At 37.4% G+C, this 71,811-nt stretch overlaps 5 protein-coding genes across 8 annotated transcripts in view; 1 reads left to right on the top strand and 4 right to left on the bottom strand.

Annotated features, from left to right (window-relative positions):
- LOC127962224 (adenylate cyclase type 4-like) overlaps nucleotides 1-13,590 on the bottom strand; it is a 16,779-nt gene extending 3,189 nt beyond the window's left edge. The window contains exons 1-20 of one of the 2 annotated variants that reach the window (XM_052561745.1): nucleotides 13,548-13,590; nucleotides 8,349-9,067; nucleotides 7,733-7,930; nucleotides 7,336-7,497; nucleotides 7,009-7,158; nucleotides 6,721-6,869; nucleotides 6,485-6,596; nucleotides 6,275-6,402; nucleotides 6,001-6,159; nucleotides 5,774-5,927; nucleotides 4,921-5,094; nucleotides 4,806-4,834; nucleotides 4,579-4,623; nucleotides 4,408-4,468; nucleotides 3,889-3,986; nucleotides 3,284-3,368; nucleotides 3,056-3,193; nucleotides 1,194-1,274; nucleotides 926-1,104; nucleotides 59-143 (exon numbers count right to left, since the gene is read on the bottom strand). In XM_052561745.1, coding sequence (XP_052417705.1) covers nucleotides 59-143; nucleotides 926-1,104; nucleotides 1,194-1,274; nucleotides 3,056-3,193; nucleotides 3,284-3,368; nucleotides 3,889-3,986; nucleotides 4,408-4,468; nucleotides 4,579-4,623; nucleotides 4,806-4,834; nucleotides 4,921-5,094; nucleotides 5,774-5,927; nucleotides 6,001-6,159; nucleotides 6,275-6,402; nucleotides 6,485-6,596; nucleotides 6,721-6,869; nucleotides 7,009-7,158; nucleotides 7,336-7,497; nucleotides 7,733-7,930; nucleotides 8,349-8,831 — 2,670 coding nt within the window. In that variant the 5' untranslated portion in view covers nucleotides 8,832-9,067; nucleotides 13,548-13,590. The remainder of the gene's footprint in view (nucleotides 1-58; nucleotides 144-925; nucleotides 1,105-1,193; nucleotides 1,275-3,055; nucleotides 3,194-3,283; nucleotides 3,369-3,888; nucleotides 3,987-4,407; nucleotides 4,469-4,578; nucleotides 4,624-4,805; nucleotides 4,835-4,920; nucleotides 5,095-5,773; nucleotides 5,928-6,000; nucleotides 6,160-6,274; nucleotides 6,403-6,484; nucleotides 6,597-6,720; nucleotides 6,870-7,008; nucleotides 7,159-7,335; nucleotides 7,498-7,732; nucleotides 7,931-8,348; nucleotides 9,068-13,547) is intronic. The other variant, XM_052561746.1, reaches the window with a different exon arrangement.
- A 2,111-nt stretch (nucleotides 13,591-15,701) lies between these two features.
- On the bottom strand, nucleotides 15,702-18,833 carry LOC127962259 (macrophage mannose receptor 1-like). The gene is made up of 5 exons (XM_052561808.1): nucleotides 18,743-18,833; nucleotides 17,868-18,251; nucleotides 16,753-17,091; nucleotides 16,357-16,442; nucleotides 15,702-16,275 (listed from the first exon to the last, which is right to left on the bottom strand). The coding sequence occupies exons 1-5, from the start codon at nucleotides 18,774-18,776 to the stop codon at nucleotides 16,159-16,161; spliced, it is 960 nt and encodes a 319-aa protein (XP_052417768.1). The 5' UTR covers nucleotides 18,777-18,833; the 3' UTR covers nucleotides 15,702-16,158.
- Nucleotides 18,834-24,068: 5,235 nt separating this feature from the next.
- LOC127962234 (protein KHNYN) lies at nucleotides 24,069-32,644 on the bottom strand. Of its 3 annotated transcripts, none has more exons than XM_052561773.1 (9): nucleotides 32,219-32,644; nucleotides 30,306-30,620; nucleotides 29,939-30,073; nucleotides 27,689-29,049; nucleotides 26,381-26,511; nucleotides 26,201-26,297; nucleotides 25,510-25,617; nucleotides 25,249-25,350; nucleotides 24,069-24,954 (listed from the first exon to the last, which is right to left on the bottom strand). In XM_052561773.1, the coding sequence occupies exons 2-9, from the start codon at nucleotides 30,540-30,542 to the stop codon at nucleotides 24,651-24,653; spliced, it is 2,475 nt and encodes an 824-aa protein (XP_052417733.1). In that variant the 5' UTR covers nucleotides 30,543-30,620; nucleotides 32,219-32,644; the 3' UTR covers nucleotides 24,069-24,650. The 3 variants fall into 3 exon arrangements, with proteins under 3 accessions (XP_052417733.1, XP_052417734.1, XP_052417732.1); XM_052561774.1 differs by having other exon boundaries at nucleotides 30,306-30,598; XM_052561772.1 differs by having other exon boundaries at nucleotides 30,306-30,553; nucleotides 32,219-32,643.
- An 812-nt stretch (nucleotides 32,645-33,456) lies between these two features.
- LOC127962248 (receptor-interacting serine/threonine-protein kinase 3) lies at nucleotides 33,457-41,957 on the top strand. The gene is made up of 11 exons (XM_052561795.1): nucleotides 33,457-33,854; nucleotides 34,970-35,291; nucleotides 36,202-36,350; nucleotides 37,409-37,458; nucleotides 37,524-37,679; nucleotides 37,783-37,865; nucleotides 39,135-39,192; nucleotides 40,092-40,141; nucleotides 40,311-40,427; nucleotides 40,523-40,541; nucleotides 40,846-41,957. The coding sequence occupies exons 1-11, from the start codon at nucleotides 33,697-33,699 to the stop codon at nucleotides 40,995-40,997; spliced, it is 1,314 nt and encodes a 437-aa protein (XP_052417755.1). The 5' UTR covers nucleotides 33,457-33,696; the 3' UTR covers nucleotides 40,998-41,957.
- Nucleotides 41,958-45,900: 3,943 nt separating this feature from the next.
- si:dkeyp-74b6.2 (cerebellin-1) lies at nucleotides 45,901-48,272 on the bottom strand. The gene is made up of 3 exons (XM_052561829.1): nucleotides 47,764-48,272; nucleotides 47,548-47,667; nucleotides 45,901-46,787 (listed from the first exon to the last, which is right to left on the bottom strand). The coding sequence occupies exons 1-3, from the start codon at nucleotides 48,019-48,021 to the stop codon at nucleotides 46,590-46,592; spliced, it is 576 nt and encodes a 191-aa protein (XP_052417789.1). The 5' UTR covers nucleotides 48,022-48,272; the 3' UTR covers nucleotides 45,901-46,589.
- Between the last annotated feature and the right edge of the window lie 23,539 nt (nucleotides 48,273-71,811).

Below are 71,811 nucleotides of genomic sequence, written 5' to 3'. Positions count from 1 at the left end.
TGAAGATTAAAACTAGTTGAAGGGCATCCTTGACTCACACACACACACACACTCTTACCTGTCGCACGAGAATAAGGGAAATCATGTAGAAGATGACCAGCCAAATGCCGGACATTATCTTGGGCTCCTTAAGAACTCCTGGCCTAAAACACACACAGCGAGACATCACAGTAAATATTAATTACACTCAATGTATTGACTTTAACAACAATCACAGGGTTTCTGGACACAGGCTAGAGTTAACATGCAAAGAAACACAGAAATAGCCTAGACTGTTACTACTAGTGACATAATAAAAAATAAAAAGATTTTTAAAAAATCTTGTCTTCATGATCATCAAAAGTATGAAGTCACTATTTTTTCATTTTAAAGTAAAAACTATATTATAACTCTTAACATTATTGTTGTTCTAAGAGTTATAATTGAATAATCCAATAATAATAATAAAAACATCAATAGTACTTATTTAATAGTTATTTTAGTTATACATAATAATCACGTTTATTACAAACAATTAAAGTGACAATAATAGAATTACGTAAAACAATGATAATTGTCATAATGCTATGACATCAAGTTTATAATCCAATAATAGTGATCCTTATTATTAAACTTGTTGTAAAATAAATTTAATTATAATAATAGTTGTTTTACATTGTTATTATGTTATAAAAAATAACAATAATACCAATTTTCTAATTGATTACTTTGCTAATTATCACTGAGACACTATTACAGCTTAAGTACCGTCGGTTTGAGCTCACATTAGAAACAAAGTCAGAGCAAAGATATTTCTTACACTCTTTTCAGTCATTAGATCAAATTTATATATATATATATATATATATATATATATATATATATATATATATATATATATATATATATATATATATATATAGGTGTGGGTGTATTTGTCTCTTACGTGCTGTTGTTGCTGTAGAGCTGTTTTATGTAGCAGTCGGAGCGTGGAGCATAAACGTGCAGGAAAAGCGCAAGATAAACCACCACAGCGAGGGTCAGGAGGAAGACTTTAACAGACACGCTCACACGCACAAACACAATCACTCCCAACATCCCCAGCAGACAGCAGTACAGATAATACTGCACACACACACAATAACATCATGTAAACATATGGTAAATATGACATAAGTACTAATGTGAATGATCACCTCGATCGATTAGCTCACCGGCACAGTGTAGAGATTGAGAGTGTTCAGTACTGTTGCATTGTGGGAAACATTTAAACAGTTATCACCTGGGATAAAAACCTACAAAACAAACAGATGAAGTTTAAGACTTTATACAGACAGACATATAGACATTTTATCAATTTACTTTTCTTTCATTACAATAAAGTTGATCTTAATTGGGCAGACGACCGATAGAACAAGAAATGTAGTTCTTCAGTAAAACCTAAAACAAATTAAATGCATTCTGATGAAATGTGTACACGACAAGTATAGACTTTCTTAGAAGATGTTCAAGCTAATAAAAAGCAGTAGTATAATATTGAATAATATTTTACTAATAAATAATGGCAATACTTTCCCAGTTGACTGATTGCATTAAGATTTGCAAATGTTTTTTTTTTTAATTACACGTTTTTTATTGTATTATTAGAACTAGATAAAGTCAGGTTCAAAATTATTGTTTTATTTTGTTGACATATTAGAGTTAAGGGTTTTTCCAGAAGGGATTTAGGATTTCTGTTTTTACCACTCCAAAATCCAGACAATATTGTCAATACACACAAAAACATATATTTTCGCTATGTTTCATAAATAATATGTTTTAATAATAAGTTCAGGTGAAAGACATATCGACAAACCCCACAATAAAAATCTTTTGAATACACAGAAGAATAAAACTGCTAATTTTGGTGTCTGTAAGTGCAGCTCAAATGGAGATAAATCTCACTTTAGGAAACAACGCCCTTTAGATGCAAATAAATAAAGCATCATAATAAAACTCATGTGAATGATATATTAACAAACCCTTCACTGAAAACCTACAGAATATAGAAAGCAGTAAAACCATAAATTTTGGTCTCTCTAAGTGCTGCTGAAGTGGAGGAAAAAACTTTTTTTGAGAAAACTGCCAATAAAACATTATTGTATTTGAAATCTATAGATGCAAATACATAAAGTGTCATAATAAAACTTGTGAATGATATATCAACAAAACCTTCTGTAAAAACCTTTAGAATATAGAGAGGAATAAAACTGCTAAGTTTGGTGTCTTTAAGTGCAGCTCAAGTGGATATAAAACTCAATTTAGGTTAAAAATGCCCTTTAGATGCAAATAAATAAAGCATCATAATATAACTCATGTGAATTATATATCAACAAACCCTTCAGTAAAATCCTTCAGAATATAGAGAGGAATAAAACTACTAAGTTTGGTGTCTGTAAGTGCAGCTCAAGTGGAGATAAATCTCAATTTAGGAAAAAAGTCCTTTAGATGCAAATAAATAAAGCCTCATAATAAAACTCATGTGAATGATATATTAACAAACCCTTGGGTAAAAACCTTCAGAATATAGAAAGGAATGAAACTGTAAATTGTGGTCTTCCTAAGTGCTGCTGAAGTGGAGGAAATAACTTTTTTTGAGAAAACTGCCAATAAAACATTATTGTATTTGAAATCTATAGATGCAAATACATAAAGCGTCATAATAAAACTCATGTGAATGATATTTCAACAAACCCTTTGGTTAAAACCTTCAGAATATAGAGAGGAGTGAAACTGCTAAGTTTGGTGTGTGTAAGTACTGCTGAAGTGGAGAAACAAACTCATATTGAGGAAATCTTCTTATATGTATAGACATAAGTATCACAATAGTTAAAGGGCATTATAATGAACACTTAAATGTGTATTTTGGCTGTTTATTGTCCACTGGTTTGAAAGAGCATGCAGCATTACAGCATCTGCTTTTGTGGTGTAAAGAGGTTTTTGTCTGCTTTGATTCTTTTGTTTGGTCACAAACAGTCGTGTGTGTCATGAGCTGATGTTTGTGCAGGTGTGTGTGAGTGTGCAGCTGTTGACTCACTATGTTCAGCACTGCCATGAGCAGCATGATGAGCAGACAGAGAAACACCAGCAGCAGCCGCAGCGCCGCCCTGGTGGCCACACCGTCAAACAGCGTCGAGACCCAGCGGATGCTGCGGGGGAACTTAGAGTGCCAGCGCTGACACACAGACACATATCACAACATTAACACAAGATACAAAACAGAATCGCACACACAAACACACATATATAAGACATGCAGTCATACCTTTAGGAATTTAGTGAAGACCACAAGCACAATCAGTATTTGGACAGGGAAGGTGGCACCGTACGACACCGCCAGCGCAAAGTTTCTGTATGCACACAAGAGAATGAAAGAGATTTCAGCAGTTCATAGCGAAAAATTTAGAAAACAGCTTTTAAACTTGTGTGTGTGTGTGGGCATGTTTTTGTGACATATCAGGACAGAACTCTGTATAATGACATGGGTATGACACAGGTATTACAAGGAGAGGGTGACTTATGAGGACATAACCCATGTCCCCATTTTTCAAAACGCTTATAAATCATACAGAATGAGTTTTTTTGAGAATGTAAAAATGCACAAAGTTTCCTGTGAGGGTTAGGGTTAGGGGTAGGGTTGGTGAAGGGCCATAGAATATACAGTTTCTACAGAATAAAAACCATTACACCTATGGGAAAACATTTATCCTTTCAGCTAAAATATCATCATCAAGTTTAATAACCGTTATAATAATAATAATCATCATAATTATAATAGTATTACAATTAATACAACTGAAATGTTTCAGGAATTTAGTAAGTGTTTGGATTGTTTCTATTTTAAAATTATTACATTTCAGATTTACTCACTTTTGCGAGGTCAGCATCTGAACCACAAACACACAGATGAAGATGAAGGCCAGACATATGACAGAGCGATGAAGCCCCTGGACTTCAGTTAACGAATACTGACACAAACACACACACACAGTCAGAAAATAAGAGTGCAAAACAACAACAACACATGGAAAAACACATGCTCAAAGAATAAATGTGGTGCTAGAGCACAAAAACAGTCATCAGTAGTCATTTGTACCAATAGCCAACAATATATGTGTAGGGGTCACAATTATTCACTTTTCTTTTATGCCAAAAATCATTAGGATTTTAAGTAAAAAATCATGTCCCATGAAGATATTTTATAAATTCCGTACCATAAATATATCAAAACGTAATTTTTATTATTAATATGCATTGCTAAGAACTTCATTTGGACAACTTTTAAGATAATTTTCTCAATATTTAGATTTTTTAGATGATTTTTTTTCAGTTTTGAATAATTGACCCTTATGATTGGTTTTGTGCTCCAGGGTCATTAATAATTCACACCTGCTTCTCCAGCTGAAAATTGTTAAAAAATAATGTCACACTGTTCAGCTTCGCTCGTGTCCTAAACAATAAAAAGATGACATTCAATCAAATATTATATGATGACTCATTCACTGTGAAGACTAGTTTTATGACTAGATTTAAGAGTAGATGTATGAATCGTTTGCTCACCCTTCAGTGCCCAGTGAGTCTAACGACTCCATCAGTCTGTTATCTCTGAGAAAAGAAACAAAAGGGAATTACAGCATTTATCTGAACTGCAGAGCAAACTGAGTGAAAGTCAGCTCTGATCTCTTCTTGGTGGATTCTGGTACTTGATCCGAAGTAAGTATTTGTTTGGTACGTACTCTTACAACATTTATATTGCTGAAGTGAATGAATAAACCTTTCATTCTCACCTATGATTATTGATCTCTGGGAGCTCCTGCTGATGACAAAATAAAGATGATAGGAATTAACATGCAGCGTTTATGATTCAGTATTATTGGACGTTAATCATAATTTGACACTGACCATGGGTGGCTGTGATTGGCTGGCAGCAGTGGGCGGGGCTGCGAGCGAAGTCTGTGGTTGGTTGAGTCCAGAAAATGGAATGACGGTTTTCCAGGACTGCAGGTACTGCGACATCCGAACTGACGCGCGCAGCTTCGGACGATTCACCTGTTTGTCCACCTTCAGCTCATTAGTCTGAGACACACGAAAACAACCAGAGACACATTCATACTGCTATTCATCAAACACGCATTAAACCCACGAAAAGTGACAGTAAAACATTTATAAAGTTACAGAAGATTTCTATTTCAAATATGATGCTGCTTTGACCACAACAATCAATTACAGTTTAATAGATATTCACACAGAAAACAGCTGTTTTAGATAATATTTCACCATTTTTACTGTATGTTTTGTTTAAATAAATGCAGCCTTAAAACTTAACAAATACACACAAAAAACGAAAGTATTCACAACAAAACAAGATGAACTTGAAAAAAACTGTTGCAGAAAAGAAGCACTACTTTACATATTATTAAAAAAAGACACAGGTGTGCGGCACTTTATTTTACAAAATTTCAAAAGCACACACACAAAAAAATGCAAAGCTATTAGCAACAAACCAGAAAATTAAGAAATTACTATTGAATAAACAATAAAAACAAACAAACAAAACCTGAAGCACTTCATTAGACAAATAATAAATAAATAGTTATATCTCCTATTTGATAGCATTTTAAAAGTATCGTTAGATTTTTTAAATTTTTTTATTAATTCATCTGTTTAGACAGAATTTTGTAAAAATAAATTTATTTCATAGGTTCCTACGACAGATAACTGATCTATATAGTCAATAAAGATGACTGTAGACCACCTGAGGTGTGACATCGTAGTGATCTGTATTAGGATCGATGACCAGGTACGTTCTCCTTCCCTTCAGCGTGGAATCACGACTCTCGCCGTTTCCTTCATCCACCTGGTATTTCCCGTCCAGGTGAGCGTACGTCTCCTCCGTGATGTGGACCCTCCTGTGAGGAATCATCATCATCATCATCACTGATCACACTGCGGTAGTTATGAGATGTGAGTGGTGTAAAGTACCCAGGCACTCCTCCAGACTCCATGTGATTGGCTAGAGTCACGTCATCTGACCAGACGTCGTACTGCCACTTCTGAAGACCGATCACTCCGCACAGAACGTTCCCCGTGTGAACGCCCACACGCATGTTGATGTTCACGTCCGTCGCCTCCCTCAGCTTACTGCAGGGGTCAGAGGTCACAAATAACCACACTTCAAGACGGACACATTTTCTTAGATCATAGTCTATAGACGGCACTATTAAAAGGCTGATAGGTGTTTGGATGGGGGTCTCACTTTATGGCCGTGCACATGTCCAGGCCCATCTGAACACAGTTGCGAGCGTGATGAGAGATGGGGTCAGGGAGACCCGAAACACAGTAATAACAGTCGCCCAGGATCTTAATACGCAGACAGCCGTTCTTCTGCAGAGAGAAGTCAGGGAAGAGAAAGAGTTGAGTGTGTTAACTCAAGAGCAGAGACGAGCAGAAAGGCAGATCTGCGCACCTTAGCGATGTCGTCAAAGCGGCCGAAGAGTTTGTTGAGGACGGCCACGAGCTCCTCAGGTGTGCAGGTGCTGGACAGGTGTGTGAAGCCCACGATATCAGCATACAGGATACTGCAGAGACAAAACACCACTTCAGTCAGATACACCCGCTGGCCACGAGGAGCTGGGCTTTACACTCAACTCCAGAGAAAACAATGTGATGTGTGTGTGTGTGTGCGAGTGTGTGTGTTCTCACCTGACGTCTCTGTGCTGTCGTATGTAGAGACTGTGGAAGCGACTGGATGGGGTCTCTTCGGCTTTGCTTTTATCTGACAGACGCTTGACGATCTCCGTCTTCAGCTCAATGGCGATGTATCGCGGCAGCACCGACAGCAGCAGATGCTCCTGCACACAAGAGTTCATCGATTAAACACTGTATTTATTATTAATGCACTATTTCACCATTTTCTCACAACTATAAACACAATCTCAAAACTAAAGCAGCATGCATAGACTGTGAATGAAGAACTGTGTAAATCTCTACCTGGTCGCGCTTCTGCTTGGCCTGTGTGGCACGGTTTCTGCTGAAGTCCTCCCGCTTCTTGTTAGACTTTCTGTGAGCGTGTTCAGTGTGCCACAGATGAAACACCCCCACACCGTTAACACACACAAAGAGCACAGCATTCGCCACCAACTGACACACACACACACACACATACACACAGAGAAAGAAAGAGAGAGAGGTTTTGACTATGTGCGGCGGCAGGAAAATCATCTGGCGTTAGCTGACTGTCAACGTTTGCATATAACATTTCCTCTGAGCTGCCATGAACCGCTCAGGTGTGTGTGTGTGTGTGTGTGTGTGTGTTACCTGCACGGCCAGGTCTTGTGTGTGAGGGCTGGTGACAGACACATACACACTGATAATGATGATGTGACACACACTGGTTCCGATGCCGAAGCTCAGAGCCCAAGAGAGCGGGAGAGGAAGAACCGTATAAACGGACAGCGACAGGAAGAGAAAGAACGCGACCTGACCAAGAAAAAGCTGTTATAGACAACTACAACTAAACCATAAAAAACGTGTTAAATAATTACCATGGCTTTTCCTTTAGAAAACAAAACTAAAAATACTTAAAATGGGGTCATTGCATTTATCTTCAAGATCTGTGTTCTTTCAGAAAGCATGTTTCTGGCTTTAAAAACAAATAAATAGCATTCTTGTCATAAGGACTAGGACTAAATGAAAGTGTAACTCCTCCGCTGACCTGCTCCCAGGCCGTGACGACGCCTCCAGTGAAGATGAAGACGATGGCGATGATGAGGAGCATGGACCAGATGAAGAGCGCCAGAGGTGTTTCTCCTCGCCGAACCACCGGCAAACACGGCAAACACAGCAGCAGCGAGATGCACACACACACCACCACACACACCACTGCGAACGCCGCCACGTGAACGCTCAGGCTCTGGATGTGTGAGAGAAACAAACACCTCACACAATCTACATCCAGACAATGTCTGTCTAAACACACCTGCTGGAAAATACATCTGAAGCTAGATTAAAGTTAGAGATCACCCAAAAAATAAGATTTGCTGAAAATGTCCTCATCCTCAAGGTTAGCAGTTAAAATGTAGCATAGCATCAATGGATGCTCTGCAGTGAATGGGTGAAGAATTCCTCTCCTGATTCTGGAATGCAATGCTACATTTCTGACGAAAACACTAATCACACTGAGGGTGACCACATTTTCAGTTAGGGGTGAACTGTTCCTTATAGTGATCTCCTTAATCAGGTATGATCCAGCAGGGATGCAAACAAAATAATGAATTTTTGTGCAAACAACGCAAGGTGAGTAACTGATAAGTGAGTCAGTGGGGTCTCACCCGGCCGGTGGAGGGGATGATGATGATGATGGTCACGCAGAAGAGGATGGCCAGCACTACTCCAGACACCAGCAGCGGCGTCTCCTCCAGACAGCGCAGGAACGCCATGTTCACCACACGGAAACAGGAGCACGTGCAGCGGCCGGACGTCCGACGGGATTCCCTCGGTTCATCATCCACTATAAACCTGACGTGAGAGCTCTGAGAGACCTCAGTGGTGGCGTTGGAGGTCCTCGAGGTCTCAGATAACGTCGCCAAACTGCGTCTCCTGTCAACTCCATCAGGTCCAGTCCAGTCTGTGGATGTGCCTGGGACGTTGTGAGAAGAAGTATTGCTAAGTGCATGTCTGGTGCGATCCTCGTCAGGATTGGGAGAGCTAAGACAGTTCTCATTCCTCAATGACAGTCGAGGTTTCTGGGGTTCGACGACGTTCCCAAGTCTGGCGACACCCAGCTCGACGGAGACCTTGGAGTTGTCCAACATGCCCGTCTTTGGGGTTTTTTTTTTGTTTCTTTTAACGTTTTCTGTCCAGCACAGTTTCAGCAAGATAAATAATGTCTCCTAGGGAGGGGTTAAATCATCCATTGTCCAGGTCAGATCAGATTCTGAGTGTTTGAGACTGATCAAGACCGATGTTTTCAGAGCTCTTCAAATCTCTTGAAGTAAATCCATGTTCCTCTCGAAGTGTGTCAGATGTGTTAGCCGTTACTGGAAGGACACTATGGTAAAGAAGAAAATTGATTTGAAACTTAAAATCAATAAGCAGTATTATGGGTTTCCGTACGTCTCCACAATTGAAGAACAATTTTGGCTACACAAAAAACTTTAGGAATAAATGTTCTTTACTGGCACTGATGGTTCTATCCATGAAACCTTTCCATTGGATAAAACTTTATAGTGGGAAAAAAAGTCTTTAGATGTTTATAATGTTCTTTAAACTAAGTGAATGGTCATTTTAAGATCATTTTAATCATTGGGTGAACTACTGCTTTAAGAACTATTCAATGAAATCAGTTTTTTTTTTAATGGGACAAAAATGGCTCTTCTGTGGCATCACTATGAAAACCCCCTTTTGAGCCTTTATTTTTAAAACTGTGAAACATCTAGTTTTACATCACATAAAATAACAGCACCAAGTGACGTCAGGACAGGTTTGGATGCCTTGTGCACAAGAAATGCAATGACAAACATGTAACTTCACAGCCAAATGAAAAGCTGCAAGACAAAAGTATGCACTGTATGTTATCTTACACTCTTGAAAATAAAGGATTACGTGGGCATTGATGGTTCTTTTGTCTTTCCATTTCACAAAAGTTTCTTTAGATTTTCTAAAATGTTTGTCACTTAGAAAAAAGGATCTTTTACTGCAGCACTGGGAGAACCTCTTTCTGAAGCTTTATTTTTAAGAGTGTATATAAACATGCATCTGGTAAATGAACAAATATGAACCTTAGATTACGATATTGTAAAAACATAAACAATATGACAACGGGAACATGAACACACATTTGAACAAACGGTCAAACACACACAGACAAAACATGCAAATGCACTCATTTCCCTACAGTACAGAGGGGCAAAGTTTCATTTTCAGCCGCTTGCAAATGTTCGTATTCTTTAAAGATGCGGTAGGGAACTTTTGACGCTCTAGCGGTTAATAAACAGAACTGCTTGCGTCTTGCTGAAGAACATTGTAGCCGGAACTACTTCTCTCTGTTTATGTCTATGAAGAATCACAAAGGTACTGGGTTACTCCGCCGCGGTACCCCCGAAGCAATCTAAAATAGTCCGAATATAAACACTTATTTTAGGTGCACCCTAGTGATTCAGGACAAGCCAAAAACACGGTTTGGAAAATGGATTCATGGTGTACTCGCTTATTATATACATTTTTCTACATTTTGAACACAAACAAAGTTACGGACCGCAGCTCTGATTGGTTGTTTCTTACCGGGAGCGATGTATTCCTGCAAATGGCAATAGGACACTGGGAGGAGCCAGAGGAGCTTGATTTATACACAGATTATCTGTCTCATATTCTACTGTCAGGACATAATGACAGGTTTAACAAATATGTAAAAATATTTTTTTTTTTACAAAAGTTCCCTACAGCACCTTTAATATTTTGAGCTATAAAAACAAACAAATCTCAAACGTTCAAATAAAAACAGAAGAACAACAACTGAGACAGCACAGATATTTATAGAGTCTACCTACAAAACAAACTAACACAAACCTACTTATGTCACGTTCAAAGTAAACTCAGATGAACAGGATTAACTGGATACCACAAATGCTTCTCCCCCCACCACACACACACACACACACACACACACACACACACACACACACACACACACACACACACACACCTCTCTTTGAAGCAGCATAATAGTTTGCTTGTTTAGTTTATGTGTCAAAAATTACTCTTTCAGCTCATGTACAGCAAAAAAAGTTTGTGAAAAAACAATGACTTTAAGTAATATTCAAAATTAATGCTTTTATTCATCAAGGATGGATTAAATTGATAGAAAGTGAGAGTAAAGACATTTATAATGTTAGATGTCTTTTTCCCAAAAATAGAAAATTCTTTTGAACTTTCTGTGAATCCTGAAAAATAAAATGTATCACATTTTCCACAAAAATATTCATCAGCACAACTGTGTTCAACACTGATAATAATCAGAAATGTTTCTTGAGCAGTAAATCATCATATTATTCTGATTTCTGAAGATCATGTGACACTGAAGACTGGAGGAATGATGCTGAAAATACAGCGGAGCATCACAGAAATACATTACACTTTAACAGAGACTCACAATTTTGCTGTACTTTTGTTCAAATAAATGTAGACTTTAAAGGGTTGATTTTACACATACTGTACATTATTGTTTCTCCTCCATGCTCCTTCTTTCTGAAACGCATCTATTTCTACGAAGCTTATCGTTCTGAAAAGTGAGGTGTGCTCTGATTGGCCAGCTATTCAGTGCGTTGTGATTGGCTGAATACCTCAAGCGTTTGACGGAAATGCCAAATACGCAGTTTCCCTGTGGAATTGGACTACTTTAACGCTGTTGCTGTGGGTTGTTTTTCATGTCCGTGGGTTGATGCGACTCCAATAACACAATTTTAATTGCCTGAAATACGATTTTTAACTGGGGACCCCCTCGATTGGGCTAGTTATGAGTAGCATGTTTTAAGTTTTTACTGGAAACACAAACATGCTGATGAAGAAAATGATGTGAAGCTTTTGACATAATGAAAGTCACTAACACTGATCTAGGATCAGAAACACTTTTCTTTTCTGAAGCAGTGAGTCACAAAGCCTCTTACAATAGTGCATGAGTCAGTGAGCAACAAAGGGCTGTATTTAGGATATTATCTCTGGGTCTGATCTTACCCGCTCTCATCGTATCAAAGGAAGCTGCTGGGCTCGTCCAGGCCTCCTGAAACACTCATTCATTCACTCCTTCATCCTGGTGTTTCTGTTCATTTCTCTGGCAGACAAGCTCTGATGCAACTCAAGAATGTAGCGAAACGAACGACATTCACGACGGCTGGACTCACACAAACACGAGCGATACAGAAGGAAAAGTATCTGAAAACGCATTACCTACGCATGTTTCTTTGAGGAAAACTTCACTGTCGGCATCTCTGCATTTCTGGATCGCAGTTATAAAGACTTTGTCTAGCTGCATTTATTTGCATATCTGGCCTTTTCATATGACTCTGTTTTCCATAAACTCGTCCCTTATTGTCCCTGTAACTCACACCAAAGGTCTTTACAATGACAAACGCCAGAGAAGGAATAAAATATTAATCAAGGCAGCAAAACTTTTGGTGGTGCATCACTGAGCTGAGCGACAAATATAACAGTAAATAATATTTGAAGTGGATCAAAAAAGTTCATCAAAGTTGTCCTAAGACAAGAATGCCTTTGGGTTTAAGATTTCAGGACAACTTTGATGAAAGGTTTTGATCCACTTTATAGAATCCAAATGTGCAACAGATATAATATAAAATATAAAATAGTTGCTTTATCCCACTACTGATTTGCATTTATTTATTTGCCATAAACAATTTACAATGAGGCAAGAAAACATGGCTTTTTTTATTAATGAAAAATTATAATAATAATGAATTCAAATTTTACTCTTATTTATTATTATTATGATTATTATTATTATTATTATTATTATTTTGATCTTAATAATTAACACTACTATATATATATATATATATATATATATATATATATATATATATATATATATATATATATATATATATATAATCAAACTAAAATCAGATTATATATATAATATGTGTGCTATAATAACACGTGTGCTATAGGCAGATGATTTTATTCAAAGACATAATAGCATCTGCCTATAGCACACATGTTATTACCCTCTGAGGAAAGCAGGCATAATAAAAACCTATTTAACACAACAACAACATGGTATTTGCAGGCCAAATTTAACTGTTTACATCACAATCCTAATTTCACAAAGTACACTTGTCTGAACACATTAAAAAACTAAAAATGATCAGACTGACCCAGGAACATATAATTATGAAACACCCCTATAGAGATCATGAGAGCGCAGGCCTGCTCTGTTGATGTTGTGTCTGACTGCGGCTGGATGTGTCCCTCAGGTTCAAACCCATGACCTTAGAGTTGCTAGCGCTGTGCTCTAACAGCTCATGAATCTGACTGAAAATACACCAGTCTGGTTTCTAAAACCCAAAGGAACAGATCTTGATCACTGTAGCTCGACTCTGTCCAGTTTGTGTAATAAAGAAGAGAGATGAAGTGCAACATGAGATCAATCCTCCAAATGTTTGATTAAACATGTCAACTTACTTTGGCCAGTCTTTCTAGAAAGAAAAGTCTCTAAAGGTGCCATTACAGATGCTGGTTTGAGTCAGAAGAAGATGATGGAGCAAAGCACAGCATCTTACTCAGCTCACACTGTTTTCATGTGACAGAGCTGAATATATATATAGATATAGACATAGCTACCAAGTCTGACACATTACTCACTTGTTCATTCTCATTGTACTTACAATTTCATCACAGTTTGAATCAAATAAACTCCATGTGATAAAAACAAGACACGGTCCCTCTTAACACACACTGAATAAAATGTTTGTTCCTTAAAAACACGCTGTAAAATCAGAGGAAAGTCGACATACCTCCATTCTGTCAGCTCTCCTCCGCTCTCTCTCCGTCACTCCAGTTCTCGAAATAGTTGGCGGTTCAATTTTTTTTGTTCGCTTGAACTTGACAAACCGGTCGGACGGCATGACTGACGGTTCAGGGCCGAACCCTGAGGAACCCCGTCATATTTCATAACACTGAGCCCTGCTGCCTTCTCCAGTGACTACTGTAATCATAACCATATTGACAATTATATTAATATACACATGTGATAGAACAAAAGGGAAAGTCATGGGAATAACTGACTATTTGTCTTCCAGCTTAGCTGATGTAGATTTCTTTCTTTTGTGGCGCGAGAACTCGAAACACCATGTTTCCTTGAATTTAATTACTGGATTTTAAAGATTTATTTTTGTTTTTGATTAATGACTTAATTAGATTTTTGACATAATTGTTCTAACAATGACTGTAGAGTTCATGACAAATTTGAAATCATGACATTAAGTCAACATTATGATCGCAAGCCTTATGAATCATTATTTTGTTTATGATTAGATATCAGAGTGTATGATATTATATAACATTGGTAATAAATAAACATTAATCAATTCTCACGTGGTTCCAAAACTGTAGGAGTTTCTTTCTTCTGGGACCATTATATGGGATATTTTGAAGATTGCTGGGAATCAAACATCAATGAACGCCACTGATTTTAATTTCACAATATAGTCTGAATCTGAAAAGTAAGACTACAAGTTGTTTAACTGATAGATGGTCAAACTACTTCTTAAGATGCACATTCTGGATTCAAGGAAAGCAACTGAAGACGGAGAAATAGAAGCACAAGTTGTTTGTTGATGTTTGGGTAAATCTGAACATCTTAATAAATATTAATAAGATGTATTGCTGTGACATCTGGTTCATTCGTTTGCTTTAACAAATATCTGATACTTCCATCTGTAATTCCCACGAGATGTCTTCTGTTCTGGAAAGTGATATGTCCTGGTGGACTGAGGGATGAATGACTGGACAACATGACAGTATCAATAGGTTTTGAAGCATTACTGTCTGGTCTACGTCAGAGAGGCATCACTCCCTCTAGTGTTTGAACAATGACTTCAAAGAGAACCAAACACATGACTGATGAATCTAAGCTACAGCATCATACTATGTACACATTATATCTGTATTTGCTAAATGAGCTGAATAGAAGAAGTCTCAAACAGAGCAGGTCAATTCATAACCAACTTACTTTGGGAACACAATGAATATTTACAACACTTCAGAACTTGAAAACAGGCCTGATTCTTCCAACAGATCTCAATAACATTTCTCCCTCAGTATATTGGTCTTGATTTACAGAGCAGTTTTCTAGATATGCTTCCTTTATTATCTTGAGAGGCAAGTCTTGTTTTTTTGGTGAAATTATTACGTTCCTGCCATTGATCTCTGCAATAATGTTGAGAGGATTTTGGCAGGATTCGAGTTGGTCGTGATCCGCCGTTCTGAATAACAGAAAGCTGCTTGTTTTGAGAGTGCCTCATACATCGCTACATTGTTATAACAATAAAAATGAACAAGTTTTGTCCGAAAAAAGTTCATCACTTCATGGTCATGCAAAATGAAACGTTGTGCTCTACTAAAACTTGTATGCAAAACTTCCAGTAAAAAAAAAAAAAAAAATATATATATATATATATATATATATATATATATATATATACATATATATATATACATATATATATATATATATATATATATATATATATATATATATATATATATATATATATATATATATATATATTATTTTATTAATTTGATTTTTTTTTAGTTGTGTAATAATTGGCTCGATATGGGATTCATGTCGGCGACTCGACTCTGTCAGTATATTTGGAAATAAATGATTGGCTAATTGGACATTAAAAGTGACCGAAAAATGAAATTGCCATGTTTTATACACTGAAAACATTGTTCCAGATCCTCAAAATGTTCTTTCTTCGTGTATCTTTGTGCTGACATCAGGTGAGTTGTGGTTTTATAATGTATCTTAACACTTTATACCCTAACTAAAATACAACGCAACACCAACTCCTGTAAATCACGTAACGTCAACAGTTCATCAGAGTTTGCTGTCCTGTTGTTATAGATCATGTTCAACGTTTATTTCTTTTATAGTGGTTTTATTGTTTGTTTGTTTTTACACATTAAAAAGGCTTTCTGTTATCACCATTTACGTTTCTGAAGCAGCATGCCATACTGGAAACAACGTCTCAAATGGCATTAATTACACAAATATTTCATTCAGTAATGATAATCTCTTATGCATTTACATTCAGTCATTAATCAGACGCTTTTATTCAGAGCGACTTACATGAGGATAATAGAAGCAATCAAAACCAACAAAAGTCTCGGTTAGCCCAACGCAGTACACGTAGCAACAGAGAAAAACATGGCATGCATGAATATATATGAGAGTTATTTACTCGCCCTAATGTCATTTCAAAAGAAGAAAAAAAAAAACGTAGAGAATAACCTTCATATCATTTAAAAACAGGCTGGTTATGTGAGGTTTACGTGATATTCTACATCTTTGTGAAGGCTTTAGATCTAGGGGAAAATGATCTGTGTGTTTTCAGCATGTTATTTGCATGAATTCTTGTCATTCTCCAGCAGCTGGAAGATCTCTCCGTCAGGCTGAGCTCTCCACCGTAGTTTGGCATCTTTAGGCAACCCCAGACTCAGGAGTTTCTGCTGGTTCTGAGATCACGACAGCCGTATGTTAAACACCACAGATACTTCACGCTCAGCTCGATCACATGAGGAGGAATGATAACTCACCTCCTTCATGATGGACGCCTTCAGCACAGGATCATTCACATTCTGACCTGATTTCAGCTTCACTTTCAGGACCTGCAACTTCACTTCTGTGGGAACAGATGTGGTTGTGAGATCGAGTGAATGGGTGCCGTCAGAATGAGAGGGCAAACAGCTGATAAAAACATCACTGCACTCTTTCACATTTAACAATGTTTTGGCCTTATAATGTTCAATCAGAATGTCATAACTGGAAAATAAGGACTTCTTTTCATTTAAGCCCCACCCCTGCATTTATGAAAGATACGCCTACATCTCAACATCCAATCAAGTGATGCACAGAACCAAGTCCCGCCCCTTGTTCTTTCTCCATTACATTTGGAGATATGTCTTAATATGGAACAAAGATCTGTTGCTCACCGTCTTGGCAGATGAACGGTCTTGTTTCAGTGCAGTTCTGAGTGGCCCATGTGTTTATATCTGACAGCTGGTGCAGAACACAATCTCCAGAGACGTTAGGTTCATCAACAGACCAGCGTCTGAATGAGGACCTGCTGTTGTCGGACCATCTGAACGAATCTTTAAACAGGCCGATGAACACCAGAGTTCCCCATGGCACCAACACCTTGACCAGCCGCTGCTCATCCGTGTTCCTCACGCTGACCAGATCCGTGTGTTTCTGTCGGCAGAACGTCTGCGCCTCGCTCCAGTTCTTGAGTTGATTCACAAACACGTACTTCTGAAGGGCGTTGTCCTGTCCTGTGATAACACACCACACTGTATGTTCACTACAGCAAAACTGGATTATTGGAAATCATCTAAACAAACTAAATCAGGCTTGGACTTGGGCTAGGAGACAATTATATAGCACATAAAAATAACAACATAAATAAAATGCATTGTTCCCGAATTCTCAAAGATCAACCAGCGGAGAAGAAATACATTACTCAGATAAAATCTATTAAAAATCTCATTACTCTAATGCATTGTTATGTTTTAATTTTTAATTTTTTTTATGCAAAACAATTTGGAGTGAAATACAATATATTTAGACTTAAATGTAAGATTTATGTGTATTAATTTCATATACAATTGCCATCCATTTAGATTACACAGTTTTAACGCAAAGTATTAAACCTAATGTGATGCATATTTGTCAGTCTTAAGTAATGTATTATAGAAATCTGACCCGTTTCATTCTGGGTTATTATTATTATTATTATTATTATTATTATTATTATTACTAAACTAAAAAATTAATAATAATAAAAAAACAAGGCAAATATTTCATTGGGTTTAAATTGATTTACTTAAATAAAATAATAATTATTTTATTATATATATATATATACACACACACACTTTGGTGTTTAAATTATAATGTAAAAATTCAACATTCTAAATATTAATAACTTTTATAATAGTATCTCAATGACACTAACACTGGTTTCATCTATGGCTGACAAATATGCATCATATAATTATATTTTTTTCTGTGTATATAGAGATACCGTCACAGACTGTACTGTCCTTACCATCATAGCAAATGAACGTATAAAGACTTCCACACGGAACATCCCAGAACGTCCCAGCGTTACCGATGACGCCGCAGTTTTCGATTCCTCCTTCGTTGTCCGGCTGTCCGGGCTGCCAGCGTCTGAACGCGGCTTCTCCTTCTCCGTAGAACGTGCTGTTGGACAGAGACCAGAACCAGTCTGTCTCGGCTCTCTTCAGCCCGATCCACACGCTCGGGTCCGAGACCCCGCTCAGCACAGCCTGCAGACGACTGAAGTCCGCCTCGTCTTCAACACTCGCCAGATCGCCGTGAAAACTTCTGCAGTACTTCTGCGCATCACTGAACGTTTTCGCCTTTTGAACAAAGACGAACTGTTTGGAGATCACAGATGAGATGCACAAACCTGTGAAAGAGCAGACAGTGGAAACACAGTTTGATATTATTTTCCTTTAAACCAGAGTTTAGATTGCACAAAACATCCACTTTTTAAAGATGCACGTGTGTATTTGTCTGAACCAGAGTTGTTTCTCTGCTTACTTGATCTAATATTTAATGTTTTTTTTAAATGTTGTAGATTTAAGTAACAAATAAGAATCGCACAATTAATGCATGTATTTTAAGACAGAGGTCTTTTAAGATAATTAACGTTGGCTATATCAGTGTCATGCTGTCTGCAGTTCGTCTGTGCATCGCTCCAGTTCACTTTCTCAGGCGCAAAGAAATAGACATCACATATCAGAGCTGAAGAACAGAGAAAGAAAATAATCTTTCATATTTTTATACAACACTGCACCACAATGTCTTTATTTTAAGTTACAAGACACAATATTCATTTTTACAGTGTTCATTAAAGATGCATTTTTAATGTTAAAATCTGTTTAAGAAGAAGCTGACCTGATAACAGCGTGCAGATGAAATCCGTCCTCATGATGAACAGATGATCTGCTCTGTGAGGAGAGAGAGAGAGAGAGATTGTGTGAGATCTGTCCACTTCTGTCTGGGTGTTTTATAAGTCTGTCGTCCTCTGTTTCGGTGTTTGATCGTGACACATCTCTTTTACATTGAAAATAACATTCAAAGTGTGTCAGTGGACATTATGTGATTTCTAATGTGAGTCAGCCAGACAATTCAGATATCACGCTTATATTTAAAGGGGAACGTCACCAAAAAAAAAAAAAAAAGAAATGTTGCTTTAAATCTTCATTTGAGACAATAATTGTATATTAATAATATTATCGATTATATTATATTATACACTTAATTTTATATGTTTTTTTGTTATCAATGTTGTGAACCTAACACCATCGGACCCCATTAACTTCAACTGTGTTTTAAAAAAGGGATCTTATATGTTCCACAGAAGAATGAGCTGAAGTCATGTTTACAAAAATAAAGTGAGGGAAAATGATGAAAAACAAAATGCTCATGTGTGAACATGCCTTTAAGACAAAACCTGGGGAAAAGTGTATACAGCGAATACAGAAATAAACACAAACTTAAATAAATCCATGTAATACTACAATACTATACTGAAGATCAAACTTACTAATAAAATAATTATTTCCAAATAATAATTTACACATTGATATTAATCATTTCCTTGAAAATATCCTTTCTATATATATATATATATATATAGCAGATGGCCTTGTTTTCTGTCATGATGTTGCTTAAAGAAATCTTCATTCAAACTGACTAGTGTTTGTTTTAGAGTTACAAAATGTGCAGCATTTGCTTAGAGAGCTTTATGTCTGGCACACAGAGTTCAAACACATTCAAACCCATAACACTGTGTTCATCTATTCATCCACCACCAGATTCAGGCTACAGAAAGGTGTTTGTAGCTCTATGAAGGGACAGTAGACTGAAGACAAGCAATGATATGATGTGATTTCAACTGTTCCTTTCTCTTTGGAGTGTTACAAGCTCTTGGTGAATAAAGAAGATCTGTGAAGATGCTTAGACTAAAGTCTCAAATCCAGAGAGATATTCTTTATCAAAGTTCAGACTCGTCCACATCGCCCTAAACACCTGGTTTAAACACACCCACATCTCTACATCACTGTGTGGAAATATTAATAAGATAGGGATATAATAATCATGTTCCATGAAGATATTTAGTAAACGTCCTACTGTAAATATATAAAAACTTATTTTTTGATTAGTAATATTCATTGCTAAGAACTTCATCTGAACAACTTTAAAGAGGATTTTCTCAATATTTAGATTTGTTTGCTCCCTCAGATTCCAGATTTGCAAATAGTTGAATCTCAGACAAATATTATCCTCCGAACAAACCACACATCACTGGAGAGATCATTTATTCAGCTTCAGATCATGTATAAATCTCAATTTTAATAAATTTACACTGGTACTCCATTTATGACTGGTTTTGTGGTCCAGGGTCACACACACACACACACACACACACACACTTTATCATCACCAGACTATGAAAATAAATGCACTCATAATATTAAAGTGTTGATATTTTTTTTAAATGTTGATGTGACTGAAGATAATCAGTTTAATTCAGATGTGTAGATCTTCTAATGATAATGTGGTAACACCTATTAGTTGCTTATTAGCATGCATATCACTAGATTATTAGCCATGTATTAGTGCTAATCAAGAATTTTTATTATTAACCCCTTATTCTACTTGACCTTATTCTGCATCCCTAATCTTACCCAATACCTAAACCTAACAACTACCGCACTAGCTATTAATAAGCAGCAAATTAAGGGTTAATTGAGAGCAATGTCATAGTTAACAGTAAACAAGTGTTACCTCTTCTAAAGTGTTACAGATAATGTTTCACATGTTAGGCTTTATAGCGCTTCACAAGATGATTTACATGTGTATCTGATGTCGGTTTCACATTTGTGTATTTGATTTGTAAATCAGATGTGATGTGACAGATGAAAGAGCAGTGTCAATGTTTCTTACTTGAGAAATCCCCGTCTGATCTCGCTGAATTCAATTTAGTGTCCCATTCATTGGTATTCAGATATTAATGAATAATGAATGAAACTACTACAGCTTTTCGTCTCCTCTGCCAGATTTAATGTCAGACCGTCCAGGTCACGTGATCTTAGCCAACGAAGCTTCGTTACGTCTCACTGTTTCAAACTCACGTTGATCTCAAAGTGAATCACACAAAATTTATTATGGAAAATAAAGAATTTAGGACGAGATGTTGTGGGTTACACAAAAGATAACCACCCTTTAACTTAAATGGCTTCATAATTGTACAATACAGTGGTATTTTGTACATGCTACTTAGGTTAATTGTAAATAAAGAAAATATTTAGGCCTTTAATTCATTTTAACAGATGTTTTTTCACAACACGCCCCGAACTTTCAGAAAATGATTGTTATTTAACTGTTTTATTGTTTTAATTTCTTTAGTAGCCTAATGTGTTGTAGTTTTTATTATTATTGTTGTAAAGCACATCGGACACCTTGGTTTGTAATTACTGGTGCTATATCATTAAGATTGCCGTCGCCTTTACCTTTTAATCTTTATGTGTGTGTGCATGAAAATGACAACATTGTTTCCAATGGGAAGGTTATACTTTGGAAATGTAATAATACAAACAGATTTAAATTCATGACAAGAAATAGTTTAATAGCTATGATACTGTTTTTGAAATCAAATCTTTGCATTGCTGTGACCATCTCACGAGCCATGTGTTACGAGGGGGCTAACTCATACGAATTGTCTAGACCTCAGTGGAAAAACAGATTCAGTGTTCCTCAAAATGAATAAAAATCAGGATATGGGTCTATTATATGCAATAATTAAATATTTGAAATATGCATTTAATCCCATTTTACTAACCAGTGTCTTCACTGCTGGCCTTTGAAGATCCATTTCAACTAATAAGAAATAGAACTAACAAGCAAAAATTAACCATACTATTAAGAAAAAAAATTATAAATAAAATAGAATGGAATGGAATTTAGCCCGAGTATTATTAATTTCACTTTTGGCCTGAAATGGCATTTAAATCTGCCAAAAATAGAACTTATTTTTTATTTTTATGCTTGCACCAGGGCCACAGTACAGTACAGTACATATCATGCATGCACCTTACTTCACTATCTTTACTGACAGCAACATTAGTCCTACTTTCTTTCATTTCCTATTTTGTAAAAAAAAATTGTTATCCATTTCCACGTGTGTCCCTCCATAGCTCCTGCTCTCCCCAACACTGTGCTGCTGTCTGCTTCATTACACTGTGACCTCTGCTGGTGACTGAATGGGACTGACATGTCTCTGTCTGTCTCTCTCAGACCTTTGTGTCTGTTTTACTGAGCTGTGTGCTTGATTTATAAATCAAGAGAATGAGTTAGTTAATTGTGTGCATGATTTTTATAAAAAAAAAAAAATATATATATATATATATATATATTTGCATGTAATGTTCCGGGCTCTGTTATACTTCAGTACTTGAAATAAACATCTTTAAGCTAAAAATTATATTTTGTCCATTTTAAAACAGATAAGCCCAGTCACTTCACAGACATAATTATGAAAAACAAACAAACAAACAAACAAAAAAACATAAAATAATCATAAAATAATATAAAGATTACTTAAATGTTTAATAAGGCCAGACAGACAACCCAAAAATCTACCCAAAACAAGAAAACGTGAAACTTTAAAGAAGAATAAATCATTAACACATGAAGGTAAGACAGTATACATAGGGACAGACAGACATAGCATTTGTCCACTAACTAAAATGTGTGATTATTAGCATGAAAAGAGAGTTCACACTTAGTCAAACTACATTTTTGACTATTTGTGATGAGGAGGCTCACCTTCACTAAAATCTTTCATTTCAGGACCATTCAGAATTTGTCTTGAATTCACTTGGACTCTCATAACCTCTCTTCATATCTGTGTGAAATACACTCTTATGAAGCATCCAGTGTCATACAAAACAATGCATAATCAATATTTCACAATCCAGCTGGTCATCAATGGCTGCAACATCAGTTCAATGATCGCGCATATTGGTGTGATTGTATTTTACATATTTGCTCACACCTCACTTCATGCTGTCGAATACTTTTTTTTTCCCTCCAGATGTGACAAATGTGAATGTACTGAAATATATATAGTGTAAGAGGATACTAATTGCACCAATGCACAAGTCAACTAAATTCTGACTGGTTCCAAACACACTAACACACTTACACACACACTATGAAGTCATCATCTTAGAGAGGAGAAGTATAGCATAAAGCAGGATTCTTTAATATCTCATAAGATATTACACAATTCACTCTTTCCATAACTTGATTAATAGTCGAACGGGAAATCATGTAATAATATAATTAATATCAATATGAAGGATATGGCAACTCGGCATCCACTCCTTCAGTTCAGAGCTCACATTAAAACCTAGAACAACAGAGAAGAGCAGGAATCAACCCCTGATCGTAAACCTCCAGCAGATCCATCTCGTAATCATCTGAACGACCGGACCACAGGGTTTAAGGGTCACCCCTCTCGGGACAGGAACTAAGATCAAGTCTAATCTCGTAGCCGAGTCTCATCCCGAGGACAGATGACCAATCAAAAGAGGAGAGAATATGGTTAAAATATACAGCTTTCAAACACGTCTAGACGTTAAAACCAGTTCTCCTCCCGGTTAATGGCAGGAACTGAATCACTTTTGGAAAGGTGGTCTCTTCTGTTGTTAGGACTGGAGGGGATTTCATGTTTTCATTAAAGCTGACCGTTAGTACACTACACATGGTCCAGACCTGCCCGATGGAGAGCTAGTTCACCTATACACACTTCCACTTGATAAATGGTATGATGTCCAAATTTAGCCAAAATAAACCGAACACTTTGATGTTTTGTTGAGTGTAGACCGGTGTAATATTTCTGAAGAGTTGTATCCTGTTACGTCAGACTTTCAACAGCTGTTTCAACCGTGACAGAAGACCAAACACACAACCTTGTGTTCATATATTACTGTACCACCAGAATAAAGCAGAAAGGTCTTTAGTGAATCAGATGATTTGTAATGTCAATAATCAACATTCACGTTTTTTTCTTCTTCTTCCTATCCATGCACTTGATACCGTCTAATTTTGTGAAAGTAAAACTGAGTAAATCAGTCTCATGTTTAATGACCTCAGATAATGCAAAAAAAAAAAATAATAATAATACAGAAAATAAAATTCATGAGATTACAGACAACCTGATTAATTTAGCTGTTTAATAAGAATAGAGCACATTAATGAACATCTGTATAAAAATTAAAAATGTAAACATCCCAGATTAGAGCGAATCTGAAAACCCAAACTCATGAAGACATATTCTTTGGCTGATTTGGTGTCTAACACTCGTCATCTTTTTTATAATCCTTACATCAAGAACAGAACATGTGGAAATAAATATTATCAACAAAACATCAAGTGTTAACTCTTTCAAATTAAGACCGTCTAAAAGCACAACTGTGTGTCGAACAAAAGTTAAAATTAATACAACATACGATGGCTGAAAAAAAACAAAAAAAAACACCTGCAACACCTGAAAGCATCTTCATTTGTTTTACAGTTTCTTAATTAGTTTGTGTCAAACTGATGAAGAGGTTTTCTTAATTTGCTGGAGCTTATTTTCATGAGTTTTCTTCTGCAGCTCGTCTCACCCACCGTATATTCATCATTTACACATGTTGAATGTATACATTATGTTTAGAACTGAAGACAGTTCTGGGATGGTGAGGAAATCTTGTGTTGTGTTTGGTCTGGAGCACAGTTCAGATGCAGGTGTTGTTTACTCCTGCTGCTCCAGGACGAGGTCTGTGAGGCGGCTGATGTCTCTGACCGTCGGGTGACACTGCAGGATCATGATGATCACGCTCTCCTGAGCTGGAAACATCTGCACTAAACTCTCCCGCAGCTTCAGCGTCTCCTCCGCCGTCCGCTCCCTGACCTCCTGACCCCTGCCTGACCCCTGACCCCTGCCGTGACCCCCCGGGGCCCAGTCCCGGTACTGCAGCAGCTCAGTGTGTGTGCGCGGAGGAGAGAAGGACGCAGACACACCTGCGAACGACTGACCGCTGGGAACCGGTACACTACTGTGAGACACACACACACACACACACACACACACACACACACAGGGGAGTTCAACATGTTATCTGTTACTGTTGTTGTCATATTTTAGAGAACATTAGAATATTTACTGCTTCACAACAGAGCAAATAAAGTGTAATGGAAACAGTATTCTTTCCCCAAACAATCGGTTGCTGAGCAACACACAAACGTAAACAAAGGTGTTTGTTTGTAGAGTAATTAACAACAGCTGCAAACTTCTGAATGGCAGTGCATTTAATCACACAGACAGTGTGATGTGGTGTGAATGTTAGCACCTGTTGTGTTTATGAAGGAAGTCTCTCAGATGAGGTCCACCGCGGCCCAAAGGATCGTCAGGTAACATGAAAAGATCTCCAGCAAACACGTACTGAAGCAAACTGAAACAACACTTCCATCAGATAAAACAACCATACACACAGACAAAACCCAGTGCTGCCTTCATGACTGGATCATTTAAGGTGCATCAGGGGCACTTCAAATACAAAGACCTTGCTTTGCACATTAAACAATCACAACAATCAGTCTAATTCAGAAACCTTGTCTTTATGATGTCTCTCCAGGCGGGCGACTCGTCCACCAGATCTCTCAGGTTGTCATTAGTCACAATCACTCCTTTGGTCTTCTGCGCCAGCTCCAGCATGAATCTGACCAACAATCACACATTAACTGACGAAACAGCACTGCTTTCTGTCCAGTGTGATTCTCATCACAGCTTACTGCATTCAAAAATATATTCAGGATTCAATATAATGAATTGCTTGTAAAATGTGGAGAACAAAACCAGCCATAAGTGTAAATTTTCCGCTTATGCATCATCTGAAAGCTGAATTAACAATATTTCCAGTGATGTGTGGTTTGTTAGGATCAGACGACGTTTGGCTGAGACACAACTATTTTAAAATCTGGAATCTGAGGGATGCAAACAAATCGAAATATTGAAAAAAAAAAAATCATCTTTAAAAGTTGTTCAAATGAAGTTCTTAGCAATGCATATTACTAATCAAAAATTAAGTTTTGATATATTTATGGTAAGAAACTTACAAAATATCTTCATGGAACATGATCTTTACTTAATATCCTAATGATTTTTGGCATCAAAGAAAAATTGATAATTTTGACCCAAATATCCCTGTGCTACTGATGACTGCTTCTGGACACACAGTTTCTACACAGTTTAACATTAACCCTTCTTAAGACGTGTTGATCTGAGATGGAGTGACTGATTACCGGTCGTCATATGAGTTGATTCTCTTGCCCTCGACCTCTCTGGATGGAGTGTATTTGAGGAAACCCAGATCGAAGAGTTCATTCATGTATTGCCTTTCTACAGAAAACACAGAGCCACATGATGACACACTCGCTGCGGTCTCAACACACTGAGATGTGAAGGCATAGAGTGAGCTTCACCTTTAACCTTTGAGTTGTTCTTCTGCCTCCACTGAGGGACGAACACGGTGATCTCACGATGACCTCTCGCCCAAAACTGCTGCACTGCCAGAGCGATGCCTCGACAGGAGAAGAACACCCCCAAACCGTGACTGCGGAGGACAGGCATCAGATTTTACTCTTTACTCTGGGTGTGCTTCGTTTCATTCACTAGCTCATGTCAGATAATGTCAAAATCAATCCAGAACTAGTGCTCTGATACTTTCATTACCCAGAAACTGACTTAAATGCACTCGCAAAGCATCCCTGACTGCTCACCATATTATCTGACAAGACATTTACTCTGTATTTTCTTTTTATCTTCCAGCACAAATATCTAAACATTCTTAAATCGAAATGCATTTAGTGGAGATATGCAAAATAACAAAGGATAAGAGGTTTGTATTCTGAGAAAATTATGAAAATTAAGTCTATTTGTGCCTAAAATAAGAAATCAGAGAAGTAGTGGTCAGAAAAATAATCAAAAGAGAGAGCGTGTATTTTTCTAATCCCATAAACCCAGTTTTTTTCTTCTTCTTGTTTTAAGTGTAAACTTTAACCAATTTTTCACATTTTCATTTTGTACTATTTTGCTTCCATAACATGTCTTCTTTCAGGCTAAAGCAAAGAAACACTTAAGCGTTTATTTTATTGCACGTTATCCATAAGCGTCTGCAGATTTCTAATATAAAACATATCTTTAAAGGTGTTTTCTCAAGTTTCTTTCTCCACTTCAGCAACAGTTGCATGCACCAAACTTAGCAGTTTTATTCCTTTCTGTGCTCTGAATGTTTTTACCGAGGCAATTGTTGATTTATCATTTGCCTGGTTTTATTAATGCATTTTATCTTTTATGCCTATAGCTGTCAATTACAGGACATACTTTATCTCTAAAGGCTGTTTGAGTTTTTATCTCTACTTCAAAAGCACTTACATACACCAACATTTGCAGGTTTATTTGTTTGTTGACAGCATTTTCAGATTTTTGGACTGATAAAAAGAGAAATCCAAAATCCTTTAACTCTAATTTGATGGAGGATTTTTTTCATGACACTAGTTTTTTCACTGTAGCAATTATTCCAGCAGATAAAAAATGGCAATGCCAAAAGATATCAGTCACTAAGTGTTAAATTCGGATCAATACTAGCTATGTTTTAAGCACAATAGAGACGGACTGCTGAAAGACAGAGATGCAGATGATGTGTTTTGTGAGAATTAGGGAGTTGACCGAGACACACCCTCTCTGTTCTCATTCTGACCTTCACGAGTTCATCATACTGTGATTCTGACCTCATTGCGACATTGCTCCCATCGACGATGATCTGACGCAGCGTGTTGTCACCCGGCTCGTCCGACAGCTGCAGTTTGAAGGGCGTCTTGAGGCTCTCGAGGAACCGCTGAGGCCCTGTGACCACAGACGCCGCTCCCGGTCTGCCCTGGTTAGGTTTGGACACAGCGGATTGGTTGGAGATGTCTGCCGAACTGATATCGAAGGTCCGTGGAGGTGACCGGACGGGTGAAGCCACTGGGTGCACTTCAGAGTCCAAGGTTTCAAAGGAGTATGTCATCTGCGGCGGTCCTCTCACCGGTGGAGGCCTGCCGTTAATGTTCACTGGTTTAGATGCGTTCCTCATTTCTGACTTTCTGCTTCCAGTGTTGAGATCTGGAGCAATGTTCTGATCAGCTGTTCTGCTGCCTCCTCTTGTCCGGTTCACCTCTCCTTCTTTCTGCAGCTGCAGGAGCAGCTCGTGTGGCTGGAGCTCGGGTAGATTGATGAACAGTTCCATTACTCTCTCCTCGGTGTAGCCACAAGTAGCCGCGGCCTTCTTCAACACGTCCAAGACAAAGTCTCCCTCTTTTCCTTTACTGTCCTCTAGTATCTGAAGAGCCTCCTGCATTTCTCCACCAACTCCCGCCATATTCTGGGACTCACAGCTGTTGTTTCGCTGGTCGGTTTTCTCCTGCTCCTGCTGGATCAAATCCAGAAGTTGTGAGGCTTCTTTAGGGCCGGTTCGAGTTAGAACGACTTGCACCACTTCATCGGCAAATCCCATGGCTGTGAAGAACTTGAGAAGGTGGTCAAAATCTTCTCTGCTCCCTGCGGGCAACGAGACCGTGTCCTGAGGTGGCGTCTCGGGTTCGTGTTTTTGTGGCAAACTTGGTTCTGGAGACTCTGGGATCTCAAAGTGTGTTGAAAACGGAGTGTAGGATTGGCTGTTGAAATCATTCGTGCTGGTATTTCTGTGTGAGGATTGAGGGAAAAGATGAGCCTGCTGGGAATGTGAGTTCTCTGCGTTGGCTTTGAAGGCCCGACGTGACTCCAGGGATTCGAGTCCTGCTCCATTGACTTCAACCGGGACTGGAGCCTCTTGTTCCCGTTTTGCATGCGAGTCCAATCCGGACTGCTTCACCAAATCCAGCAGGACCTCTTTCACCAGCACAGGTAACACCAGCAGGTCCAGGGTGTGACAGTCCTCCAGACTCTCCACGATGGCTTTGAAGGCCCGACGTGACTCCAGGGATTCGAGTCCAGCCTCGGAGCGCCGTCCCTGGCTGCTCTTGTACTTCTCCACCAGGTCAGTAATAAGAGAATAGGCTTTCACCACAGGTTCTGCCAGCCCGGTCATGGAGACGATGCCTTGAGACCTCACCTGCAGGAGAGATTTAGTCATGCAATGTTCAGGAGCTGGATCGACACATGCATGCTACTTCACAACGGGATAAACTATGGTACAGTAAAACAGTGCATCAACCTTACAAATCAGGGATTAAAATTAGGAACAGGTTTGAAAAGTGCACCTAATGCACAAGTTCGTTTTTATAAAACAAACAGACAAAAAAAACTGTTTTAATCATCAGAACAGAATAGAGAAAGCACAAGTGTGTTTTATAGTATCATTTATCTTACATTTTTGTAATGTAACATTTATTTGCCATTTTATACAGTTTGTTTGGATTTTCATGTTACCTTTTATTGCATTTTTTGTATTTTCTTTTGATTCTCAGGTTACATTTGACTTGTGTACTTTATCTTGCATTTGACTTTTGTACAGTATCTCACGTAACCTTAGTTTTTTATGCTTTTTTATGCAACATTGATCTAGCGTTTTATGCATTTGTATATCATTAATATAAGATAACATTTATCTTGCTTTTTATGCATTGTTTTGTTTCTCATGCTACACTTATCATGCATTTTTATTTAGTTTCTAATGTAATCTTTATATTGTATTTTATGCATTTTTATTTATCTTAGAGGCCCATGTAATGTGTATGACATTTTGTATCACCTTCTGTTTTCTTCGTTACTACTAACAAAGGTGGTAGAATCATGTTTGGATGAGAATATGCAAATCGTGTTTGGCTGTAATGTTTAAGTGTTGTGCACAAGGAAAATAACTGTATGCATATAAAACATAAACACATTCAGCGATATAATCTGTACCAAAGGTTGTAGTACAGCATCATATAATAGACCTGCTCCTGTACTACAAAACACTGCATTAGCACAAATGACGTTTAGAAAAAAACTCAACTCACCACTATTTGAGCAGAGGTATTTTTAATCAGGCAATCCAGAAACAGCCCTTTAGCTCCACAGAAGACACAGTGAAGCACTTCAGGGAAATGGATCTTTTGCTGAGCTTCCTGATTGACGACCCCTTTCACAAAAAGCTACGAGTTGCAAATAAACATATAAGGTGAGTAAAGCCTCAACAATTTTAATAGGAAACATATGTGTTATAACTGTGGCTTCTGAATCCATAAACCATTACATGCATCTGTGATGAGAGGAAATGAACTAGAACTACAGTAGTGTGTGCTGCACATTCATTGATCGTGTAGTTTACAGACATGCAATGTGATGCAGTTAGATGTAACTTCACAGTGTAGGCTTGTTCTTCACCTTAGCTGCCTGCACGTCTCCTGCAGTCCCTCGCAGCTGGAGCCAGATCTGACCGCTCTGTGCAGATGGACCATCCTCTCCTCCCACACTCAGCTTCACCCCAAACACTCGCTCGACGGAGGGCTGCAGCGTCAGCAACACCCCCCTCAACACACCTGCACAGGTGAACTCGTCCTCCACCTCCTGCTCCATCCGCTGAGATCCACAGCCAGCCAGTGTGAGACCTGAGAGAGCCATGACGCACCTCACTGGACGAGACAACACGCTTATGATTCAGCACTGTAGGAACGATCCTGAGACAACACGGGATTCCGTCTGGAATATAAACCTCTGTTTGTAGTTTATTTGCTACCAAAGGCTTCGCCACTCGCAGATTTATTTTATTCACTTTATTTGTATTCAGCTATTAAAATCTGAGCGAGAGATTTGAGAAGTGAATGTAACAAAGAAAAGGTGTTTGAAAACCCTTTGTATACAAATGTCTAAAACAGGAACAATCTCAGCATATTCATTCAAAGCGATGTGGTCTTTAATAACATCCTTAAAATGTTAGCTCAAAACATTCTACATCATTCATGGAATGTTTTTTATTTGCACGTCTAATGTGTGTGTGTGTGTTTGTTTGTTTTTACTACTAAAAAGTTTCAGGTGGTTTAGAGAACATTCAAAAGTATCGTTCCCATTAATGCTTGGAAACAGTCAAGTTGAACATTCCATTTTCACTAATGTTCAAACAACCAAGAAAACCTTTTTAGAACGTAATGGGAACATTAGCTAAATGCTCTCAGAACATATTTATTCAAGTATTATTTGTGTTTGGCATAATCTGCTGTTTTCTTTTCTCAAAAAGAAGGTTTATTTGAAGTTGTCCTTGTTACAGTGTAATTATACACTCAAATAATATTAATTAACTACTTGTACTTACTGTATGTGAGGGTTGGGAACAGGGTTGGCTTAGGAGTACTTGCATATAATTATGCATCATTTATTGATATCATAATAGTAAGTACATCCCACATTAAACAATACTATAGTAATTTATAGTAGGTATAGTGTTTTTGAAGCATCCTATAGTAAAGTACTTTAATTAATTAGTTGTGGTTGTTATAGTTGCTGTTGTAACATAACAACTACAGAAATATAAACTAATTACAATACTGAATTATGTTTTTTTAAGACTATGGATATATTATACTACAATACACTACAATTTACTATAGTAAAACCTAAAGTATAGGACAGTATTTATTACAGTTGATCAGTTCACCATTGTTAATAATACAGTGTGCTGTAGCATTCATTAACAAAGTGTTGTAATTATTATAATTCAGTATAATACACTTCAAAAACACTAGCTATGTATTTACTATAAATTAGGCTAACGTTTTTTTATTATTATTATTTATTTTTTTGCATGGGATATGTAACGGGGAGTTAAGGACACCTTAATATAAAGTGTTAGTGATTTGACACGTGGATGTAACAAAGAAAGTGTGTTTGGTATACAATTGTTTAAAACAGTAACGATTGGTTTAGAGAACATTCAAAAGTAGAATGTTCCCATAATGTCTGGAAAACGAATTGAACATTCCACTTCTGCTAACGTTCAAACAACAAAGAAAAATGGCTTTAAAACATCAAAACACTGTAAGTTTTTAAAAGTATAAACCTTAATGGGAACGGCGTCAAATGTGCTTAGAACAAATGTAATCACGTAACATTCGCAAGTGTTTCGCAATCAAAATCGGCCGAACGATTAAAGATCAACCGGTTCCAAAATGTTCTAGATGTGACTAAAAAAGAGATTCAGGCGAAACAGATTTCCAGGGAAGTCTCAATAAAAAAAAAAACACAAGAACAAAACAGAAATGTGTATAGGATATGTAGGACCGACAGTAAAGTTGCGTTCTTACCATAATCGCGTGAACTTTAAACTGAGCTCTTGCGTCTGTTTACGAAGCGTTCGCGATAAACAATCCGAAGCGAGTCTGAACGCTCTTCTGCGACGATCCGGATTCAGTCTAATTTTAGTCCTGCTCGATTATAAAAGGCTTCTTCTGGTTTAGAAATCACCATTGGTTTCGCGAGACTCGTCAGCCCGCATTTTGATCTGCTCATGATGATTGTGAATAAAGTGAAACCAAAGGGAAACGTCGCGTCTACCGTAACGAACACAAAGAACGCGCCTCCAGAATCTGCTCAAGCGCTTAATATTTGTTCTCATTCATCTCCCGATATAAGACGCAGAAACACATGACCTTTGATCGGAAACGAGTTAAAAACACACAATGAAACAGAATCCTTGAATATGAGTGAAAACCATGATAACGCAGACTTTATTTTTGCTTTAGTCACTGTCACATAGTGTGGGAATTTCCACTGACGTAAAACAGCCACATCCGCTTACAGTCAGCAGCAAAAATATATACAAGTCTATTTTAATAATGGGGACATTTATTATTCAATCTTGTATAGACTACTACTGAATGTATAATTTTCTTGAAGAACACGTCGACTTAGGCTACTTTAGGATGACATTAAAAACATATAAGTGAAACACTGTTATTTTTCCTATTTTTAATTTAAAAATAAATTATGAGTGAAAAAGTAAATGGTGGGGTTGGAAACCCTATAAAAACGGACGACAACTATCTGGGAATGTTCTCAGAAACCTCCACATTCTTCCAGGAAAAGACTGTTTATTCCGAGCTATCTGGTCTTTAACAATGTTCCCAAAACATCAGAAAGAAAATAATGTTTATGGAACATTATTTGAAACATTCGTTGTTTATAATTAGTTTGAAGTGGTTCAAAAACAACATTAATGTCTCTCTAACATGACCCGAACATAACATGTTTTCGAAACATTTAATGATATTAAATTTCAGCGAGCATTCGGAAATAACATTTAATAACTTTATCAAATAATAGCTACACAAAGAACGTTTCTTTCAAAGTGATATTTCTAGTTTTCAGCTGCTTCAGAATTATTATTATATTTCATTCCATGTTTGGAGATTATCAAATGGAACTTTCTGTTGACGTTTGCTCTTAAAACAAAGAAAACGTTTGGAACGTTCATTCAAAAATAGAGTTTAATCGCTCAACGTCAGCAAAAACGTGCTTGGAACATGTTTTCCTTTGACTGACTGACATTGTGTGCCAATAAATATGATTTGAGAAGGAGGGAAGGTGAGAACGACGCAGTGTTGTGTTCTTCTTCTCGATGCGCCTGAAGCGCTGGTGTGATAGGGAAGTGAAACGAGCTTCTCGATGTGGAAGCGTCGCCATTAACGAGGAACTCGGAGGAACGGACGGACTCAGACGGAATATGATCGATTTGAGAACTCTCCGGTTGAGTAGTTGAGTAGATCAGACGCTCGGTGAGGAGATGGACGAATCTCTGTGCATCAGGTTCAAGGTGATCCGGGATGAATGTCTGCAGGGCTGGAGGAGCGTCGGAACCGGCGGATTCGGTCAGATCTACCGGGCCAAGCACAAGACCCTGGGGATGGACGTGGCCATAAAGTTATTACATTATAAACACGGGTAATTACAGCACGGGGACATCCTTACATGCTTGCCTTGATAACCACAGCTTACACAGCCCAGTCCAATCTTAATATTGTACAGTGCGTTAACTTGTTCTTCAGGTAGCATGAGATGCGCTCATTCTTTATGATTTTGATCATTGTGTTAAATGGAGAGGTGGGGGCAAGTTGAGACACTGGGAAGTTGTCTGTATCACGTGAGCACAGTAAAACCAGATTGAGAGCCAGAACATTAGGACAGATAGAGCTCTGTGTCACGAGACTTTCAATGAAGAGAGTAACATTTAGTTTATTTTGTCCAGAACTGTAGCTTGGAGTTTGTTTCCACTCTTGATGAGTTGTATTGTGTTGTCCATAGCATACTAATAACTGACATGTGTGAGTGTTTCATATTTAAAAAGTACACTCACTGTAAAAAATAAATAAATAAATCGATGCAATGGACATATTAATTTTTTTTACGAAATTGCTAATAAATTTCACAAATACCAGTAGCTTGAACTGGATGAAAAATTGTGTAGTATTATTAAGAAGACTGAAATAGTGTATTTTCTTGTAAAAGGCACTCCAGTAATCTTTATTTCATTTCCAACTTCACAAATATATATATATATATATATATATATATATATATATATATATATATATATATATATATATATATATATATATATATATATATTTTTTTTTTTTACAATATAAAACACATATTTTGGAATAAATAAATAAACAAAAGTATGTAATATTTCAGGAATTTTCAAATAAAATGTCACATTTAGTTTTCTTTTTAATTATTTGAGAAATTTACAAGCAATGTAAAAGTGAAAACTGTTCCATTTCCATTTACCTGTATATTCAGTCATTTAGCAGACACTTATACAAAGAGATTTACAAATGAGGACAACAGAAGCAATCAAAATCAATAAAAGAGCAATGATACACACGTGATGTGACATGTGTTGGGATAGTTGTAGTGTAGTGAAAGCAGTGTTTTGGCAAAAACTGGGTCACCATGGCAGACTTGTGTGTGTGTGTGTGTGTGTGTGTACATGTATGAGCATTACTGTATTTTCATGAAGAAAGATGTGGCCTGGTTTGTTTCTCCTCCTGAAGGAGCTCGGCGTCCTCCATCCAGAGGGAAGCGCACCTGATGTTCCAGGGAGGGAATCCTAACGTGATCAGGATCTTGGGTTTGTACGAGGGCCGTGTGGACGGCGAGCGGCTGCAGTCGGGGCTGGTGATGGAGTTCATGCCCAAGGGTTCGGTGGCCGATCTGCTGCAGACGCTGGCCGGGCCGCCGCCGTGGCCTTTGACCTTCCGCATGGCCCACGAGATCAGCCTGGGCATGAACTTCCTCCATCATCTGTCTCCTCCGCTCCTGCATCTGGACCTGAAGCCCAGTAACGTGCTGCTGGACGACAGCCTCCGAGCCAAGGCCAGTTCACATCCAGACACACTCTCACATCGTTATATAGTTTCTATACAGTAGTCAAAACTATTTCCTGAGTCGTCAGTGTTAATTGTTATGGATTCTGCTTTATGATTATATATAATAAAAACCAATGTTTTTTTTTTACCATTTAATTAATCCTCTTATTCGTAATTAAATTCAATAAAAAAAAAAATGGTGATATTCCATTTTTAATACACGTTGGTCTTTATTTGGATCAAATGAATTCTCTCAGCTCTAAACTTCTGTCTTCAGTTGGATCCAAATGTAATCGAGGTCAAATGATTTCATTGATGTGTTTACATGAAGGCTACTGGGCTTGATTATTAATAGATTGTGCGGTTGAATCTAAGCAACTGTGAACCACTTCCTTGTTTTCTGTGTGGATCTGCAGCTCTTTCAGTGTTGAAGCTCATCGAGAGTCACTTGAAGAGTGTAGGACACAATACAGCTGGGAATATCCCCACAAACCATCTTCTGTGGTGCTCCTCCACACCGCTTTAACACAAAGAGCGAGTGTAGTTCACTCCTTGAGCGGGAGAAACCCCTCCAGGTCCAGACAGACTCTCACAAGATGATCACGAGACCAAGACGAAGACGTAAAACAGACTCCTCCAGGAATGAGACCTTTTGACCTTTCTTACAGAAACGGAAACTGTCTTAAAGGGACGGTTCACCCCCCAAATAAATCTTTAAAAGTTGATCGTGTTGCATTGCTAAAAAACACATCCGTCGTTAAATTCACAGAGCTACTGTTGAAAATATTAAAATCTGTGTCCATATCAGGTTATTGCTTGAAATAATGTGTATAATCACGATTGTCAGCGCCCTTTGAGTGTGAAACAGGCATAATGCATTGAGACTTTAATTCACCCTTGCTTTGTTTTCCCCGCAGCTCACAGATTTCGGTCTGTCTCGAGTGGCTCGGAGCGTTTCTAGATGCCGAGAGAATGAGGATGATGATGGAGGAACGCTGAGCTACATGCCTCCTGAAGCGCTGCAGTCCATCAACCATAAAGCCAGCAAAGCCACTGACGTCTACAGGTGACCACAGACACATCACACACACTGAAGATGGGGTTTCATGGGTTTACCTCACACAGGCTGCATGCATCAGATCAAAAATACAGTACAATTATAATGTAAAACAGATGCTGTGAATCTGTGTTAAAGTGTAATGTATTTCTGTGATGCTCCGCTGTATTTTCAGCATCATTCCTCCAGTCTTCAGTGTCACATGATCTTCAGAAATCAGAATAATATGATGATTTACTGCTCAAGAAACATTTCTGATTGTTATCAATGTTGAACACAGTCGTGCTGCACAATATTTATGTGGAAATTGTGATGTATTTTATTTTTCAGGATTCACAGATGAACAGAAAGCTCAAAAACATTTTAAATGTTACAAAAGATTTCTATTTCAAATAAATGCTGTTCATTTGTGTAACATTCTAAATGTTTTTACTCTCACTTTTGATCAATTTAATGCATCCTTGACTGATGAAAGTGTAAAAAAAAGGCCCAAATGTGTAAAAAAATATAGATTTAAATTGTTATATCGCTTGCATTTTTTTTTTTATCTGAAAAAAAAATAAAATAAAATAAATAAAAAAATAAAAAAAATAAAAAATAAAAAATAAAAAAAATAAATATATATATATATATATATATACACATTTTGTATTTTGATCATCTATTCATGCAATAAAAACATTTTAGTTTTTTTGTTGTTTTTTTACTTATTTACAATTTCGGCTAAATGGTTGTCTCTTAAAATGTTATTTTACAAAATCTGGAAAGTAAATGAATCAAATAAAATAAATGACATCTTAGTTTCAGCTTTGCTCGCTCCGTGTCTAATAAAGCAGTGCACATACTCTGGTCTGATATACTGCATTAATCATGTCTCAGAGATAAACTAAACAAATACAATTAAAGAAACTTCACTTCTGTATTCTTCACAGCCGCGAACCTTAAAGAGCCGGTACACACATCTAACATATCTTCAATATAAAACACAGAATATTTATTCAGATGGCACACATGAATGAAGTGACACGAGGTGTAGTGTGTGCTAAAGTGTGAGGTCTGCTCTGCAGTTACGGCGTTCTGCTGTGGTCCATCGTCACAGGGAAGGAGCCGTATGAAGGTACGCATTCCGCAGTGATCTCTGTCTGGCGTCCGCAGCATCTCTCACTCGTGTCTGTCCCGCAGGAGCTCAGTCCACACTCGTGCGCTTCCGGATCCCTCTGGGGGACAGACCTGACCTGACCTCCATCGACCCCCGCGGGGTTAAAGGCCTGGACGAGATGAGGCAGCTCATGACCGAGTGCTGGCATCAGGAGCCCAGAAGCAGACCGTCCTTCCTCGGTGAGACGCCAACCCTCAACTGTGTCACCGCATCGGATATCAACAGATTTTAGTTTCAAGCAGTCTATTAAGATGAATCTGTAACCCACTATTATACTTTCAGACTGTGTTCACGCGACTGAGAAGATCTTTCAGATGCACAGACACAGACTCAATGATGCCGTCCATGATGTTCTGAAGCAGCTGGTACGGTCTTTGTGTTTCTAACCAGTGCTTATTCACCATTTCCATCCCACGCTGAAAGTAAAGTTTACACTCTTTAACCTCCTGAAACCCGAGAGATTGCCTGTTGTGCATTTTATAATTTTTCTGGCTATTTGGGATATGTAGGACCTAATAAGTATAATACCTAAAATTTGTTTTTGTACAGGAAGTAGTTTTCCCAGAAAAAAGATGTCCTCATGTGAGGACAGTGGGTCTATCATGATGTGAAATGCTGCAAAGCAGTTTCATTCACTTTGCAAGCACAGATGCACATTGCATGTCATGCATCGCACACAGGATTTTCCCAGTGCAGCCTTGTGCTCTGCATTCATGCATTTCATTTATAAAGTTATGTTATGTCCTCGGCAGAGGACATCGGGACTCAATTTCTAAAAAAAAAATGAAAAGACATGAATGAAAATGCATAGGCAAAAACAATAGATTTTTTTAAATCACCAATAAATTTTTAATGTTCAAGATTTTTTTTTTTTTTTTTACCAAACTTTGTATAAAGATGATTCTCAACTATGGTATAACAGAATAATTCAGTATAACATTTTTCTTTCTGCAAAATGTGTGTAAAATTACCATTAATGGGTTTTCTAATTATATACAATGTATCTATAAACTAAATCTAATTTGCATATAAATGTGTTTTTGGGGCAACATGTAATGAAAAAAGAAGTGTAATAATGTGAGTAATAATTGTCAAGATTTTCATAATAATATATAATATTTCATAGAATATTGAAATATAATTTCTTTCTCTATTCATTTGTTATGTCTCCAAAAATGCGTCATAAGCATGCGTTTAGTCCCGGTGTCCTCATCTGAGGACATGTATGAAATCAATGTCCTGTTTAGTAACAGAAAGTCATATTTTGATTTGAAACCCCATAACATATTTCTGAGATGTTGATTTATGACACAGAATTTAAAAATTAGACAGATTTAAATGATAACTACAATATATTATAGAAATATTATCATATTTCTATAAGAGTGTCATTAAATTAATTTCAGACATTTTGATGACCAAGGAGAGGGAGTGGTCATGTGAAACATCCAATCATTTGGTATCTCTGAAAAGCCCTGAATGTGCTCTGTACAGGACATCCAGATCTAAAACTGTGGCATGAACAGACTCAGAGAAATTCACAAAAATATAATGTCCTCATATGAGGCCACAGGGTCTCAAGAGGTTAAGCCTTATTTTTATCCTCAGTTAACACTATCTTTTCCTATGAGCAGGAGGATGACATTTGTTCCGGTTTGAAATCAATCCAGATCAGCCGTAAACCACACAATGGTATGCTTTTTATTTGATAAATAACGCATTATTTTAATTCTGTTGTTTGCAAAAAAAAAATATATATATATTATTTTGCTTCCGTTTAACATTATAAACTTGTGTTTAACTGAAATTAAACTTTTATTTAAAAACATTTTATTTTATTTTTTATTCGTCTCCACTGTGTCCGTGTTGTTTTTTTATCACTAAAATTAAATCAGCAAGCTCAGCTCAAACACATAATGCAAAAGTAACATAAATAGTGCTGTCAAACTAATTAATCATGATTAATCACATCCAAAATAAAAGTTTGTATATATAGATATATAATATATATATATAATAAATAAACAGCACACACATGTAGTAATACTATATTATATATATTACTATATATTACTATATATATTATATTATAATATATATATGAGCACACACATGCATGTATATACTTCAGAATAAATATGTTATGTCCATTTATTAAATATATTTATGATATAAATTATAGACGTAGTTACTATTTTCAAAATATGTACTGTATATGTGTATCTATATATATATATATATATATATATATATATATATATATATATATATATATATATATATACATAATAAATATAAACAGAAAACACGTAAATTATGCAGACATAAACGTATTTTGTATGTGGTTTGGCAGCACTAAATGTAATTTATTAATTTATGTCAAAGTAACTAAGAAATGCAATTAGTTACATTTTATGGAGTAACACAATACTGTAATGCATTCATTTTAAAGTAACTTACGCCTAACACAATTTAACACCCAACAAATAAACGACGTCCTGCTCTACTGTATTATTTTTGGAAGTCAAACCTGTCTCATTTTGGCTCTCAGAATAAATATTATTCTTGATTTCTTGATCCTCTTCATTCAGAAGCACAGCCTCAGGTTTCGTCCTGCGTCACTGGACCACTTCCCAAACAGGTCAGTTATACCTCCATCAAAATCATTCAAATCTCGGCTAAATAAAACCATTTAATCAACATAAATATGTCTTGTTTACATTTTATACTCATTTAAATTGTATACAGTTGTATTTCTAACTAAAGCTGCTATCGTATAGAAATATTAAATTAAAGACGTTATCTTTCAGGAAACCGCTGCTGGTTTCACAAAGTCCTCAAAGAAAGGTGATCTGAGCTCCAGAGATGAGTTCACAGAAGCATCTCCTCGTGCTGCTCCGCCGGTGATGTCTGGCAGAACAACACAGGTCTGAAACAAACAAACAAACAAACAAACAAACAAACACATTTCCTATCACTGAGCGCTCTTCTCCTAACGTCCTGCGGTGTGTTTCTCTTACAGCGCCAGATTTCAACACCAGGTCAGTTTTTTTTACTTTATATCCCTGAAAGGATGTGAACTCAGAATCCTAAGAACAATTACTTTTTACAATGTTTTACTCCATGCAGAAACCGGCTTTCACAACTAGTGTACTTCTTTGTTCTAAAAAAAAATAACATTTCCCCTTATCGTACTTCTAAGCTAACAGCAGTTCCCTTTATTTGCAAAAAAAAAACTAAAAAAGAAAGCCTTTATGGTCAGAAGTCCCAGATCTGTCACTAGATGGAGCTGATGGAGGTGACCGATCTGATCTGCTCTTTCTGCTCTTTCTGCTCTCCTCTCAGGCCGAACTCACATCACCATGTCCAACGTCTACGGAGTTCAGATCGGCAACAACAACAGCATGAATATAGTCCAGAGACAGCGGACGAGACACTGGACGGCTCCTTCCAGCGTCAGCACGTCTCGCTCCAGCTCAGAGAAGAAACCTCTGTGACATCTCAAGAGATCAGACCGTTTGGTCTATAACTGAGTCCAGGGGAAATACGGCTGGACACTGAAAAGATTTAGGCCTAAACAGTATAACATTAACTACCCAATAAACTCAATGAGATGCATGTTTGTTAGTCATGCATAAAGTCAGATTAGTAATAAACTATGCAATGTTTTTTTTTTTTTTTATAAACGTATTTTATATAAATATATTTCTTTGTATAATTTGTATATTTTTATATGCATTTAAAAAAAAAAATGCATTTTATTTTCTAAATCTCTCTTTCATTTCGTTTAACCTGAGGTACTTAACTCTAAAACTGAAATAAAAATGACTGAGCATAGAAATTGTACAGAAAAACAAATCAATAATAAATATGACAAAAACATTAAAAAAAAAAATGTATAAAAATGTAATTAAATGACTCACACTGGTGCAGAAATCAGCTGTTTCTGTTTCATTTATGTAAGACTGACAAATAAAAGTCATTAATAAGTTTATTGCCCAAAGTTATAACGGCATAATCCAATGAATAGAAATTGTATATGCAATTCAAATACTCAAGTCTTAAATGCAGGTGTAAATAATGTGAGTGAATGGAGGAGAAACCAGCGAAGAACATTCCCAGCTCAAGTTTACCTCAAACTCAAGGACTAATATTTTGGTGCAGAATATGTATTTTCAGAACCACTGTTTTTTTTGTTTGTGACATTTTCAGGACAATTATATGCATTTAAATCTTCACCATCCAATTGCCAGTATATGTAATAATACAATAATAACTAGGTTTCCTAAATTGAATGTGAAAAATCTTGACATTGATATACTGAATTGTACTGAATTGTATTTGTGCCGGTTTTCTGGCCTGTGCTTCATGTGCGTTATATTCATGAATTGTCACAATGCAGAAAACAACCAAATAAATAAATGATTTGACTTTGGTGATCAGATCAGGAGAACACCGGTGTGCGTCAGTCATCTTCTGTGCTGTCTTCCCTTCAGATAAATGTTATCTTGTTTCCCGAGGTGTGACTCGTGTGTGAGATGATCAGATGGCGGAGGAGGCATCGCGATAATCTGGAGTGACGGTTCGTGTCGTGTAGTCAGCGGGATCCTGGCGTTCAGAGCGTCCTCCATCTGTCCCACCGGATCTAACGGGCACGGATCCGCTCGTGCCGCGCGTCTCCCGGTGATCTGCGCGTGGAACGAGTGGCTGGAGGCAGAAATAGCTGACGATACTAGCTCTCTCAAAACCCTCGCCAGCTCCGCGAGTTACTGTAGTTTTACATGCAGAAGAATGCTAAAAATAATCAAATTGAGTGAAAGTAATGAACGCCTAGAAGCTTCAGCTTTCTAAATAAGAACAACAAAATTCAGCCACCTTTTTTTTTCAGCAGCTTCGAAAAAGGCACCTAAAAAAAAAAAAACAGTTATTAAACTTCTCATATGCCACTGTTATTAGTTATATAACTTCTAATGCCAACCGCCAGATATGCCAAAAATGTATACAATGTATGAACGCACACAGAAAAGAGAAAGTATTTTTTTTTCCATTATTTTATTTTATTGTTATTTATACAGGCTTTATACACACACACACACACACACACACACACACACACACACACATACACATATATCTAGGCTATGTAGTATTTTTTGTTTCTATCCATCCAGTGTCAGTCACTCTCAGTGCCAACTGGCAGGAAAACATGGTAAAAAATGGTAGAATTTTTTTTTATGTTTTCTTTTTTTTTTTTTTTAACATGACTATTAATTTATACAATGAATTATAGCCCTATTATTAAAACAATGAACACTGCAGTCATCAATGGAAATTAAGAGCAACTTTATCTCGAGCACAGGTTTATATATATATTTTTTAACCTTTTTACATTTTTTAACTATACAGGCTACAAGAGTTTTGATGATGTAACGGGATGTCCGGGCCAATCAGAAGCTGTGGATGACAGGGGAGGTCTATAGACTGGAGATGAGGTGGACCTGAGAACAGCCAGGGCCAACCTGTCCCGCTGCATCAGAGAGGCTAAGAGACAGCGCTCCAGGAGGATAGCTCACCAATTCAGTGACAGCAGAGACACTAGGAACCTGTGGCAGGGGATACAGACCATTACGGACTACAAGCCCCCACCATGGACCTGTTACAACAATATCTCTCTGCTGAACGAGCTGAACACCTTCTTCGCTCGCTTTGAGCAACAAAACAGCACCACTGCACAGAAGACTCCACCTCCTCCCGGCGACCAGGTGATGACGCTGACCCCAGACAGCGTGAGGAGATCCTTCAGCAGGATAAATGCCCGCAAAGCTCCGGGTCCTGACAACATCTCTGGGCTTCAATGACTACCGTCCTGTTGCACTTACCCCCATCCTCATGAAGTGCTTTGAACGGCTAGTCATGCACCACATCAAGTCTGCCTTCCCCCCTCCCTGGACCCCTTCCAGTTTGCATATCGTTCCAACCGGTCGACCGATGATGCCATCTCCACTGCCGTCCACTCAGCACTAACACACATCTGGACAAAAAGGACTCATATGTCAAAATGCTGTTCATTGACTTCAGTTCAGCATTCAACACAATCATCCCTCAACAACTCATTCACAAACTGGTCCAGCTGGGTTGTTGGACTTTCTGACTGGAAGACCTCAGGCAGTACGGGTCGGCAGCAACACATCCAGCACCATCACACTGAACACTCGGGCCCCCCAAGGATGTGTGCTGAGCCCCCTCCTCTTTACTTTGCTGACCCACGACTGCACACCGTCACACAACTACAACACAAATCCCCAGGTCCTTCCAACCTTGGTCTGCTCACTTCTTCATTCCGCATGGAACTGACGTCATTCTACTACCTCATCAGTCAGTTCAATAAAATAACTGCTCTTGAGCCATTTGTTACTTTAATCAGACTGAATAAGCCTCTTTTGCACTAAAAATCTTTTTTGTTTGTTTGTTCACTTCACTGGTTTGCACTCCATCTGCCATGTGCCTTGCGCTGCTTTATTTAATTATATGTCTTTTTTGCATTCCCTTATTGTATAGCTGTATCTTTTTATTTTATATTTGATCTAGATTTTTAGGCTTTAATGCTAATGTTATCTGTATTTCGATTATCTGTATGTATGTACTGTACATGTGGAAGAATTGACAATAAAGCAGACTTGACTTCACTTCAAGAGTAATATTAAAGGAATAATTTAAGACAGTTACATAGCATTATCAGCATATGTTGACGTAATTTCATTGTCTCAGAGAATTTGCACTGTTAATGAAGCCATGCAGTGTAAGGGGTAACGAGAGTTTAGCATTCGGATTACTTTTTTCAAGTAACTAGTAAAGTAATGCTTTCCTTTTTAATTTACAAGAAAATATCGGAGTTACTTTTTCAAAAAAGTAACACCAGTTACTTTGTTTCCTTTTAATTTTACCCTTTAGCGTGAAAGGGCTTTGACATGGACTATGAATAGAACTTATATGAAAACCATCAAGCCCTGCTCATATTTAAAAAGTAACGTGAAAGTAAAGCAAAATTAACATAATGTATCACAAAAATGTAACTAAGTAACATAATAAGTTACTTTTTAGGGAGTAACGCAATATTGTAATGCTTTACTTTTAAAAGGAACTTTTAGTTATGGATTAACCCACATTTACTCACCCACAAGTGTGATTCCACCCCTTGTATGTACTGATATGTTCTCAGATTTGTGAGTTTATATCTCACAATGCTGAGAAAAAAAAAATTGTGAGATAAAAAGTTGCAATTACCCTTTTCTATTTATTTTTATTCAGTGGTGGAAATGGGTGTTTTTAATGCACGACAGAATCTATGAGAGGGATGGAAAATTTGACCACTCTGACTGCCGTTGTCAGTCTCTCTCATTTGTTTCTTTTGATTAAAACTTGTGTTTCTCTTTTGCTATTTGAGCAAATGGAATATAAAAAATATATTCAGCTATATGACAGCTATAGATATATATATATATATAAATATATATATATATATATATATATATACAAATATATGACAGCTTCTGGTGCTGAGAGACCCGGAAATGTCAAAAAGGTCCATTGTATTCTTTTCATACTATGGAAGTCAATGGCTACCTTCAACTGTTTACCTACCAACATTCTTCAAACTATCTCCGTTTTTGGGTGAGCTGTCCCTTTAAAGCTCCCTTTAAAAAGAATATGCTATATTTCCATATATTCACACCATGATCATTTGAAGCCAGAAACAGGACATGTGCTGTCATTGAATATCCTGGAGGAAGTCGCTTTTTTGGCTCTGGCGTCTGTGGCCAGAACAACAGATGGTGGATAATGATGATAAATAGACTCTGCAGCCATTTGTGTCCATTTACTCTCTGACCTTCATGGCAGAATGAAACCATGACTCGTTTCACAGGCGAGACACTACAGAATAGAAATGATAACTAATAGATATCTACATACTTTAACACGATTGTGGAAGTAGTAATTGTTTTGTCTTAGTAAACCAGAAAACAAATACAATTTTACCACCAGGAATAAAATATTGTATGAAATCAGGCAAATGATATATGAACAAACCCATCAGTAGAAACCTTCAGAATATAGAGAGTAATAAATCTGCTGAGTTTGGTGTTTGCTGCAGTGAAGATAAAAGACTATTAAAGATATGTACTGTAACTGAAGTCCACAGACAAAAGTAAACACTTATATGTGTAGTTTGGATGTTTTTAGTTTTTTTTTTACACTAGTGTCTTGCCTTAGGATGTTTTATGGAAGTCCACCATGTAGGGATTCACCAGAAAATTAATTCCTGCCAATAAGGATGGTTTTATGATCACCGTATTCTTTCATCTGTTGGTCAAAAACAGAAGATGCTCCAATGTAGACTCATTCATGCTTCAACACATCAGAATTTTATTGTACAGTTGGAATAATTCACTTTAAACATCAGTTATGTCCCATTCAATCTCAGATGTCACGACTTTCACACGTGCATCAAACTATTAAAATCATACCTGATCTGCCCAATGCTTTGTTTGCAAAAATATATGTAAAATACTCCATCACTAAAAAGAATATATATATATATATATATATATATATTTATTTTTTTTCCCCTCTGGATTTTACAATTTTTCTTTAGTGCATGCTTGTTTCCCTTAACTAGTGTGTGTGTGCCTTAATCTTTATTTAATTTTAATTGAAAATACCAAAAATGTCCCAAATGCAAGTTACAGAATTGCAAAGTTTCAAATTCAAAATGAAAAGATTGCGCAACATATTATATAATATTTAGTTTGACGTCCTGAGGTTGATGATGATCACCACAATCTTCTGGTTTAACACTCTTCACTGATTATCTGTCAAAAGGGAATATTTTTACACTCCATTATGTATCTTGTTAGTGGATAGTGCCATATAACGTGCATCAAGCAGGTTCATGCATATAGAAAAGAAGCCCGGCAGGGTGTGTAAGTACAAGAACAGAAGAAGCATCCTTGTCTGAACACTTATGAACTTGTGAACATGTCCTTCTGCTGAACGTGCGCTTCTTATCAGTTTTCTGCATGGACTTCCTTCTAAGAGGGAAAGACCAGGAAGCCGGAGAAGGTGGAGTATTTCCAGCCGCCCATCAGGTTTCCTCTCTCCAGTTTGAGGTAGGCCTTGTCTCCTCTCTCCATCGTAACCAGCCCGGCGTTGGTCGCTGCCTCCCGCGTCACATCCTGATCACCAGCAAACGCTGAGATCACCGGCCAGCCGTTCAACACCAGGCTCACCTGGACACGGAGAGCCAGGAAGAAAGGAATCCTTACAATCTTTAATAATAATAGCAACTGGATTTAAAATCACATCTGTGCAATGAACAGGAATGTTTTCGTACAGTGTATGGTGGCTTTTAGATGTCATGCTGAAAAGAAAAACTAGTTGGAAACTGTTAAATGTGGCGGGTTTTTTTTTTTTTTTTTGTCATCTGTTGTCACTAAAAAGTTTAAACAAAAAATTAATTCAGACAAAAATGAAAGAATGTAGCATTCTCACACCAGCGGATGCCCTGCCGTGAATGGGTACAACAGTGAAAAAGTGCATCTGCTGTTGTCTCTCACATATTTGTTATTAGATCTGTTTAAACGCTGCTTGATCTGTGCAGATTTCTCTCCTGATTCAGACCAGAACACTTCTTCACTGGAGGAAGTGTTATTATGATTATTGACTCTATGTGTTTGAGTTAAAATCATCTTAATGCTGGATTTGTTTTATCCTTTGTCTTCTCCAGATGTTCACTGATGGACTGGAGTGCTGTGGATTATTGTGATGTTTTTATCAGACTCTCATTCTGACGGCACCCATTCACTGCAGAGCATCCATTGATGAGACACTGATGCAGTGCTACATTTCTACAAACCCGATGAAGACACAAACTCATCCTAATCTTGAATGATGAACACATTTTCATCTCATTTTCATTTTTAGATATCTGTTATTTTTTTCTCCATGCGGCTCTGCGTCAAGTGTTTATAAATGGATCTTTTGACACACCTGTATAGTTTGTCTGTTGTAAACTTTCACCACATTGAAACTGAAGCTATACACTCCTTTTCTAGGAGCCACGAAAACGCTCCGTGCCGGATCGAAATGACTCCCAACGTTCACCAGAACCTGATGGAATAAGAAAGACACATGGAAAGCATTGGGTCTGTTATAGCACTAGCTGCTGCTGATAGAGGAATGATCATATGATCCATGCATCATTACCTGGTCGAAGTATATGGTCATGGTGCGGTTGCTCATCTCAGACGGTTCGTGGTTGTTGTTCCTCACAGCCGAGAAGGCGATGCGGCCGTTTCCGGAGCGCACCGACATTCCCAAAGCATTCCCAGCAGGTTCTGTGGTCGGTGTGGAGTCACAAACGACTAAACACTTCCCTTCCAGCACGATGGGCTCCGTGTCATTCTGACCCCGAACCAGCAGGGGGCCCATCAGACAGAGAAGAGCTAACCGTGTGCCGCTCATCTGAACACGTGGATGTTTAGCTCGTTTCACTGCCTGCCTCCACTGCTTTACCTGCAGGTCCAGAGCAAACGCAGAAATATCCAGCAGTGACCCACTAGTGAACAAGGACCTTCCCTTCCAGACCACTCAACTAGACAACAGCACATGCAGACGGAGAAGAGCACATCTGAAGACTCGTGTGCAGATACGCATACGATGGTTTTGACTTCAGCATTTGCGTGTGCTGTAAGTCACTGGACCACCACAATACACACTCACACACACTCACACACCGGCCATCTGGACCAGACGTCCCTCGTGAAGAGACCATCTGCCTTCCCATCATGCTTCTGAAACATTCCAACACACACACACACACACACATTGTGTCTGCATTCATCTCTATAGCGCATCTCTCTCACTGAACTAAAATCATTAAAGCTTATTAAACATCAAATATCATCTTACCTTCAGTGCTAAAGGTTCACTGTCACTCCATCACCGGACAATCACATCCCGTCCATCTCTCTGTGGCTCTGAACCTAAACCTAGTGCACTGTCTGCATAGGCAGTATTTTAAGGTATCATGGTGCTGATAGAAGAGTTGTTGCCAACAACTGGGTGGCAAAAATGGAGTTTCGCTGTGGATTTAGAGTGAGATGGAGGAAATGCCAAACTGTCCCTCCTTTTTAAACATTTAAAAAAAAAAAAAAAAAAATTGATATCTGTAAGTTAAGTATTTATATTTAACTAGAGAACTTTAAATTATCAAGGAACAGTGGAGATGTGCAGGCTTTCAGGTTTTTTATCTTACAGCATCGCAACAGGGTTTGGATCAGAGCTGTTCTTGCCAAAGTTGCCCATCATTCAAACTGATTTGAAATACAGCGATCTTTCTACTCTTTAAATCAGTTACTTTATTTCTTTATCTTTAAACAACCAGAAGACAATGAGCGTTTTATTTTCATTAAGTCAAGTCAAGTCACCTTTATTTATATAGCGCTTTAAACAAAATACATTGCGTCAAAGCAACTGAACAACATTCATTAGGAAAACAGTGTCAATAATGCAAAATGATAGTTAAAGGCAGTTCATCATTGAATTCGGTGATGTCATCTCTGTTCAGTTTAAATAGTGTCTGTGCATTTTTTTGCAATAAAGTCAACGATGCTGTTGAGGGATGATTGTGTTGAATGCTGAACTGAAGTCTATGAACAGGAGGAAGTTTGAGGCGTACTGCCACTGGACTAATAATCTTGGTGACAGTAAACGGGCCGATAAATTTGGGAGCAAGCTTCTTACAGACGGAACGGAGAGGAATATCTTTAGATGAAAGCCACACTTTTTGACCAATGACGTAGATGGGTGGCGATCGGCCTGGGCCTTGGTGTGTGCCCCCACCAGGAGGATGGCTTCTCTAGCCCTCCTCCAGGTGCAGTGGCACCTCTGGACAAAGGCGTGAGCAGAGGGGACCGCGACTTTGGATTCCATACTCTGAAAGATAGGTGGCTGGTGACTTATGCTACACTCAAACGGAGATAGGCCCGTGGATGACACTGGTAAAGAACTGAGTGCGTACTCCACCCATGAGAGTTGCTGACTCCAAGTGGATGGGTTTTGAGACAAATCTTGGTTGACACTCTCCGTCTGACCATTACTCTGGGGATGAAACCCAGAAGAAAGACTAACAGTCGCCCCTAACAAACGAAAAAATTCTTTCCAAAATTTGGAAACAAACTGAGGCCCCCTGTCAGAGACCACATCTACCATGAATACGAAAGACGACAGCAACCGCTGTTTCTCTGGCTGAGGGTAATTTGGGCAGAGGAACAAAATGAGTTGCCTTCGAGAACCGGTCCACCACGGTCAAAACTACCGTGTTACCTTGCAATGGCGGGAGTCCCGAAACAAAATCTAGCAAAATGTGGGACCAGGGTCTCGAACGAACTGACAGCGGCTGAAGGAGTCCAGCAGGGGGTCGATTGGAAACCTTAGAAGTGGCACAGACAGAGCAAGCCAAAACAAAAGGACGTATATTCCGGGCCATAGAGTGCCACCAGAACCGCTGTTTGACAAGAAATACTGTACGATTTACCCCTGGATGACAAGCTACTTTGGAACAATGGCCCCAACGGATGACCTCGGACCGTAATTCTTCTGGCACAAATAAACTACTCGGTGGGCATCCAGGCAGAGGCGTTACCCCTTTTAAAGCCTTACGGACCTTCGACTCGATCTCCCAAGTCATACCAAATACCACGATGTCATGTGGCACTATAGACTCAGGAGACAACGGGCATTCAGATTTATCAAAAATAAACGACTGAAAAATAAGGCCCACCAAGCTTGCCTAGAATTGAACCTTTTAGCATAACTGATGTATTCAAGGTTCTTATGGTCAGTCCAGACTATAAAAGGTTCCTCCAAATCCTCCAACCAATGACGCCATTCTTCCAAAGCGAGCTTAACCGCCAGCAACTCTCTATTACCAATGTCATAATTACATTCGGCAGGAGAAAAACGGTGAGAATAATATGCGCAAGGGTGAACCTTACCATCCGTGGAAGAATGCTGGGAAAGAACCGCACCACCTCTGATGCATCGACCTCCACCACGAACTGACGGAAGGGGTCAGGGGCCACCAGAATGGGAGCTGAAACAAAGCAACTCTTTAATTTGCAAAACGCAGCTTCCGCCACACTAAACCACCTGAACGTCATCTTGGCGGAGGTCAAGGCAGACAAAGGGGCGACGAGCTGGCTGTAATTGCGAATAACAAGCTGGTAAAAATTGGCAAAGCCCAGTAACCTCTGCAGGGCCTTGCGGGAATCCGGGGTTGGCCAATCTACCCCAGCCTGAACTTTGTTAGGATCCATGCGTAATCCCTCGGATGATATGATGTACCCTACAAAAGAAACAGATTGTGCATGAAAAATGCATTTCTCCGCCTTGACAAAAAGCCCATTCTCTAGCAGCCTCTGAAGCACTACCCTGACGTGCTGAACATGTTCCTAAAGAGAATGAGAAAATATCAAAATGTCATCCAGGTAGATATATATGAAATGATCAACCATGTCTCTCAGCACATCATTGACTAGTGTTTGGAAGACCGCGGGAGCATTAGAGAGCCCAAACGGCATAACTAGATACTCAAAATTCCCCCTGGAGGTATTAAAAGTGGTCTTCCATTCATCCTTTCTTATGTGAACCAAATGATAGGCATTGCGAAGATCCAATTTTGTGAAAAAGGAAGCACCCTGATGACTCATGAAGGCTGAAGGCATCAACGGCAAAGGGTAGGTATTCTTTACCGTGATACTATTCAACCCTCGATAGTCGATACAAGGACACAGGGAACCATCTTTCTTTTCCAAAAAAAAAAAATCCCGCAACTGCAGGAGAAGAAGGATGGATGATCTTGGCTGCAAGATAATCAGAAATATATTTCTCCATGGCCTCCCTCTCCGGTACGGAAATAACCTGCCTTTAGGCGGAGAAGTACCTGACAATAAATCTATTGCACAATCATAAGGACGATGCGGAGGAAGAGAAGCAGCCCGGGACTTACTGAACACTCCCTTCAGGTCAAGATACTCTGCGGGCACGTTTAACAGATCCACATGTTCATCCTGCAACACAGAACAAGACACAGAAGAGGAAGCAGACAACAAACATGATGCATGACATTATTCACTCCAGGATGAGACTGTGCTTATTTGCCAGTTTATATTGGGGTTGTGTAACACTAGCCAGGGGTGACCCAAAACCACAGGAGCCAAAGGGGAATCAGTCAAATAAAAATAAATTGTCTCAGTGTGGTTGCCCGAAGTGATAAGACTCACCGACTCAGTGGCATGAGTGATGGGTGGAAGCGACTGACCACAGAGGGCACTGACTGAGATAGGTGGACTAAGTGGAACTGCACGAATACCCATCTTAGACGCTGTGCCACACTCCAAAAAATTACCTTCTGCGCCAGAATCCACCAGTGCTTTACAAGAGAAAATGTCCCGGCCCCTCCGTATTTGAACCGAGAGCAACGAGAGTTACCGTGGAGCCAAATTTGATTGAAATTTTCTCTTAAAGTAAGAGAGGATTGGGGCTCCCAAGTAAGAGCTCTAATGTCATCATGACATAACTCATGGCTGGTTTACTTAGACAAGTTCAAGCAGCAAAAGATCAGATAAAGCTCACTCTGGAGGCCTCATCAGACCTTGGCTGGGAAAACTGGATTTTTAAGCAATGTTCCTCCAAAAAGTAGTAAATTGTGCTCTGATTTTTCAACTACCTATCATTTAAAGACTATATAATAAAGTCTATATTATCCTGCAGTCTGAAGTCAGTTCTTCATGGATAAAGTCCCACTCTCATTGGGAACATTTTACTTCAAAATGCATCAGATTGTGTATGTAAAATGGGTTGTTAACAGAATTTTAACATTGATTTGAATTGCATTATTGACAGCTTAGTGCTTTTATTTATTAATACTAATAATAATTTAATATCATATCTATAGATCATAACAGTAGATTCGATAGATTAATTAGGAATACACATTTTAATTAATAAACATATTCCCATGAACAAAATTATGCAGTCAAATTACATAGTTAATAAATATAATCTATATAGATAATATATAGTTAAATTAAATAAATCTGTATATTATCCTGCAATCTAAAGAGAAATATAGTATACTGAACGCAGCATTTGTTGTCTGTTTCACATTGTGAGATTTTTTTACCTTAAAAAAAAATATTTCATAATGCATTGTTACTTCAAATAAACGTTAACTAAAATAAAATGTAATAAAATATCAATATACAACTCTTTTTTTGTGCTAACTGCCAAAAAAGCTTTTTTTTATTTTCATTTAATTTAACACAAAGTACTAAAACTGATATACCAAATAATCTACAACTAACAAATAAATAATTAATACTATAAAGACATGTTTAACAAAAAATTATAAAAATGACAAACACACAACAGAATTACTATAGTGCATTAGATGCTTTATTACAACCATAACCACAAATCATAGTACAGTGTAAATATTGTTTTAGTAATCTATATAGTTATATAATATAGAGTTATATTTATATAATACGTTTTTCTAAATATTCACATATAATTATAACAAAACCAGAAAGCACCAATTCCAGCGTTATTTTTTTCCTTTCAGGTTAATTTGTTGTTTTCTGTCTGTAATGTGAATGTCTGTAAGGCGTCATACAGGTGTGATGAACACCAGTGTTTGTGTACAGCTACGAGTATCAGTCTTATCAGTATCTCTTCTGCTCTTATCTTCACTTATTTTACTCTTGTTCATCTAACCCCCCCCCCCCATTTTTTTGTTCCTGCGCCTGGTCCTATCTAATTCATAAATGCTCATTTATTTATTGACAGTACAATCAGATAACTGATTTTAAACAGAGTACATTTTCTGTAAAAATAACAAGCTTGTACTAATAGTGGAATGTTTATTTGTAAGCTGGAGTGAGCTCTTGAAGCTCCGCCCTCTTGGGAGCACCAGCTCATTTGCATTTAAAGGGACAAACACAAAAACAGCGCGTTTTGGCTCATACCCTAAACGTGGCAATTTTAACAATTTATAAAAGTTATCTGTGGGGTATGTTGATTTAAATCTTCACATACACACTCAGGGGACATCAAACGGTACCTACCAAATGATCATTTTTTTGTACCATTATTAGAGCTTAGATTCTCTGCCCGAGCCCGAGCTTGGGCCGGGCCGGCCGGGTCGGGCCAGGCCGATATTTCCCGCCACCGTCCTCGGGCCGGGTCGGGCCCTTGATAAAGCACGTCACGTGTAATGCGCAGCGTCTCGTCCACTCGCAGTCTCGCTTGCGTGATGCATCACACCTGCTGTGCATGCTGTAGCCTACTATTCAGTAGATTAAGTGCAACATGGAGCTTGAAGAAGCAAAGAAAAAAAAAAACAGGAGGATTAACTTTGAGCAAGTTTGGAGGAAAATCGGAGGTATGGAAGCATTTTAAACTAGTCGTGGGGAGTTTCCAACATATGTGTTGGCTTTGTCTCGTGCATTAAATGCGACTAGCATATATATATATATATATATATATATATATATATATATATATATATATATATATATATATATATATATACATATACAGCTCCCCCGTAGCACAGCAGCACCTGCGGTAAAAAAAAAAAAAAAAAAAAAAATCTGGCGGCGCCCCTGGTTATAACGGCCCATATATTAAAAATGGTCGGGTTTAAATCGGGCTCGGGCTCATAATTACAGTGAACGTGTCGGGCCGGGCCGGGCTCGGGTAGGGTCGGGCTTGATTTGTTGGGCCCGATCTAAGCTCTAACCATTATATCCCTTCTGTAATACATTCAACTGGACTGGAATCGGTTTTGAAACCGACTCATTTATATAGTACATTTATTCCACAAAGTTTAATAGGCTGGTTCCTTTAGGATCATGGTTTTGTGATATGCATTTGGGAAAACATTTTTAATCGTCCAAAAGGCCTTTATCTACTCTAAAAGGCAATGTAGCAGTAAAATTTCAATGCTAAAACATTTTCCTAGGGATGCACAATATTATTATTATTATTGAGGTTATCGGAATCGGGCCAAAAATGGCTTAAAATGCAAACATCAGCATTTGAAGGAATTATACTTATATATCTTGCCATGTATTCTTTACATGAATAAATTAAATATTTTATACAGATTTGCTAATATGTAATATTTCTTCTTATGAATTATAAAAAATTATATACAATGTACAATTTTTATTAGTTTTAATGTTTGTTAAGTTTTTGCTCAAAAATAACCAAAATTTATTTGTTTATTATTTCCACACAGGAGAGACTTAGTGTTGTTTGAAAACAATGGGAAACACATCAGTATCAACATTGGCTACTGGCCAAAATGATTTGAAAAATATCGGCATATGGGATATTGGCAAAAATCTAATATTGTGCATCCCTAAATACTACCATTTGTTAGTTCATATTTAGGTATACATATGTCAACTATGAATAAATGCAGAATGAATATATGTAAATATTTTTGAGAAATTACAATCATTTTTAAATCTAACTGTAATATTCAGATATCTGTAACTAATGATTAATTTAAGGAAAAGAAGGACAAACAAGAGTAGTGTTTGCTTCACTACGTTTCCGTACAGTCCAGACTTTCCCGTTGGGTTGTGTCCTCCATGTCATAGTGATGTCCTCATCGCTCAGCGTCTGCTTTAACTAAACACAGAACAGACTTCCATTACTCTGTGAATCAATCTCACGTGAACTAATTTGAAGCCTTTTTCAGCTCAGAATTAACACCTCTTACTTATAAATCTTACAAAAAGAGCAGAAATGGCCAAAACTACAAACACAAAGCAGTGTGTTTTGTCTGTACAAGAAGACTGACAATGGTTGTACAATGGTGTATGGTTCAATAACGAGACCTATATTTTCGTCAGATTGCATTTTCTGTCAATTAAAAATTGGTTTAAATGCATAAAAAAGATGGTGTATATAAGAAGCACCTCTCCTACATATTAACCAATTTTAACTTTTTTTTTTTTTGCTCTGTTATTCAAAGTGTCAAAACATCATGTGGAGCGACCGTCTGGCCATAACTGTTGTTTTGGAAACATCTTTGAAATTATTCTAAATCTATTCAGATTAATTTTCTTCACTTTTTGACATGATTTCCAAAGGGTTTTGTAAACCTGTATAAAATTGCAAAGAATTTTGAAGGTTGCACATAATTTTTGTTTATTTTGTGTTCTGCACTGCAGTGGATTTAGTGATTTTATTTGACAAATTCAAAAGAAAAAGTATCTATGGGCAGCAGTGGTTCATGTCTAGAACCGGAAAGTTGTTGGTTCAAACCCCAGCTCCACCTGACCAAGTGTCGAGGTGTCCTTGAACAAGACACCTAACCCCAGCTGCTCCCGACGAGCTGGATGACGCCTTGCATGGCTGACACCACCGCCGTTGCTTAATGAGTGAGTGAATGGGTGAATGTGAGGCAACTTGTAAAGCGCTTTGGATGGCCATGGGTCTGTTGAAAGTACTATATAAATGCAGCATTTTAATTATTTCCCTATTTCATTTCAACATCCTAAGTGTGACTTTTTTCACACTAACATACCAAATATCAATACAATTTCATTTTTTTGTTGTAGAGCTAGCAAGTGTTGACAGTGGTACAAAGTCTCATGCCACTTTGATAAAGGGAAAATGTTTATTTTATTTCATCAAATTTAATTTGGGGCCAAAAAGGTGATGAACAGCTTGGAAGGGTTAAACTGACATGATATTTGCTGTTATATATATACTGTATGTTCTACAATTAATTCCAGTCTGATGAGTATTATAAAGTTAACCTGGTTTAAGACGAGCGCCTTCAGTTTATCTTCATCCACGTTTTCAGCGGCTTTCACCTGCACTCGGATCATCTGCTTCTTCCTCTTGACTGTGGGAAAAAAAAAACACATGTTGTATGTTTTACTATATGGGCAATTGCTTGCAAATGTCAACCTCATCATGAAAAAACCTATTTTTTACCAAAAGACCAAAACCCTATTTAAGTTATGCTTTTAAGTCTGTATTTCACCGTATTAACATGCTTTAGTAGAAATTCAAAGGAAATCACTATGTTTATCCACCACATATGAGGGGTGCATCCAGAGTAAAATGTAATTTTAATCCAACTATATTTAATGTTTTCAAATGAGAGATCAAAGGCTGCCCTTTTTTTATTCAAAAGTATGCATTTTTTAGAAAGATGAAAAATAAAAACTCAGTTTGCCTAACAGCGAGCTAGATTAATGACATCAGGGCGCTTCAGCGTTGTCATGTCCATAACATTTTTAAAGACTACGTTTATATCATATAGTAATTACTAATGCAATTAACTTGAAACTTTCTGTACAAAGCCAATTTATGTCCAATCTAATTCGGATTAACAGATCATCTCCATTCTTTGCTCTTATTAAACATAAAAATGTGCTATAGACGTGACCTTAACAGACGCTTCATATCTTATGCATCACACACGTTTTGGCAAAGAAATTAATATGAAGTTGTCTAGGAAAAATATTCTATTTTATATACATATTTTATATTTATATTTTATATTTTAAATATGGCAAATAGTCTTAGTGTTTATACTTGACTAACTGGGGCCCAGGTCAGGAAGCAGACAGACTGGCTAAACCGACCGTCTGCTAGCTGCCTCCCGTCACAGAGGTCAGTTAATTCTCAGCACATAGAGACTCTTTCACCTAGATATCACACTATAGAGACTGTGTCTGTTCCACGAACTAGAAAATACAAAAAACGTCCAAACCAAGTTAAGGTTAACAATTTAATTGAGGTTCAACAAATAAAAAACAAATGCAATATGGATAAACAAATGATAAAGATTGGCTTATTGAATATCAGATCCATTTCTACGAAAACACTTTTTGTAAATAATATGATAACTGATCATAATATAGATGTGCTCTGCTTGACAGAAACCTGGCTAAAACCTGATGATTACATTATTTTAAATGAGTCCACCCCCCAAGATTATTGTTATAAACACGAGCCGCGTCTAAAAGGCAAAGGGGGAGGTGTTGCTTCAATTTATAATAACGTTTTCAGGATTTCTCAGAGGGCAGGCTTCAAGTATAACTCGTTTGAAGTAATGGTGCTTCATATAACATTATCCAGAGAAACCAATGTTAATGATAAATCCCCTGTTATGTTTGTACTGGCTACTGTATACAGGCCACCAGGGCACCATACAGACTTTATTAAAGAGTTTGGTGATTTTACATCCGAGTTAGTTCTGGCTGCAGATAAAGTCTTAATAGTTGGTGATTTTAATATCCATGTCGATAATGAAAAAGATGTATTGGGATCAGCATTTATAGACATTCTGAACTCTATTGGTGTTAGACAACACGTTTCAGGACCTACTCATTGTCGAAATCATACTCTAGATTTAATACTGTCACATGGAATTGATGTTGATAGTGTTGAAATTATTCAGCCAAGTGATGATATCTCAGATCATTATTTAGGTCTGTGTAAACTTCATATAGCCAAAATTGTAAATTCTACTTCTTGTTACAAGTATCGAAGAACCATCACTTCTACCACAAAAGACTGCTTTTTAAGTTATCTTCCTGATGTATCCGAATTCCTTAGCATATCCAAAACCTCAGAACAACTTGATGATGTAACAGAAACTATGGACTCTCTCTTTTCTAGCACTTTAAATACAGTTGCTCCTTTACGCTTAAGAAAGGTTAAGGAAAACAGTTTGACACCATGGTATAATGAGCATACTCGCACCCTAAAGAGAGCAGCCCGAAAAATGGAGCGCAGCTGGAGGAAAACAAAACTAGAGGTATTTCGTATTGCTTGGCGGGAAAGTAGCATATCCTACCGAAAAGCATTAAAAACTGCTAGATCTGATTACTTTTCTTCTCTTTTAGAAGAAAACAAACATAACCCTAGGTATTTATTCAATACAGTGGCTAAATTAACGAAAAATAAAGCCTCAACAAGTGTTGACATTTCCCAACACCACAGCAGTAATGACTTTATGAACTACTTTACTTCTAAAATCGATACTATTAGAGATAAAATTGCAACCATTCAGCCGTCAGCTACAGTTTCGCATCAGACAGTGCACTATAGACCCCCTGAGGAACAGTTCCACTCATTCTCTACTATAGGAGAGGAAGAATTGTATAAACTTGTTAAATCATCTAAACTTACAACATGTATGTTAGACCCTATACCATCTAAGCTCTTAATAGAGGTGCTTCCAGAAGTCATAGGTCCTCTTCTGACTATTATTAATTCCTCATTGTTATTAGGACATGTCCCCAAAACCTTCAAACTGGCTGTTATTAAGCCTCTCATAAAAAAGCCACAACTTGACCCCAGAGAACTAGTTAATTATAGACCAATCTCGAATCTCCCTTTTCTGTCCAAGATACTAGAAAAGGTGGTATCCTCACAATTATATTCCTTCTTAGAGAAAAATGGTATATGTGAGGATTTCCAGTCAGGATTTAGACCGTATCATAGTACTGAAACTGCTCTCCTTAGAGTTACAAATGATCTGCTCTTATCATCTGATCGTGGGTGTATCTCTCTATTAGTTTTATTGGATCTTAGTGCTGCGTTTGACACAATTGACCACAACATTCTTTTGCATAGACTTGAACACTTTGTTGGCATCAGTGGAAGTGCATTAGCATGGTTTAAATCGTACTTATATGACCGCCATCAGTTCGTAGCAGTGAATGAAGATGTATCATATCGATCACAAGTGCAGTATGGAGTACCTCAAGGCTCAGTTCTAGGGCCGCTACTCTTCACGCTTTATATGTTACCCTTGGGAGATATCATCAGGAAACATGGTGTTAGCTTTCACTGTTATGCTGATGATACGCAGCTCTATATTTCCTCGCAGCCCGGTGAAACACACCAATTTGAAAAACTAATGGAATGCATAGTCGATATAAAAAATTGGATGACGAGTAATTTCTTACTGCTAAATTCAGAAAAAACAGAGGTGTTAATCATAGGGCCTAAAAACTCTACTTGTAATAACCTAGAACACTGTCTAAGACTTGATGGTTGCTCTGTCAATTCTTCGTCATCAGTTAGGAACCTAGGTGTGCTACTTGATCGCAATCTTTCCTTAGAAAGCCACGTTTCTAGCATTTGTAAAACTGCATTTTTCCATCTCAAAAATATATCTAAATTACGGCCTATGCTCTCAATGTCAAATGCAGAAATGTTAATCCATGCATTTATGACTTCAAGGTTAGACTATTGTAATGCTTTATTGGGTGGTTGTTCTGCACGCTTGGTAAACAAACTACAGCTAGTCCAAAATGCAGCAGCAAGAGTTCTTACTAGAACCAGGAAGTATGACCATATTAGCCCGGTCCTGTCCACACTGCACTGGCTCCCTATCAAACATCGTATAGATTTTAAAATATTGCTTATTACTTATAAAGCCCTGAATGGTTTAGCACCTCAGTATTTGAATGAGCTCCTTTTACATTATACTCCTCTACGTCCGCTACGTTCTCAAAACTCAGGCAATTTGATAATACCTAGAATATCAAAATCAACTGTGGGCGGCAGATCCTTTTCCTATTTGGCGCCTAAACTCTGGAATAACCTACCTAACATTGTTCGGGAGGCAGACACACTCTTGCAGTTTAAATCTAGATTAAAGACCCATCTCTTTAACCTGGCATACACATAACATACTAATATGCTTTTAATATCCAAATCCGTTAAAGGATTATTAGGCTGCATTAATTAGGTAAACTGGAACCGGAACACTTCACATAACACCGTACTTTCTACATCATTAGAAGAATGGCATCTACGCTAATATTTGTCTGTTTCTCTCTTGTTCCGAGGTCACCGTGGCCACCAGATCCAGTCTGTGTCCAGATCAGAGGGTCACTGCAGTCACCCGGATCCAGTACGTATCCAGACCAGATGGTGGATCAGCACCTAGAAAGGACCTCTACTGCCCTGAAAGACAGCGGAGACCAGGACAACTAGAGCCCCAGATACAGATCCCCTGTAAAGACCTTGTCTCAGAGGAGCACCAGGACAAGACCACAGGAAACAGATGATTCTTCTGCACAATCTGACTTTGCTGCAGCCTGGAATTGAACTACTGGTTTCGTCTGGTCAGAGGAGAACTGGCCCCCCAACTGAGCCTGGTTTCTCCCAAGGTTTTTTTCTCCATTCTGTCACCGATGGAGTTTCGGTTCCTTGCCGCTGTCGCCTCTGGCTTGCTTAGTTGGGGTCACTTCATCTACAGCGATATCGTTGACTTGATTGCAAATTAAAACAGACACTATTTCAACTGAACAGAGATGACATCAATGAATTCAATGATGAACTGCCTTTAACTATCATTTTGCATTATTGAGACACTGTTTTCCAAATGAATGTTGTTCAGTGCTTTGGCGCAATGTATTTTGTTTAAAGCACTATATAAATAAAGGTGATTGATTGATTGATATATTTAATAATCTATGCTTTCTCAGTCAGTGTTGCCTGTAAAGATGAAGTTGCTGAACGCTGACACTAGACGTGCCTTTAATAGAGGAATGCACATTTTCATGCATAATTACAATTTTAATTAAAAACAAAAAATTATTGGTTTGTTTAAAAGTAGATATTTACTTCTTTCTATAGATTTCTTTCTTTTGTCTGTGAGGCATGTAACTGGTTTATTGTCATGGAGATCACAGAGATTAGAAATCAAAAAGCACACACTCTTTATGTTCTTTATTTTACAAAAACACAGCGTTTTGGCGTTATTGTGAGTGTACATAAATAAAAGCAATCTTTTTTTATTATTATTTTGCAAAAGTTGTAGCCTATTAGTTTGCTCTTATCTGTATTACCAAAAATGAAAGTATTTGAAGTTCTTTCTGCTGGAAAAAAAGGGATTGCGTGGGCACCTAAATGTCATGCAGTAAGCGGGTTAACACCCCCAAACTTCCCATAAACACTTAATATGCGCATATATAGTGCATATTCATCTAACTTATCTTCAGAGTGAACCAGCATATGTCAGCCCTACTCCTCTCCATATGTGAGAGATGTCTGTCCTGTCTCCTAGCCATACCTGCTATATCTGAGAAGTAGCTGGCGATGCTCAAAACAGCAGTTTGACACATTTGGCCATCAGAAACGGGTCTTAATTGTCTTTTGAATGGAAAAGGTACTTTTAATATAATGTCCATGAGTATCTTATGTAATATTTTCATAAGATTTTACAATATCTGCAAGTTTTTAGGTGCTAATAGATGGTTATGGTTACGGTTACACTCATGTTAATTTGTTATCTGAATTTTCACGGTTAAACTGAATGTAATGTTAGTTTCCTAAAGGAAACAGCGTTATGTAATAAAGACTGGCATAATTGTTTTGAGGCTGTTGAAGTGGTAATTGTTAAAAGTAATGTTTTGCATGGAATATTTTAGATTTGTTGAACTTGTGTCTTCATTGTGCCCACAATTTCTTAAAGGAAAAGTACAAACAAAAAATTATTTACTTATCCTCATGTCATTCCAAAGCTATAAGACTTTTGTCTTTACAAAACAAATTAATATTTTTAATTTTCTCATATATTGTTTTGTTAATCCATTGAGAGTCTAGATAATTGGTATTTTCAAGCCTCATTAATACAGAGTTATTGCAGAAGTAATCCATTCAGATATTTATATATGAATATGTCTTAAATTGTATGATAACAAACATGTCTGTTCGAAAGAAAATATTGGTCTCCCAGATTAGCCATCGAGGACAAAAATTAAGAGAAAATTAAATATAATTATTTGTGTTCCAAAAATGTGCAGAGTTTGTATTGGGTCTGGAATAACGGGGAAAAGTAAATTATGATTTTAATTTTTTATTTTATTTAAATTTTTTTGTTGAACTTACCCTTAGAAGAGCAAACCTCCACATACATGAACATTTGTTAGGAATGTGAATGTCATGTCTGTTTTAATGTTTCAGTAAACAAGTAGCTTTCTGAAAGCAATATATTTATTCTTATTTTAGTTTTGACATGTTTTATTAAAGATGCGTACACTTTATTTGACTAATTTTGGTCTGTTGAACAAAAACACCCACCTGCTCCCATTCTAACACTTGAATAGCAATGATAATTTAAAATATAACTCCGATCGGATTTTCTGAAAGAATAAAGTCATGTACACCTAGGTTTCTTTGAGGGTGAGTAAAACTGGGTAATTTCTATTTTGGGTGAACTAATCTTTTAATTAATTACTTTAATTAAAAACTGATTAGGTTTGGGTCAATTTGGAAGACTGTGAAAAATGTAAAATTTCAGTACTCTTCACCAAACCCACAATACAAAAGTATCATATAAAACCCACTTGACCTTCAGAATATTATTTGTGACATAATTATTTTGTCTTGTGTGTAAAATCTCTAAATAGAAAACAAAATGTTAAAATGTATAGTTTTTTTTTCCCACCAAACATACTCTGTAAAAGTCTAAAGTAGATCATTTGAATCAAAGTCACATTTTCCTATTCAGAGTTTGTCAACAAATAACAAACAAATGATTGTACAAAATAGTTCAGGATAGACTTACCAGTGTTACAGCAGAAGTAATAAACTAAGGAGCAACTCCAGCTCTCAAGTGAACCAGAATTAATATATGCACCAACGCAGTCAAAGGTCCGTTGTCCAAATTTCTGAGTAGTGAGTTGGGTTGAGGAAGTGAAGTTTGTCTGATCTGACCACTTCCAACTATCTCTGTACAATCCAATCCAGACAAAAGCCTGAAAACTAGATTGCAGCGTGTTTATCTTATCATTGTCTTCTGGACTCCTAATGGTAGCCAGATCTGTATAATGATGTCTGCAGTACTCCTGAGCATCAAACCACGTCTTTGAAGTCTTGCTCAAAACCATTTTCTTTGTTGTATTTGCACTTCCTGTGAAAAATCAAAAACAGTTAAGACATTAAAGCCAAATTCATTTTCTCTACCAAATGTGATCCTATAGGGATGTCATGAGAACGAAGTTGTTATGAACATTTTAAAATCCTATACTACTATTAGTCAAGCGCTTTCCGTGAGTGAAATTTGGAGTGAAACACGGACTAATGCATTGAATTCATTCATTCATAACCACTCATACCCCACCCAATATAAAATGAGTTTAAAGGGAAAGTTCACCCAAAGCTATTTTTTAATTTACTCTTAAGTACTATTAAGACTTTTCAATTTGCACTGTAAAAACTTTTTTTGAAGTTGTAAACAAAATATTATTAGAGTAAATTTTGCACGAAAACACCATTTAAGTGTTTCTTCCTCAAAATTGCTAATGCCATGTAATTAGGCCTATTTGTGAAATTTCCTAGCAATTTCTGAATGATTTTTTTTTTTTTTTCAAAGTTAATCCTTCAACATTTTTTTCCATGTACAAACCAGGGATGGGCATTTTTGGCAGCTTCTCATTTGGATCATCGATATGTTTCAAAAACGAGAACTCGAGTACTCGGTGCAGGACATGGGCTGTAATTGAGATAATGAAAATATCTGAAGAACTGAAGACTGAAGACCATAATTCCTTTCAGCATTTTCTGTATTAGAATCTAACCATTTTTGTGTACTGAATCATTGAGAACTTTATAATGTTATCATTACTGGCCAAAAGTTTAAAGATTTTTTTGTTCAAAAATACAGCAAAAACAGTAACACTCTGAAATAGTGTTACTGTTTTTTGCTGTATTTTTGAACAATTAAATGCATGCATGGTGAGCATAAACTTCAAAAAGTCAAAAAAAAAAGGGGGGAAATCCAAAAAATCAAAATGGAAAAACAGAATTTTGTATTTGAAAAAAAAAAAAAAAAAAAAAAAAAAAAAAAACTAGGTCTTTTCACATATAGTTTGTTTTAAAGGAACCAAACTCAGCCGAAGGGACCTCAGTCCTCTTGTTCTCAATATAGTGGACTCAAAAGAAAACCTGGTTATTTTCATGGTCCTCTTCCTCACTGAAGTGATCTCAGGCCATTTCTTCTTCACACCACTTCATATGAACTCAGACTCCAGATCATGAGACCGATCAAGACGTTTGTAGAGCTTTAACAACACATTTAGTCAATTTTGAAATTAAAAGGGAACATTATATATAAAGTTAATTCAACTTCCTTTTTTCCTCAGCTTAGAAAGTTTTAAATTGTTTCTTTGCTTTTAACTTTATATTGCTACTATATTATTTCGCTGCTTTTACTGATGCACACACACACACACACGTCACTCACAGAGCCAACCCTCTACATTGCAAGTAAATCACTCACACTTGCGAATAAATCACTAAAAATGACTCTGGGCTACTATATGACGTACACGACTCACCGTATTGTCTCACACACATGCAGAGAGAAAGCAAGAGAGGCTTACATGCAGAATTGACATGTTACATGAAAAACAATATCCTTTGTTGAATTTTTCTGTAGAGCGTAGTAGGCGGAAATATTATTGTCCCTGTTTTGATTTCAGCAAATCAGTTCGAGCGATTGCACACAACCTGATTAATATTCATGAATCCAGCAGCTTGTTAATCCATAGTGAGGTTTACTTTGTTCTTATTAGTGGAATTCGAAATATTATTATCTTAAGTATTATTGTTAGTTTTTACCCATTCTTTATAAAACATTTTCAGAGAGAATATCCCTGAAATGTAAGATATGGAACAAAATTTGAGACAAAATTTTAAAATTGTGTCTCAAATTTACATTACATAGTTGTACCATTTGGCATGTTGAACCACTGGCCAGAGTTGACTTTGAAGTGGCGCTGCAGAGACCGATCGGTGTGTGACATCAAAGTATCGCGAGAGCGAATCAAAGGCACAAGGAGTCGTCTGCTCTCTAAAGCTCTTGCGTTACTTTGATGTCATGCTTCAAGTTGATCAAGCCTAATGATTCAATGAACCATTCACAAAGATCCATTTACTTCACTCCTGAATGAATCAGCCATTTGAACAAATCAAATGAATGAATGAAATACTTGATGACTTATTCATTAAGACATTAACCATCACCTACTGGCAGTTTTAGTTTATTATTTAGAGTATCATATCATTAAAGGTGCCATATGCAAAAATTGAGGATAAAAATATCCATAACATGACCTACGCGCATCAAAAGAATGAGAAGAAATAAGGGCGATGATGTCATAAAAAAAATGTCAAGTCATAGTGCTGCAGAGATATCAACCTTAATTAGCATTAGCATTACTAGCCCCGGCCCGACAGGTGTCGTAATACCAGTTTCGGCCATGGGAGGCAATATGTGGGCAACATAACCACCAGCCAACCTGCAATACACGAATAACTCGCACGGCTTGTCGGCGTGCCTGAACCTGATGTCAACCATGTGGAAAGCACAGCACAGTACTTCATGGATGACTGAAGCCCTTGGAAAGAGACCACCACCGCGCTCGGAATCACAAATCAAATCCGATAAGAAAAGGAGCCGAACCAGAGTAAACATCGGCACTGCTTTTAATCGCTGGAGACAACTGATGGACCTGAAAGAAATGAGGTTCGACTCCGAACTTGCAACATTTCTTTTGCATTGGTACGTTAGATGCTGTTAGTATTTCGCTAGAAGTTTGTTTTATATGTTTGTGTATTTGTTTTCGGGAAGTTATAACATAGAAATGTATCGAAGGCTGTTCGATAAACGTGCTAATGTTAGCGATGGCTAACCGTAGCTGCATTTGATAATTAGCTAGCTATAACTTAACGTTACCCATTTTATTATATCATAACTAACCTGCTCTGTCTAGTCTGTTGGTCTCTGTGTCCTCTTTGCTTCATGGTTTTTCTGTGCGTGAAAAAATTGATGTGTGGCGTGAAAGCGTGTGAAAAGAGTCAATTGCGTGTGTCTCACGGTGAATGCTTGAGAGTTGGCACATTAGTTCCCAAGCAGAATAAAGGACAGGTTGATTATTGCTGTTTAGCATTTGTATTAATCTATGTGTCCCTGTTTGCGTACAGGGACATAAAAAAATTAATTAAAAGTGATACATGGACCAAGGTGTCTGAGATTGTTCATTTTAAGTAAAGGATCCTAATATTTCGTCCACAACAATATTTAATGAGGTTAACTTATAACTCCCTGTGGTTAGTCTGCAAGAGATCAACAAGCTTGTTTGCTTTGCGGCCGCTTTAAATACAAAATAGGCATTCGATCTACGTCAGAGCGTCTGAGCGCTCACAAATCTTTCTGCAGCATCGTGAGCAGAGCGGCAAGACCGATTTTTGACGCTCTAGACACCGGCGGTGTGAACGCACAGTTAGGCTTTGGCTGTGGCTGTAGTGTTGTTGTGAAAGTAGGGGCGGAGCATAGAGAGTATGCCGTTTCTCGTTTGTTACTCTAGAGTAGACCAATTCACTTTATTGAGGCATACTGCCCCCATCTGGTATGGAATGTGGAGTATGACTTGATTTTTTTGCCAAACATTACAGATGGCACCTTTAAAGAAGTAGTTTCATATTTTCATAGTAATAATAATAAAATAAAAATAATAAAAATATTAAAGTTATAGTCTACCCAACCAAAAATTACAATTCTGTCCTTTATGGTCCAAAAGAGTAGGCTATATGTAATCAATTTTATCAAACTAAATATTTCTTGCTCAACCTACTTTTTGTAATCTCCATTAGATACTTTGCACAACAATGACTTTAAATGATCTTTTCATCAATGATGAACTGCCTTTAACTATCATTTTGCATTATTGACACACTGTTTTCCTAATGAATGTTGTTCAGTTGCTTTGACGCAATGCATTTTGTTTAAAGCGCTATATAAATAAAGATGACTTGACTAATTTCTCCAAATTTTACGTGCGATTAATTAGATTAATTAATCACCACATCATGAAATTAGATAAAAAAATTAATCGTTTACCATCCCTAATTATAACGCTTGACTTACTGATGTTAAGAGTGTACTTTCAGATATTTGAAAAGTTGTCATAGCGATATGGGCAGTCACACACGAGAGGTTAATCATGTGCGACGACATGCAGTTAGATTACTCTTTCCTCTTATCACCGGCATTTTGTTAAAGTGTCAAAATCTAATATTTTTGTCAGTTCTTTTCAAAATTGTGATTCCTCAAAAAAAAAAAAAAAAAAATGAAATCACGGCAAAACATTACATTCAAATTAATCGATTAATCCAGAAAAACACACCAAATTAATGAGTATCTATAAAGAGTGCATATACATGTTTCTCACCATCATAACAAATGAAATAATATAAGTCGGTGCAGCCCTTATCTTGCCAGCCTCCATTATAAGTTTTTCCAGCACACTGCTCTTTTCCATAGTAGTTATCTGGCTGACCAGAAGCCCAGTTCTTGAACACCAGACTCTCCTCGTTATAGGACCAGCGCCAGCTGTTGATGTCATTGTACAGTCCGATCCAGGTAAAGCCAGGAAAACTATCTGTATCTTTTTGCATACGTGTCCAGTCTTCATTACTCTGAGCGGTGGCCAGGTCAATATGGTGTGTCCTGCAGTAATTCTGTGCATTTCTCCATGTCATTGACTCCTTGATTAGAATATACTCTTGTTGTATACTCAGTGTTAATGACAACAGTCCTGCAAGAGAATACACTTGTTTTATTATATTTCCATCTTAAAGTTTGTCCCAGTTATCACATTTTTATTCTGACACCTAGTGTTGTCTCTATAGTGTAATTTCTAACTTGGATACAATACTGTAAAACATTTTTTTATATTTGATATGACTTTCAAAGCCACTGGGAAAATGTGCAAAACTGGCCAAAATTAAAAAGTCAGCTTACTGTGTGAGGTTTAATTGTGAACAAGTAATTTGATTTCACAGTAGCGATATATATCACAATATCGTTATTTTCACTTTAAATAAGGTCTTTATGGCATCAACATTTATTAGAGAAATTTCATAATTCTTGTCACCACTGTCAATATGACAAATTAACTTTACTAGTCTAAATTAACATACTAGTTTAAATTAAAGAAAGAAAGAAAGAAAGAAACAAAGAAAGAAAGAAAATGACTCAAGAACAGTAAACAACCGGTGATTAAATAAAATTAGATTATTAGCAAACTCTTAAGATTAAGCAACAGCACAAATAAATTACAGTAGTTTTACATTGTATGAAGAAAACCAAATGCATATTCTTCACTGTCAACTAAATATTAATTTCTTCTTAAAGTTACAAAAATGATTTAGTCAAAAGCAGAAATTTTCTCTTTTTTTGATTAACATGCACACGCAGTGACAACCTTAAGAGCTGCCCAGATCCAATATACTGTTACACATGTGAGGGTTGCCACATAACACCACACCCTCACCCCGCCAAAAAATAAATAAAATAAAATAAAAACCATGCACTGTAAATACAAATGTTTTATCGTTTAAATAATTGTGTAAGTAGTAAAACACAAATGGGGCAAAACATTAGTTTTAAGTTTAGAAACATTTTGAGTCCCACTTCCTTTGCCTCACAGTACTTTGGTCCAAAAGCCTGCTTTCCTCTTTTACATCACCTACACACACACAAGTCAGAGAGAGAACAAAGTCAATAGTTGTGGAACTCCAGTAAGGTTGTCACCTAACCCTTTAAGCTGCCACCCCTGACAATTTCGGTCCCATCTCATCTCCCTCACAGCTCTCTACTTAATTTAAGATAACAACTTCTTTTTATAGCAATATCTCTGCCCGTTCCATCAAATGCTGTTGCCTTGGAGAAACCTCCAATGGTTCACAACATCCGGGAACCAGGATCAAACAATTGCCTTTAAAATTGCTTTATTTTAGCAACGAGGCAATGATGATTGATCTAAGCGAAGTATGAAAAGCAATTAATTATACTGTTCCATTTAACAAACGCAACAATGCTTCACAAACAATATATATGTATCGGATCTGACCCGAATCAGACAAATAAAAGAGTCGATCAGGACTGTGGTTGAAACATGAGCCAAATTCCTCAGGAAGGCAACCAGAGGTCATAAATCAGTCCTAGTGCCACAAGTCAGAAACAAGTTAACCAAACAAACCAACTCTTGGGGTTGGGGGGGGGGGGTGAAGAGTGAAGACAATGGCACAGAAACTGTATTTTCTTCATATATATGGACCAAAATGAACTCAAAAAGACTTATAAATGAATATCAGTCCATCGCTTCACTCCATATTCATTTATATGTAACCCACACATTTGACTATCATGTTTATAATCACTTATTGTGCATGCATTTTAATAACTATTGGATAGCTTAAGGATACATATTCATGTTTCATGTGTATGTGTTTGAATCTGTTAGCTTGAAACAGTCCTGACCATCAGTTATTTGTCAAATGTATCATATTTTTGTTATAGGAATCATGTCCAAAATTATACCCTTCAAGAGCGGGAAAATTCAGACCACATGCTTGATAAGATAACATATGATTTATGATACCCCCAAGCAAAGACAATATCTGATTGGTCAAGACAACATTTGAGGTGTGGCCAACAGGCCAGTTTAAATACTCAGGACACCATAACATTTAGCTTTTAGCTTTTTAGCTTGTGCTATCAGTCATGCCAGCTTTTAGAATGCTTTTAGCTTTTAGCTTGTAGCTTTGCTTCCATGCTTTTAGTCATCACTGTTCTTTGAGCGCGGTTCCAGTGTGCTTCAGCCTGCACGCCTGCTGCTACTTAGCCACGATGAGAAGAAACACCACCTAGTCTCGTCAAACTTTATTTCTTTTCTTTTCCGTTTGAGAGTTTCGTGTTCTGAGTTAAGTTTTGTAACGCCGTGTCTGACCTCGAGTACCCGTTCAACTTCAACCAGCCACACAATTCTGCGTCTTCAGCCAACGCCCAACCATGGGCTTCCGAAGACGTCACTTCAGCGGCTATTGAACTTCCAGCCAATCAGCGACATCGGGAAACCCCCTTTCAATGACAACAAAGGGGACTCCCTTAACACAGGAGATGCAAGTAACTTTACCTCCAGACTGTGACCTTTACTGGTGTATCTAATATAATTTTAACCTCATTGAGGAACTCAGTGCGAGGGCTAATTAAGTGATTGATGGTTGTTCATGTCTATGCAATTTAACGTATTGCTGTAAACTTGGGATTCCACATTTCCATTCTCTTAAACTCATTCTTCCCTAACTTTTGATCTTTCTGTAACTTGTGTGAATGTGTGATTGCGTGTGTTTATATGTTAGATTAGTTTATATGTCTTTTATATGTGCTAAATGAGAGTGCTTTCACTATAGTTTGGATATTAATATCCAGCGCAGATTTGATGTTAAACGGCTCATTCAGTGAATTGCAGAGCGTCTCAGCGATCAGCCGTGAATCACTGATTCTGTTCAAATTCCCTTTAAAATCTTAAATGATTCCCTTTGAGCTAAATTTACCTGTTTCCCTTACATATATGTACAAGCACATTATATCAATAGCCTTCTATTTCTGACAAATTATTTTCTGACACACTACCGGTGAAGTTTACCCATCTGATGATGTGAGTATTAAACTCCCGTCAGATGCTGCAAGAACTTTCTCGGTCGAGTGAATATTTTCTTTCAACCAATGGCATTGCTTACCCGTCTGTGCGCGAGTATTGAACTCTCATCTAAGGCTGCAAGAGCCCTCACGGTCAAACATTCTTGGTTTTTCTTTTTCTTTTCTATTTTACGGCCAGAAAGGCTTACCCATCCGATGCCGTGTGCTCCCATCGTACGTCGGCAAGAGCCTCCCAGTTAAACGACCTTAACTTCCCCTTTTACGGCCGGTGAGACATACCCATCCGATGCTGCAAGCATTAATCTCTCACCAAACACCGGCGAGAGCTTCGCAACTAAACAACCATAACTTTCCCCTCTCATTGTCGGAGAGACTTACCCATCTGGTGTCGCGAGTATTGAATTCCCATCGGATGTCGGTGAGAGCCTCCTGGCCAGACAACCATTACCTTTCCATGTTTTTCGGTCGCCAAACCTATCTACCCAATATGCATGTACCAAGCTCCCAAGGGAGGCTGGAGAAAGCCTCCTTTCACAGTCTACGGTCATCAAGGCTCACCCGTCTGATGCTGCAAGTATAAAGCCACCTTAAGATGTCTGGGGAAAGCCTCATGGCGAGACAAACTTTACCTTTCCATTCTACGGTTGGCGAGACTTACCTGTCCCATGTGTGTGCTCCCTTCGTTT

Source organism: Carassius gibelio, chromosome B7 (genome assembly GCF_023724105.1).
Source record: "Carassius gibelio isolate Cgi1373 ecotype wild population from Czech Republic chromosome B7, carGib1.2-hapl.c, whole genome shotgun sequence".
NCBI lineage: Eukaryota > Metazoa > Chordata > Actinopteri > Cypriniformes > Cyprinidae > Carassius > Carassius gibelio.
The sequence above is the reverse complement of the archived record's forward strand: the minus strand, read 5'-3'. Positions and strand labels throughout refer to the sequence as shown.

Coding starts and splice junctions, on each gene's coding strand:
- LOC127962259 (XM_052561808.1), bottom strand. CDS start 18,776: ATGAGGACGGATTTCATCTGCACGCTGTTATCAG. Junction 17,092..17,867: donor TACGTTCATTTGCTATGATG/GTAAGGACAGTA, acceptor GTGTTATCACAG/GACAGGACAACGCCCTTCAG. Junction 16,276..16,356: donor AGGCGTCCATCATGAAGGAG/GTGAGTTATCAT, acceptor TCGTGATCTCAG/AACCAGCAGAAACTCCTGAG.
- LOC127962234 (XM_052561773.1), bottom strand. CDS start 30,542: ATGGCTCTCTCAGGTCTCACACTGGCTGGCTGTGGATCTCAGCGGATG. Junction 30,074..30,305: donor GAGACGTGCAGGCAGCTAAG/GTGAAGAACAAG, acceptor TGCAACTCGTAG/CTTTTTGTGAAAGGGGTCGT. Junction 29,050..29,938: donor ATACCTCTGCTCAAATAGTG/GTGAGTTGAGTT, acceptor TCTCTCCTGCAG/GTGAGGTCTCAAGGCATCGT.
- LOC127962248 (XM_052561795.1), top strand. CDS start 33,697: ATGGACGAATCTCTGTGCATCAGGTTCAAGGTGATCCGGGATGAATGT. Junction 37,459..37,523: donor AGGGAAGGAGCCGTATGAAG/GTACGCATTCCG, acceptor TCTGTCCCGCAG/GAGCTCAGTCCACACTCGTG. Junction 37,680..37,782: donor AAGCAGACCGTCCTTCCTCG/GTGAGACGCCAA, acceptor TTATACTTTCAG/ACTGTGTTCACGCGACTGAG.
- si:dkeyp-74b6.2 (XM_052561829.1), bottom strand. CDS start 48,021: ATGAGCGGCACACGGTTAGCTCTTCTCTGTCTGATGGGCCCCCTGCTG. Junction 47,668..47,763: donor TGACCATATACTTCGACCAG/GTAATGATGCAT, acceptor TTATTCCATCAG/GTTCTGGTGAACGTTGGGAG. Junction 46,788..47,547: donor ACAACAGACAAACTATACAG/GTGTGTCAAAAG, acceptor CTCCGTGTCCAG/GTGAGCCTGGTGTTGAACGG.